Source organism: Notolabrus celidotus, chromosome 1 (assembly GCF_009762535.1).
Source record: "Notolabrus celidotus isolate fNotCel1 chromosome 1, fNotCel1.pri, whole genome shotgun sequence".
Taxonomy (NCBI): Eukaryota; Metazoa; Chordata; class Actinopteri; order Labriformes; family Labridae; genus Notolabrus; species Notolabrus celidotus.
In genome coordinates this window covers 32,703,569-32,775,657 of record NC_048272.1, presented here as the reverse complement: position 1 = coordinate 32,775,657, position 72,089 = coordinate 32,703,569, and the positions used below count along the sequence as shown (strand labels likewise).

Here is a 72,089-nt window from a genome sequence, read left to right as displayed (position 1 = left end):
AGAATTAAAATGTTGCAAAATTCTTACATTAAGAAATGTAATACTCAAACTCGAGAACATATCATGTATGAGAACATTTTGATCTAATGTATTCGACTGGAACATGTTGGAACAGACTGAATCATCCAGGAGTTCATCAATCAGAAGATTTTACTGCTCCAGGTGCATATCATACCTAAAACACACACATGCATGCACACTCACACACACACACACACACACACACACACACACACACACACACACACACACACACACACACACACACACACACACAACCTGTTTAAAGGAATCACTCTGGGAAAATGAAGAAGCCGTTTGTCCTCCTGTAGTGATCATGTGAAAGCACTCTGACATGAACCTGCTGGAACAAGAATCCTGCAGGTGACATACCACGTGTTTGTGTCTCTTGAGCTCATCCTGTATTTTTATCTTAACACAGAAATAACAAATTGTTACACTTTCATTCAGTAGACACTTTTATTCAAAACATCTGAGAGCAGGTCAAACACAAGCAGAGAGGGCACGACATTAGCAAGTGCCACCCAACGCTTCAAGTCCATCCTGACACAGGTGCTGACATGCATTGCTCGAGGTGATGCACAGGGTGTTAGCAGCAGTTAAGCCACAGTAATGCATGATAAGTATGATCCTCCATTTGTCCAGTTTTTACCATGAAAACATCTGTCAATACAAGTTCTTTGACGCACAACAACCACTCTATTCTTCTTTGTCTTCCGACAAATGCATTTTGTGTTGCCTCTCACTAAATACTCAAACTTGTAAATTACTAGTTTGTCCCTTCTGTGCTGCTGTAGAAACATGGCGGTGCAAGATGGCGGCCTCCGTGTAAGGAGACCTGCTGCTAAGGTAGATATAAAAGACTCATTTTAAGTTAACAAAAACAAAATGATCTTTATATTCAGGTGATTATGAACAAATTGTAACATACTTATAAATGCTACACTGCATCTTTATAGGACATGAAATTAATGATTCAACATGGTCCACCACTTTAGATCATATTTCAGTGCTAATGTTGACGTGTCGCCTCTGTGTGGGAAACTCAGGTGCAGCATCCTCTCCTGTAACCTCTTTACCTGCTGGGTGTCTGCCCACCTTTGTGAAGGTACAGAACAAAAGAGACGGAGGCTGTTTTCAAAGCCGCCTACTGTACTAGCAGTGTACTGATTTGGCCAAAATTCAGTATGTAGAATGCCAAAACTACCCGGATGTTGTGCAGGAGACCAGTCTCTCTCGCGTACTGTTTCCATAGACTGTAATCTTAATATCTTCTGAACCGTCACGTCAGAAAAAATCCCCCCCCCCCCCCCCCCCGTACAGTGTGTGCCATTAGAGAGATTAGCTTTGTAGGGCCAAGCCGTTTTTTGAACCAGGCTGTAAACATGTTTATTAATGCTGCAAAGATTGTCTTTTTCCCATTCATATCTATGTGGTTTCCGGTGTTTCTGCAGCCGGCCTCAAGCGGATTTTCGATGTATTGCAGTTTATATCACTTCCGCATTGGCTTCATCATTTGAGACCGGAGTTTGCTGCTTGACTGTTTCCCATGATGAACAGTGCTAACGTTCCACTTCTTCTTTCCCTGTTTAGGGCCATTTGACAGTTTTTAGGTACATTAGTGCCACCTACTGTGTTGGAGCTGTACCAGACATTTTAATGGTCTGTTACATTTACAGTGAAGTAATGCAAAAATGGTGGGGAATCTTGTCACTTCCAGTAATTACAGAGGTGACACAAATCTCGCAGGTAACTGCTCATGTCTGTTAAAAGGATTAAATTCCATATAAACCACTTCTTAACTTTTAAACCATAAGTGGATGCTAAAGAAGCTTCCAGATTCCAGCAACGCCTGACCCAGAAAACTGCAAAACAGATCCAACAGAGTACGTACTGCATACTGCATTCATAAGTAATATGTAGCAGGTGGTTTCGAAAACAGCCTTAATGTGGTCCAACAAGAGGAGTTGAAGACAGACAGCGCCCTCTGCTGTTTAAAAAGGGTATCATTGCATTCATCCTCTGAACAATTTTTAACTTCTATGATGTGTCCTGGTTTTATCAGTCTCATGAGGTACTGTTACATCATGCAAGAAGTGATTTAATGGGATCATTTGCAGCTTATTGAAGGTGTTGGGTTACGATTATTTGACCTTTGAGGATGGCTTTGTGTCCCTCTAAATTTTCAAATTTACAATCCATTTCCCAGATTATGATTTATGAAGCATATGTTGAAATCTGTGGATATTTCTGCACTGGTATAGGCATTAGACCAGTTTCTCAAGCACTTGAATTCTCTCAGGCTGCGAGGTCCAAATGTAAGCAACAATCGGATGCATGAAGCCATCTGCTAAAGGACGTTATAAAACATCATGTGACCACGTCTGTAGTGCATGGGTTTCTTTGACGTGACAGTTGTCGGGCTTACAGTGTTTGCTCAGTGTAATAACTGGTTTGATATGCTAATCGTGTCCACACGGCTGGGACAGTCTTCAGCACACAGTGTTTCAGAAAGCAGCTCATGACTCAGACAGTCAAGACATCATGAATTTTTCCACACAGCCTCTTCAGGTTTGCTGCTGAGCTTTCTTCCCCTTTGCTTTTTATTTAGTTAACAGCTTCACAGAGAGTTTATTCTCTCCTTCAGTTTGCGTTGTTTGGTTTTAATGCACTTTATAAATGTTATCCACTGCTGCACGGGCATCATAACTTCCAGAGTTCAAAGTTTAGCAGCACAAACTTCATGAGTCTGTGATCAAGGTTTGAGTCAGCTATGACTCTCCCCCTCCGCTACTCCTGTGTTCAGTTCTGTTTTCCATGTCCATGTTTTATGAGTGTGTTCTGCGTCTCTGTTTTCTTGCTTTCTCACCCTTATACACATCACAGGTATGGAAACACAGTGTTCCTCTGAGGGGGGTACACCAGAGCAGAACAGAGTGTGTCTTTGAGCAGAGAGGTAGAAGTGAGGGTGTGGATGGGCATGTAATCTGAATGTCCTGCTGCAGACTAAAGCTTAGAACAACAATCCATGTTTGCTCTTTTCAGCCATGCTTGTGAGCGGGTTTAGGGATTCAAATGTTGGTCAGCTGAATCCAGAACAAAACACAGGACAGATTGTGATGAGAGGAGGTTAAAGAGGTCAGGATGTCAGTTGTTGTATTCGGATAAGTGTGGTATCCTCTGACTTCTCTAGCATCTCACCAAGTGTCAACGCCAATACCATTGAACAAATAAGGTGTAGTTGCTTGAGTGTCCACATGAGGCTTCATTAACAGCCTGATACAAACAACACAGAGTCGTTGGCTCATTTCTTTATTCATGAAATCTATAGGGGAGTACTCACAGTTACATTATGATAAGCCTTGAAGGCATGGGGTGTGTTTGCTTTGACTCTCTGACAGACATCAACACAACCAAATAAATCACTCAACTTTATCTTTTGGCTCTGTTTGTGTTCCCTCTGGGGTTTTTCATTAAAACATGTAATAAATAATGAGTCTTTGTGTGGTTTTTGGCACTAACTTGGTGTTTGGGGTCAAGCTTTTAAGGGTGAAAATCCTGTATTATTATATAGATATTGTAGCACAAAGTAGCAGGTATACTGCACCCACCATACCTGGCGTGTAGTGTTTATTACACATTTGTGGAATAGGAGTCAAGTTGTTATTGGCTTTCCCCCCTGAATGATCTTGGTAAATGGTCACTAAAGGGCAGATTATTTTAAAATAGGTGGTACATCAGTTGCGCGCCTCTCTCAATGCAGATTTGGGCGAGCAAGCGGTGAATACTCTTCATTACACAGGGTTTCCTACCGTCATAAATCTAATTTAAACATATATAATCAGCCAAAGAGTCACTTACTGCTCCAGAAAAGCAACACAGTGTTGGCTAGAAGCTGTACTCAAGGCCTGGTGTGCTGATGGGTGACGTCCTAATGGCTAGGTCCATTATCTATATGATCTTTTTTTCTAAAGCTTTAAAAACTAATAGATTTTGTTTGTTTTTTTCTGATTTTAAATGTATTAGTTTTTACAAACACTCAAGTAAAGACACAAATAATGACAGTACGACAAGAAAGAAAACACAAAACAAAATGAAACCAAATAAAAAATAATTATTATGTAGAAAAATAAAATAAAGGGGGAAAATAAGTTCAAATGATGCGGCACAAACAGATACAAATATGAAGTTGACAGATTAGTTACAGCAAGAAACAGTGTGAACACAATAACTAGTCTAACAAGGAAAACATATCATGCACATACCTACAGTATACACATATTCATATTCATGCACACATAAGCCAGGTACATGTACATATATTGAAGGGGGGAAAGTATGTACATATACATATACATATATATGTGTGTGTGTGTGTGTGTGTGTGTGTGTGTGTGTGTGTGTGTGTGTGTGTGTGTGTGTGTGTGTGTGTGTTTAATGCCAATTAGCCTCAACTGTTTGTATTTTGAAAATTGTATTTGACCTGTATTTGAGAGGCACAGCTGTTCAGCTGTGCCTCTCATAATGGAAATCTCTCTAGCTGTTGGTTAGGAGGCTCAAAGCCTGCCTCTTTACCTCACACTAGCTTGACAAAAGTTAGATTGAGTTCATTATTTCCAATATGGCTCCCGCCGATGATCTGCTTCAAAACAGCGAATCAGGAACAGATGGGTGATGTCACATTAATTATACAGTCTATGTCAATTACACACAATTACAGTTTTTTGAGCGCATTTTCACAGTTGATATTGGGACTGTCATGACAAAAGACGAAAGTTTTCCATTGGTGAAAAACATCCCATCATTTTGAAGAACTGTACAAAATATGTAGAGATGGTGGAGTGTTGGGTGTCTGATCATAGTTTTCATGTAAGAGTTGGAAAAAGAGCTTTAATCCTGCGTTCTTTCTATCAATCAATCAATCATTCACTCCTTATTTCTATAGCACTAGTTATCTGTAGACTCTTTACAAAAAGAGCTGGTCTAGACCGTACTCTCATTATATTATTAACAAAGACCCAACATCAAAACAGGATAAGACCGTTCCAGTTTCAAGCTCCCTACTTGGAGGTTTGATGGTCAACCTACTCATGGTTGAAGCTCACGCCCCGGGTGCAGACGCTGAGAATGCTCTGTGGTTAATGTTGAATCTCTTTTTCACGTCTGTGTGAGGATCACTTGTTTCTGGTTTAAAGCATGCTGACTGAAACAATGAGGACTGACCTTTTTTGCTGTGACAGTCTCTTGACTCAGTCTCTTGAGCTGCACTGAACGATTTATTCAAAACTCTTAACTACAGCTGGGAGTACTAATGACGGAACAAAAGATCTTTTGTAAGTTTTATTTTAATTTCAACCTTTTCTTTTGTCAGAGAGAACAAATTGTCTTTTGGCTTCACTGGAGTCTCACACTCTGTGGTATGAGCTGTAACCTTTAGCTGCTAACCAGAGCCACTTCATCAATGCCGTTCTGTCAGAGTGTTGGAGCTGTGGGTGGAGAGTGACTGTGAAAGTCTGTCTGTGCTGAGGCAGAAAACATTCAGTAAACAAGTTTCAGAGGACTCTACTCTGAACAGTTAGTTCATAGACCACGTACAGTCTAATTTCTAGCATGCTTACACATGTGAGGTATTTAGGAACATATGAGGATTCCCTTCTTGTCGACAGTTAGGAGAGGAGACTGATACTACCTCATGTCTGTACAGCTTGTCTGAAGCTGAACCCTAAGGATCAGAAACAGGAGGAACCAGCTTCACTTGCTTGGTGGTCCCCTCTCAGTAAGCTAACGTATTAACATTTTAAACCCAATTTTTTAAATCTCTCTGAAGGTGGAGTATAAAAGCAACCATTTGAGATTCCACATGGAGGTGTGAAGTGCCAGACTGACACTTTGCAGGTTGCTGTGACCTTCTGTCGTCCCTGCAGGATTCCTGGCCACTCCACGGCACGAGAAGACTCAAGACAAGAGTCAGTCAGTTTGAGGTGCTGGTACTGTGTTACCTTTATCAGACTTGCTGCTACCCGTTTCCAGCCCCTCTGCTAACAATCCATATCTATTATGATTGATCAACATCTGTCAGGGGGAATCTGCAAAAATCATCAAATCCAACAAATAATTTTATTAATGGAAAACTATTAACAAAACTTTTGTCTTTTTGTTTTACTTTTTTATTTTGTGTTCAACTCAAATCAGTTGGCAAATATTAGCATGCTGAATATGCTAATAAAAACAGTATATATAGCAAACATTATACCTGCTACACACTGGTGTACTCAGCGGGCCAAAAGACCTTCACCGAAAGAATACGGATGATGTGCCCTCTTGGATTCCACTATAGTAAATTAAACATTACAATTTGCCTTCTCCAGCACTCTGTCAGTGGAAAATGCATGAAAAGTGCCCTCTTAATTCCCCTCCAATGTATAAAACATAAAAAAAAAGTGCCCTCTGTATGCCACACAAATGTACCAAATGTAAATTAAAAAAAAAAACCTTCGGATGCCCATTTATAAAATAATCAATAATATAGAAATAAATCAATAGTTTTGTTTTCCTTTTTCACAATTCAATTTTCACCACAATTTGTCCCAAAAATACTCTTCACAATGTAGGAAATTAAGTGTTAAACGCTCAGATGTTCTGGAAGAGGACCCCCACTCCCCTTTCTTGTTACCTCTGCCTCAAAACATTTAAATGAACCCTAAGCTGTGAGTACCAGGGGTTTGAAAGAAGGCGCCCTCTTTTGTGGTTTTCGCCCCTGCCCCTCAAACAGTCTGCATATGCCAAGGCCGCTACACATCATCTTTGTAATTGTGAATGTTTCAGCAAGCTAACATTTTTATTCTACAGTGACCGACTAATAGAGTAACATATGGAGGAGACATTAAAGTACCAGCCCAGATAAATCTCTTTGTGTGCCAGAAAGCAAAGTCTCCTCAGTATTTTAAAGCCCTTCTGCCAGTTTCAAGTGTTCACATCAACACAACCCTGTGCTAAGAGCTCTGACATCAGCTAATGGTTCTACTACCTACACCACTAACAGAAGACCATAGCTAATGGAAGCTACTCTTAGCAGCAGTTGCTTAAGCAGCATTACCTTTTCACCAGAAACCATTTCTCAGGTAGTTGAATGAGTTTTTATAGGTTTATGAAGGTGTGATTTGCACAGTAGTCAGTGGAGCAGAGCCTTCGGGGGCACTGTTGTGGCATCTATTATTATGTGGTCTAATAAAAATTATATTCAGTGCCTCATCTATGCCCCTCTCCAATAAAACAAATCAGCTGCACTGTATGTCTCTGTAAACCTGCCTCTGTTATAATGACTAGATCTGCTGCTTTAGGGCCTGTGTCCATTGAAGCCTTTTTTTGCACCAGCAGCGCCCACAACCTAAATTTTAGAGTGCTTCTGCTTCCCTTAGTGGTGACTCTTGAGTCTGTTTTAAAAGAAAAACATAAAAGTTGATAGAAAGCATGTTGTAGCATTAGCTGCAGCACAAGAACTGGAAATAATACCCTCAAAAAAACATGAGTAGTGGCTTCCTCTTCTGTATGCTGTCGTGTTTTACAAAGATGACATCAGAAGTCCCGCCCCTTCTTGTTTTGAACGGTTGGTGACGGTTGGGAGTGACATCAATAAGTGTGGTGGTTGAACTCTTCAGCTGAGAGCTCTGAGAGTGCAGCAACAAACATTCAAAAACAGTATCAATGGATACAGCTCTGGCTATTTCACATGAAGTCTTTTTGTTTATGTGTTTTGGCTTCCTATTACTTTTGCATTTGCAGCTTCTTTGCTCATTTCTTTAGCTTTATTTGTTTGACTTTTGCCTGTGTTTTTGAATTTGCATTGCTTCAGAATTTGCAGTCTCATAAAATGTGTCCTATTTGGCTAGCTGTGGTGTTTTGCCATTGCCTGCCACTAGTCAGTGTTAAAGCTAACTTGTCTTGCAACATCCATGAACAATACAGTGACATGCACAAAGAAACAATGCAGCTGAACCTGCAGCATTGGCCTGATTTGTAACTGCAAAGATAGCTTGATCCTGTTCTGGAGTAACACGTGGAGCTTAGTGACACTGAGGCTGTTACTTGCTGTTTCAGAAGTGTGATTGTGTTTGTCCCTCCCTCCCTTCTGCACACTGCTTTGTGATTACTGTCAGCTAAATTTTTCCTCATTTCACTTCCTGAAGAAATACAAATCAAGTAGAGTTTGTTACAGTCTACTGGAAGCACCTAATGTTCCAAAACTCATGTCGGACCTGAGTAGATCCGGACTTTCCTTTGAGACTCTGGACCAGAGGGCTGGATTATTTAAGATGATGAGGATGAAGAATCCAGCTCTGTTCTCAAATTTTAACTCAACTTTAACTTAAAATCATGCCTTAATTCTTGGTATTTAGAAATGAATCTGTAAAAGCCGGCTGCAGTTTTTCAGTCGGTTTGCCACATTTAAACTTTAAGAAAATCTAAATGTGGACCTCAGTCTTGACTCTTCCATTTTGTTCCTAATATTGTGGGATGATTCTGCATATTTTAACTAAATTATCTTCATTCTTAATTCATTCTCACAATTTTGACTTTATTCTCCACATTTCTGTTTATGCCTGCAACTTAAACCTCACTCTCAAAATGCAAACTATGATTTAAAAAAATGTCCTCCTCTGATTTATGTTTAAATTCTTAACATGTATCAGAAAGTTTTGACAGAAACTCAACCCAAATGCAAAGTTGAAACAAATCTTCATCTTCAGTGTTCTGTCTCTGCTGCCTCGTGAAGAGCTGCTTTTATTAAGCCTATTGTTGATTGAGTTGATCCTTCTCTTTTGTGACTGTTTTTTTCTGGGCTATTTTTGTCCTCCATCACTTCACACCTTTAAATATTCCTCATTGACTGCTTTATATACACGATGTGTATAATCCTCAAATCACAGGCTGTGTATATTCCTGCTCCATTCACAGTCCACAAGTGTTTCCTGTCTCATGCCGACAAAGAGCCCAGATCAGTTCTTTGATGAAATGCAGCCTTTCACGGCGCAGACGGCTCTCATGTTCACACCGAGTCTGTCCTCGTCTTCATTATGTAACTGAGACTTTATTGACTTCATGGTGACGTCTTTGTGTTTGTGTTTGTGTAAAGGTGTGCACATATCTACATACCTCCACTTTAACAACAACAACAACGCACATGTTTATAAAATGCTCGCTTCTTTTCAGGGACACGGACACAATGTGGCCATTCAGCAGCAGAATAGAGTTTCACTGAGAAGAGACTGAACAGGAGGCAGACACAGGTTGAGAAGAGAGGCTTTGTGTGTGTGTGTGTGTGTGTGTGTGTGTGTGTGTGTGTGTGTGTGTGTGTGTGTGTGTGTGTGTGTGTGTGTGTGTGTGTGTGTGGCTCTGAGAGGGGGCTCAGTAGCAGCAGGTTTAACCTGATCTGTCAGGTATCAGAGGAAGATGCTCTCCTGTCAGTATGTCACACAAAGACACATTTGCATTGCTGCACCTTCAGAATCTCTCTTCACAAATCCTCTTTAACCATTTATAATCCACTTATCTTTATGTTTTCAGCTGTTTCTTAAAACTAAGAAAATGGCGTGGTTGGGTTGACCCCGTCTGCAGCGGTTGATAGCCTTGCTTCTGTTCTGGTTCTCCGCCCAGTTTCCTACAAAAGGGGCCAAGCTGACAGGATCCCCTGTAGCTATCACAATTACTACTGACAATTAGCTCAAACAACCACAAGTTCAAGAAAGCAAAAAAAATGTAAATCCCATTGAGATGTTTTTTTCCTTTTTCTTAAAGAATATAGAGGCATGGAATAAGGAGAGAATGGTTGAGGAGATTTGTTGTTTGTTTTGTTTTGCATTACTTTTTGTATTTAGAAATAAATCTGTGAAACATGGCTGTGATTCAGAGCATTTTTACTCAGTTTTACAGATTAACTTCAAAATGTGGACCTCATTCTTGACTCTTCAACTTTGTTCCTGATATTGTAAGTTTGTTATGCGCACATTCACTTAATTCTACTCATTTTTAATTGTATCATTAGAATTGAGACTTTATTCTCCACCTTTCTGCTTTTTCCTGCAACTTAAACTTCACACTCAAAAAACTTAAAACTCTTCCTTTAAAGGGTTTGCCTTCTATTTTAAAGCGGCACATGGATGTTGTCTACTTGTATGTTTGTCTAGCTTTGTGTCGTGTTTGCACCAAGACTTTTACAAAAATAATAATCATAATAATAATAATGCATTTTATTTATAGGCGCCTTTCTTGGCACTCAAGGTCACCTTACAACATTAAAAACAAACAGAGTTTAAATAGCAAACAGTAAATAAAACACAATTTAAAAGGTTTTAAGTGAATGGACAGAGGAGTTGTGGTCAGATGGAATAAGCCAGTTTAAACAGATGAGTTTTGAGTTTGGATTTAAAATGTGGGAGTGAGTCAGTGTTGCGGAGGTCAGGTGGGAGAGAGTTCCAGAGCTGGGGAGCAGAGCGGCTGAAGGCTCTGCTCCCCATGGTAACAAGGCGAGCAGGGGGGACAGTGAGGTGGATGGAGGAGGATCTGAGGGTGCGGACGGGTGTGGCAGTATGGAGGAGGTCAGAGAGATATGGAGGGGCGAGGTTGTGTATGGATTTGAAGGTGAGGAGAAGTATTTTGTAGTTGATCCGGTGTGTGATGGGGAACCAGTGGAGCTGTTGCAGGATGGGTGTGATGTGGTGGAAGGAGGCGGTGCGTGTGATGATACGGGCGGCTGAGTTTTGAACCAGTTGAAGTTTATGGAGGGTTTTGTGAGGGAGACCAAACAGAAGGGAGTTGCAATAGTCCAAACGGGAGGTGACAAGGCTGTGAACAAGAATGGCAGTGGAGTGGGGAGTGAGTGAAGGACGGAGACGGTTAATATTGCGGAGGTGGAAGTAGGCGGACCGGGTGACGTGGTTGATATGGGAGGTGAAGGACAGGGTGCTGTCGAGGATGACACTCAGACTCTTAACCTGAGGGGAGGGGAAGAGGGGCGAGTTGTCGATGGGAATAGAGAAATTATGGAGTTTGTTTAATGTAGATTTTGTGCCAATTAGAAGAAGTTCAGTTTTATTGCTGTTTAATTTGAGGAAGTTTGAGGTGAACCAAGATTTTATTTCAAGGAGACAATCAGTGAGGGAAGAAGGTGGAAGTGAGGAGTCAGGTTTAGTGGAGAGGTAGAGCTGGGTGTCATCCGCGTAGCAGTGGAAGTGAATATGATGTTTACGGAAGATGTGACCAAGGGGGAGGAGGTAGATGATGAACAACAGGGGCCCCAGGACAGAGCCCTGGGGCACACCTGTGGTGACGGGGACTGGATGGGAGGTGAATGATTTAAGTTGAATGAACTGAGTGCGGCCTGAAAGGTATGAATGAAACCAGTTGAGGGGTGTATTAGTGATGCCTATGGAGGAGAGTCGGTTCAGCAGAATGGTGTGTGAAATAGTGTCGAAGGCCGCACTCAGATCAAGCAGAAGGAGAATGGATAGTGAACCGGAGTCAGCAGCAAGGAGGAGGTCATAGGTGATTTTGATAAGTGCTGTTTCAGTGCTATAAAGGGGACGGAAACCAGACTGGAATTGTTCATATAAATTATTGCATAGTAGATGGGTATGGAGTTGAGCGGCAACTGATTTTTGAAGAATTTTGGAGATGAATGGAAGATTTTAAATGGGACGGAAATTATTGAGGTCGGTGGGATCTGAACCAGGTTTCTTGAGTATTGGAGTTACAGTGGCTGTTTTGAGGGAAGAAGGAACAATTCCAGAGGTAAGGGAGGAGTGAATAATGTCAGAGATGAGAGGGGACAGAGAGGGGAGGATGGTCTTTACGAGGACAGTAGGAAGTGGGTCCAATTTGCAGGTTGAGGATTTGGATTGTTGAATGAGTTTGGATATTTCATTGACTGAGGGTAGGGTAAATGCTGAGAGTGAAAGGGTAGGGGCAGAGGGAACTGGGTCAGGTGGATATGGAACAGAGGGGGGTAAGAGCTGTTGGTGGATAAGTTCGATTTTTGATGAGAAGAATGATATCATAGCGTTACAGAAATCAGTGGAGTACAGGTGAGGAGGAAGTGAGTCCGGTGGCTTTGTGATATTTGTAAGAAGGGAGAAGAGGGCCTTGGAGTTTCCTTCATTAGTACTGATCAGACCAGAGTAGTAAATGGATTTGGCTTTGGAAATGCAGTCTTTGTAGTGGAGAATATGATTTGAATATGTGTCCTTGTGTACAGTGAGACCAGTTTTCTTGTAGAGTCTTTCCAGTTGGCGTCCTTTTGTTTTAAGCTGTCTGAGAGTGGGTGAGAACCAAGGAGCAGTGTGACTAAATGAGACAGATCTGGTTTCGAGTGGAGCAAGATTATTGAGAAGGTTATGGAGGGAGTTGTTGTAGTGGGAGAGCAATTCATCAGGGGTAGAGAGGCTGTCAACACTGAAAAATGAAGTTCTTACGGATAAAAAACCGTCCTTGAGGACTGATGATTGAATGAGTTATTTACTGGTAAGTAACTGTTAAGAAATGTTGGAAAAACCAACATAAAGTATTAAAACAAACAAATAATACCATATGCTGTTAGAAAACTTGTGTGACTCACTTTAAAATTTTGATTAGTTTTAGCGTTCCCACCGATCCCACTGATTGTTTTAGTCACTAACACAGACCCTCAGCTTGGTCCAATCCATTTTTATCCCTTTCTATTTTTTGTTAGGATTTTGTTTGAGCTTGTAGTACCTATCTAATTCATAGAATAGTGGATAAAGTCGAAAACTGGTATGAGAGAGTGTTGCAAGGGGCCAAGGGTTGGAATTGAACCCACTGAGCAGCACTGGCCCTCTCCATTTTCTGCCACAAGCTTCAATATTTTCTCTGCATGATTCAAACGTACGGTATAACTTCTTCCTATCCGCAACTTCTCCCCCTCTCTCTCTCTTACACACACACACACACACACACACGAGCCACACACACACACACGAGCTTGGGATTTTAACGTCTGAGTCTGGTTTGCCTGCAACAGCTTGCACAGTGCAAGCAAAGAAAATGTGCTGATGCAGCAGCTTCTGAGCTGAGTTTAACACAAACTGACACGACCATGCACCGAAAGAAGAACTTTAAACTGAGCAGAGCAGATCAGGAGCATTATAACATCCATGAACTTAAAAAAAAAAAAAAATAACAGAAGTTATTAGAGCTCAATAAACTCTCCATGAAATGTATGATTTAAGTATTTGATGCATGTTTCAATGAGCCTGGAAACAAAGATTTACAGTCTCAAAGAACAGTGTATGTGAGTGTTATGTAACTTGATATTTGGAGCATAAATGTAATGTGCTCAGATTGTTCTGATTCTTAGTGATGTAATGCCGGTAAAAGAAGACCTTTGTACCAGCAGCACAGGGATCTTGTGGTTTAATAGTCTAGCACTGAGGTGACAGCTGGCATCTGAAGTATTTGATTGACAGCCAGAAGTGGGTGTTGCTCTTCTCCTACCAATGCCCGGTTTCCTTCACTAGGAGGGCTTGGAGTTGGGACATAGTTTGAGATCATGGGCTTGGTTTGAAGCACGCAATACTTCAAGTTAATAACTGGTTGGTGCATGCCCTAAGTTTGGAATAAAGCAGCTTTCAGGAACTTCATGCTGGCCTTACATCAGACAGCTTTTTGAGGGATTTCACTGTTGTAGAAGAATTGCCTATGTTTGATTAAAATCAGGGTTTAGCTGAGGTTGAGGCGAGCGCCCGTCATTCAGATCACTTCGGGTGCTTTGACACCTGTGTTCCGATTCAGATGATAAAATTATGACAAAATAATTTATTGCTGCATTTCTCCCTTGGGTTGTTTTGTGTTCACACTGCAATATTAAAAAGCGAGCCAAAGCACACACCATCAAAGCAGAGTGGTCCTTACATCATCACATCATAATCTCCTTTTCTCACTGCACAGGTAAAAAAACACATCAAGTACTGGTTGCACTTTGCATTGTGGGAAGCCGACTCTAAGACGCCAACTAACGTGAGATGGTTTGGCTTCAAACTAAATCAGTCAAGGGTCGACTTAGAGCAGTGAGGAGGTCAATGCCACATTGAAATTTGTGAAGACAAACATATTTGTGAAATGTTGGACACCACTCACAAAAGGTTACAAACATGTGGATCAGCACATGAATGAGAGGAACTGTCACCGCTCTGCTGAGCAGTGTCCTGAGAAGGCCAAGAAACTCTGACGGCAGGATGCAAAGGTTCAGGGCTGGTTTGTTAAAATTGGAGGTTCCAGTGATGAGAAGGAAAACCAGTGGATGTTGTTGAGTCCTGTCATGTTGCTACACCTCACACCAGCTCTCCTGCTGATGTAGAATTAAGTGAAGACAGTGAGTAATGTTAGCCTGTCGCTATTTTCATGCTAACTACCTAATCCACTACAGGAGTGATGAGTCAGGCAGCTATTTGTTCAAGTTTCTCACTCAAACGTCCTGCTCCAGGGTTTGATTGAAAGCAGCAGAGAGCACCTCTTCAAGCAGATTGTTTAGTTTTGCATCAGAGTATGAATGCTGCATTCAAACGACCCGGAGGAAAACGACTCGTGATTCAGGACAACCTCTCCAAATGATCCAGGTGTGAAAGCACCCTGGCATCAAGGAGATGGATACCATTTATCCAGTTGAGTATTATTGCAAGTCTTTAGTATTGCTCTCACAAAGTGAAGCCAAAATATTTGGAGCTCCCCCTACTGACAAGCTGCAGTATAGGCCATAAAGCCTCCTCCATGTGAACAGATGGGACAAGGTGTCAAACTATGAAATCAAAACACAGGTCAAATCAGCATTTCTCAAACATGGTGTCTGTTATAGTTATTTCTTATCACGCTCATTTATGTCTAAGTGTTCATTGGTCTGAGGGAAGTGCAGCTTCGATAGTGTCTGCTTCAAATCAACTCAAGAATCTGTTATGCTGAAGGTTGAGTCAACCTAAAGGATCTTTGATGTTAAAGGTGTGTTTTCTGTAACAGTAGGGTAGGGACATCAATGTCACGACACAGACTCTGGCTTCAGATGGCATCACCAGCTCACGGTATTTTGGCTTCACCTTTGCTCGACAGGAGGACCTGGAGATATCGTCTGTCTTTGTGCACAGTCAGCAGTATGACTACTTTTCACAGCTGGTATGAATGCCACAAGGAGGCCTGTTCTATGAAGCGAGTTCAGCATACAACAGGTACCTTTTGATTCTGATGCTTCGCTAACCCTGACAGAGGAGATAGAGTTAATGTGAGCAGACTTACGTGAATTAGTTTGAAACATTTGACCAAACATGAACAGTCTGATGTCAGCAGATCGTCATATTTTACAAATTCAAAGCAAACTGTAATATTAGAGAAATATGAAGAAGTTAAAGATCAAGACTGTAATCAACACAAACTCTCCTTCAGTCCCTTAATCTGATTTGTTGTTGTGAATTATTCTTTTGACGTGCATGTCAGTTTTAGACATGATATTTCAGCTGCAGCCAACAGAGCACCATATAACTAATAAAAATGAATATAAAACATGATTCAAAGAGAGAAGCTATGTCTAATAAGCACAATGACTTCAAAGCTCCAGTGTTAGCCTATTTTAAAGAGCAATCAATAACTTTCTTCAATTGTTCATACGTAAATCATAAAACTAGGCAAAGTGTCCTGTCGGTCTCTCTCCCTCCCCCCTCTCTCTTGATCAGGTCACAGAGATCCACCATCGAGATAATTGATTTATCAGAGGGCGGAGCCATATGTAACCATGATGATCTATCTCGGTGAGGAGTGAACCACCTTTAAAGTAAATTTAAAGTTAACCCTGAAGTCACCTTGATAAACAAAATCCTGCTTAATATGCAGCCCCAAGTAGAGAGCGATAGAGGACTCTACCTGGTGTGAGCTTTTCTTTTCTTCTTTAAGTTAATAAAAGTCTTTGCATAGTTTTCCAGACTGTGTTAGTTAAACCTTCAAACACCCAGTGCAAACATGTTTTCTGATCTGTTATTGAGCCGGTTTGACAGCTGCTTTAACAACAAAGAAGAAACATTGAAATCTGATAAAGGTGAAGTGGCTTTTGTCATCCATACATCATCGGTCTTCAACTGACAGCTCTGCCTCTTTCATAATGCTGCTGTGTTTTTAAGCATCATCCGAATGTCAAAGGCTGGAATGAGCTCTCTGTACAACTGGAAACCCTTCAGTCCGTGCCAGCCTCGATGCTTTAGAGAACAATGCAGCGATTCTGCTTCACTGCCCAACTGTTGAGTAATCAAGTTACTCAAACATTCACTCTGACTCTTATTAAGAGCTGCGACAAGCTGCTCCTGAGTTTAATTTAAGTGCTGACATTAATTCACCAATTACACTCACTATAATCAGATTAACAATTTTAGATTACACTCACTTATCAGACACAAAGTCAGTCTGCTGATTAGATGATTATTTTCAAGTTGAACACGCTGAAGAATCGTTGACTGAGAAGTCGTTGTGCGTTGTTGTATCACCTTTGGTCTTTATGACAGTTGAGTAACTTTAATATCGGTGGAGACGTTCAGTTTGATCTTGATCCAAATCAAGGAGCCTTTTAAAAAGTCAAAGAGGATTTCTGGAGTATGTAAATCATCTTTATCTCTAAAGCAGCCGGTGACCTCAAGCAGTGGCTAAATATCCTTGAGCTAAAATATCCTTGTTGCACTCATAAATACTCTCACTGCTCAGAGAACTTCTCTCTCCTCTGAATGTGTTTGGCTGCCCATGTGCTGTTTTGTACTTTTAGACCCTGGTTTGGGATATTATTGGCCCTCTGTTTCTAATCAGGGTAAAACGTAACTGTTACAGTAACACAATGTTTTCTTTTAGACAACAGTGTTCTTCTATTTTTATGGTAACAGCTTGTGTTTGTGTTTCTCCTGTTAAAACAAAGAGAGATTAATGAAGGGTTTCTCAGTATGGTGTGGAGCAGCTTGACCTTAAACATGTCTGAGCTTTGGGATGAACTGGAACAAAGACTGCCACGCTGACATTTACCACCACTCCATGCAGTGACTGGCCACATGTTTGCATGCCCAAAGATACATCCATTCATTTACTTATCCAGATTAGGGTCACAGAGGCAGCAGTCTAAGAAAGTCAACCCAGACATTCCTCTCTCCAGCAACATTTTCCAGCTCCTCCGGATTCCCAGATCATTTGGGATAAATATTCCCTCCAGGGTGCTCTGGGTCCACTCTGAGGCCTCCTCCTATGCAGACACGCCACGAACACCTCTAAAGGGAGGCATCCTTATCAAACGCCCAAGCTACCTCAACTGACACCTTTCGATTCAAATGAGCAACGGCTCTGCTTTACTCCCTCCTGATGTCCGAGCTGCTAACCCTATCTCTAACCCGGGACTTCTACCAGACCCATGTCCGGTCGGTCTCTGATCCACTGTGGTCCAGCTCCATGCTCTCTCGTCTATCAACACCCACCGGTTGCATTTTCAGCACGGAGCAGGACCGCCGGACAGGTGGAGTCAAGTGACCGAGGTTTTCCCGTGGTAATTACTGAATTAAAAAATATTCAACTCCTCTCCTCATCCATGTTGACTTTATCGTCCTCTGAAAACCTCTGACCTGTTGCACCAGGCCTGGCTTCGCTCATTATGAGATGTTTCAATTTTGTTTTGGTGCCTGACTTGCTGTCCCACACGATCTGCTCTGTTGAGAGTGATGCCTCGTGCTCCAGCATCCGACAAAAGTAGAAGTCTTGCGTATCTGATCCGAAGGGCTCAGACCTGCTGGATCAGAGACACAGCTGGAATGCAAAGGAACGGATCCAGTGGAAGTTAACACATTGAGTACTGTAGAATAGAAACCTATCAGATCCAGTGATGGACTGGACACAGATCCGGTGGAATTTGGCTGTAAAGCTGAGCCCAAACAACCTTCAGAGGAAACTAATGTCAGCCGCTTGTACTTGTAACCTTATTCTCACTAATGACAGTCCTGTTCAACACGAATCCGTCCGTCAATCTCAAGATCCATTTTACTCTCAACCATGAACAAGACACTTGAACTCCTTCACATGGGGCAAAGACTTACTACCCCAACCAGAGATGCTAACACACCTTTGCCAGTTCCATCCTGACTCGTGTGGTACAATCATTGAATTGTTGGCACCAAATAACAATATTTTGTTTTAGGAAATAGATTTCACTTCTTACATGACTCACCTCATCACAACTTCAAAACTCCTTGTAAAGGTGCCATGCACTTTGATCCTGCACAAATGAGTTCCAGAGTTTATAGTCTGTATTATAATAAGCACAGATACTGTTGTTTGTGCACCAGCTAGGAATTTGTTTACACATTTTGATTTATTTATGGGTACAAGATGTTATTTAGATCACATTCAATCAGGAGAGACACATTTACGAAGTAAAGCTAATATCTATTTTACAAAGACTGAGTGATACTGAATTATTGTCAGTCTCTTTGGTGCTTGAACTCTTCAGGGAGATGGTGTGATAGAAGGGGTCTGCCTTGATCTGCAGCAAAAACTACCCCCCCCTCCTGTGGAGTTCAGACACTGATGGTGAAGGTCTTGCTGATGAAGATATCTGAGGTTGAAGACATGAGGGAGCTGATCAAACTGCAAAGACTAAGCGATGATCGGGAGATGTAGTCTTGATGAAGTCGTCCGGGGTTGATGGACTGAGATTTTTGAAGAGGTAATTTACGGCTGATGAAGCTGCAAAACTGGGTGGTGATGAGGTGGAGGGTCGCACATGTCAAGTGAATGAATGAGCTGAAGGAAGAGAGAGCCATATTGAAAATGGGCAGCAGCAAAATGAGAGGGTAACTATGAAGGTGTGTAGTAATTGGATTGGATAGATATGACCAGTTGATGAGAACAGCTAATGACCACAGGAAGTGAATTGAACACTGACTCTTCTGACTGAACTAAAGCTAGAGCTTCTTTTGGTTTAATCTTACATGCATGTTAGGCACAGAGGGAGCAAGCAAAGCAGACCAGCATGTCTCACTGAGGCATGAAGTGCTGGCACCTGCCTTGAGTATCGGTGGGTAGTTTTTTTGCCAAAGGAAGTGCTACTTCATTCAAATATATGATAGTTCACTGTGCCTGTACGGTATGTTAGTGAAACTGTTGGATCAAACTGCACCTTGTGACAAAAAGAACTCAACTATGAACTCCTGCTTCATGCTAACGCAGACGGTTCAACTCTTTGTGGCACAATGTGTCATCATTATAAATGTAATACTCATAACAGCTGCAGTTACATAAGCACGCAGAGAGGCGCTAGATAAGCTTCACTTCTGGATTTGAAGTTTAAAACCAGTCCCTCCACTTCTTGTACTGATGCTGCTTTCATATTTGCCTCCAGCAAACCCCCCCCCCCCCCCCCTCTCTCTCTCTCTCTCTCTCTCTCACTTCCATCTTTAAGTGTTCGTCACCTGCACCGTGGTATTTTGGTCTTTCTCTGCCTCAGGAGTTTTTCTGTTTCTCACTCTATGCTCTCTGAAACTCTCATTTTTGCATTTTACCCATCTTGGCGGTTGAATACAGAGTGCTGTCTGCAGCCGTGGAAAGTTAATGAGTACACTAATTCACTTACTATTCTGCAGCTTTGATGCACTTGCCTCAACATGTGCATATGTCCAACTTGAAATTACTTTAAGCAAGATTCCCCCCACACAGAGTAGTAAAGGTAGAATTTTTTTGAGCTATTTCTATCTAAAAACTAAAGTTACAAGTCCCTCTGCAAATTCATTGTTATATATTAAAAATCAGTAAGACTTAGAGTTGAGAGAGAGCTTGTTATCTAACTTATAAACCTTCTCTGATATAAGACTTTCTTAAGTATCAGCCATCGGAGGTCAGAGCAGAATTCTGACGTAGGTACAAATACCGGTATCTAGCTCTGATAGTTTACACCTATGTTTGATCTGAACACAATGATCCCTGACTACCTGCTGATGTGGAGAGACAGATCTGATCACATTCTTATCAGGACACTTTTATCTGTTGCAGTAAAAGTTTTTATAACCTCTCATTATCTACTGTCAGTGTAACTGTCATTATTTTTCCACTGCTCAGCTCACCTTTGATTGTAGTGTATACGCTGAAGACTTCATCTTATCTGATACATACTTCTATTGATACCTGATAAGGAATTGTTTCTTTGCTTTAACCTTTAAACTCTTTATATTTCATATATTTATTAACCATGTGATAGACTGGTGATCTGTTCAGGGTGTGGCTCTTGAATTTTCTTTGAGATTTAAAAAGTTTTATCCTGTCTTTACGTCTCTTTACACTCAGTGTTATTACACATTGTGATCACCATTTTATTTACATTTGATAAGGATTGCAAACAAACATTATCAAGTAACTCAAATCGGTCAGTAGCAATACATGCAGCTGTACCAGTATGACGAATGACTCACAAAAACCGAAACGTGCTCATTATGAGTACTATGACAAAGAAAACACAATATAAACCTGCAAAAAATACTCTGTTCTTTACCCCTAACCTTGGCCTTTCATAAAATTTATTTGACCTTTATTCAACCAGGAAAGAAACTCATTGAGTGAAAAATCTCTTTTTCAAAAGCGTCCATGCCAAGATAGGTAGCAGCATTGTAGACAGCGCGGCCACACATACAAACACAACACGAGACATCTTGAGGACAACCAGAAACACCTCGTTACAGAATAAAACAACAAAATGAGTCTTCAAAATAAACTAACATTGTAAGTTCATCAGGCCGAGCATCTGCAGCTCAGTGTGTCTGCCTCTAGCTCGGCCAGCATCACCCTAAAAACACCCAGAGAGACAAGTCCACCCAGCTTCAACTTTTTCTGCAATTCATTCCGAGCAGAGGGAGCTGCAAACTCAAAAGCCTTTTTACCCATCTCCATTCTGACCTTTGGCACAGATAGTAAGAAAAGGTCTTGGGATTGAAGAGTGTAAGTCCCTGTGTTCTTCTACTGGATGAAGGTGAGAAGCTGTGAAGGAAGAAGCTTTAAAATGGACTTATAAATAAGGGTACGCCATTGGACCAACCAACATGTTCATAAAGCAAGCAATGATGCGTGAGTGCCTTAAAGTTAGTGATGAACCTCAGTGCTCCGTGATAGACAGAGTCCAGATTATGTATACTCTTTCTCTTTCTCTGGATACAAACAAAACAAGATATTTCTTAACAATGCGTTTTACAGTTAGTTGGGGAAATAAATAAATAAATAAATAAATACCTAATGCAGGCATACTTAGGTTGATTTAAAACTGAACCAACATTATAAGACATGTTGAACTTATTTGATTACCACTGTTATCTTTTAGAGGCATGTCCTACAAAAATCACACACAATATTTCAACATTTTCGGAAAACAATGAAAACAAGAATATGGATTTACATGTTTCTAAAAAGTTTGCTCTTATTATATAAATTATGTGGGGGTTTTTTCTAGGACGTACATATAAATGATAACATTGGCAATCAAATAATTCCAACATGTCTTCTTTTTAACAAATAATGATACAATAAGATAAAAAATCACATTCTGGATCTGTTTCAATCACAGCCTGGCATGTCTGATTCATCCTCTCAGAGAGTTCAAACTATCTCTTATTGATCTCATCCACTGATAAAAAACAAGGAGTGTGTGATAGCTGCCGAAAAACTGCTAACACCTTTTCAGAGGCAGATGAGCACAGCAGTCATCAATCAACAGCATGGACTCTGGAGAGAAGTTGATCTTCTTTAATATCCTTTTTATCCTCATATCGTACATAGCAAAAGTTGTTACAGATCAGGTTTTACCAGAATAATGGGTCATAATGTCATGTAATACTTTATCAGTCTCAGGAGACATCTTCTAGAGTTAGGTCAGTAATATTAAATCAGAACTGCACCATGTGGTCACCAGCTGCACCGATCACTCTGTATTCACTGCACCTTGAACACAGATGGCCTCACCGTGCAGCCAAATGTCTGCTGCCTCTTTTATTTCTTGATCTTTCACCTAGCTTTTTTAACTGTTTTAAGTGCTTTATATGTGATTTTATTTCCTCAGTGTTCTGTAATTATTTATTTAAATATTTATTTTTTTGTTACACTGCTTTGGCACAGCATTTTGTCTTTTTATGCAGATAAATCAGCAAATAAAAAATGGATATAATCTTTAATCTTGAAAGTGTTTTTTTAATGACGGAGTTTTAATGTAGTAGGTTCAGTAAACATCCATGTAGGTAATTGTCTTGGTGCTTTGACTGAAGGAGAGGATCTGTTTACTTCTTCTGCTTCTGTCACTCTCCACACTGCTCACCGTCATGACTCATTGGTTTGAACCTAACAGTGCAACATGCCTTAAAGTGGTTTCCATTATCACTCTGACTCAAACAAGTTGACTTCCTTACCGCACTCTGACAGATGACTCACAAACACCACAAACATGTGACCGAGAATCTGTAATTGTCACACCTGTCAACAGGAAGTCATGCCTTATTAGGAGAGCTACCTGTATATTCTGTTTTCAAAACAGAAACTAATCAGTCAGACATTTTGTAATGCGCTTACAACACTAAGGGCTTTACATGAAGAGGAAATAGAGGAAGATTAGCACCCCTGGTCATGCTTACTAATATTCCTGGAATAATAAAATAATACAACACTATAAAAATCCATTTACAACAGACATATAAATAAGTCAATAAATAAATAAATGTATAAAAAAATAATAATAAAAATGAACTCATAGCCAGATTAAAAAGTACAACTGATTTATTTGGGGGGTTTTCTGTATAAGTGACTGGATTAGGTTGAATAAATACACAATGGATTGCTCTGTTTATTTGATGTTTGAGTTTAATAGAAATACAGTCTGAAGGTAACATGCAAACACAAAAATCTGACTACAGACACTTAAAACTAAGACACAAATATTCTGTATGATTACATGAACAGCAAAGATGTTTAAAACTTGGACCACACAGCTTCCTTGCTAATCACCCAGCTGTGTTAAAACCTTTACCTTATAACAAAGGTTATCAATTCTGAATAGCAAAGTTGACGATTGGGACAATGTGATCGCACACGTGACACGTCACATCGGATCAGTCCGCAGAAAAGAGGTATGGCACATTTGGTATCCTGACTATAACTTCATTGTTTCCTGTTGACAATGTGGCAAAATGTTACTTTCCAAAAGCATCCATATAAACAACAATGACAGTGAGTTTCATAATTACTCTCTATTTATTTGGTGAGTACGAAACTGTAGATTGTTGGTGAACCGTTCATCAGTCAGCAGCAGAGGTAAGAAGATGAGTAGTGGGAAAACTGGAGAAATCAACCAGGGATGTTAAAGCAGACATAGAGCTGAGTGAAGAGACGTTGAACAAATTGAAGAAAACAGACACGAAGCATCCACAAACCACAACACGTGTTAGGTTTGGCAGGGTTACAGGATTGGGCCAGTGAGGAGGAAATGCCAGCAGGCTTTAAAAGTTACAGTAGATGACCTTATACAGGTGCTGCTGTTATTTTCTGCATCTGTTAAGAATGCTAACAGAGATGTTAGAGCTAGACTTTAACAGGAATTAAAATGTTATATTTAGAGTGACTTCTAACGGTAAAGCATTAAGGGTGATATTTGGACCTTAACGTGAATGAAAACATTTTAAGTTTAAATTGACTACAAGAATACTGTCGCCATGAAACGCTACCAATGGTCAAAACTGAGGGACAGTGTTATTAAGCTCTATAACTGAAACATTTCTTAGTCGATAAAATCATCCTGAGAACAATACTTACTGCTAGTTTGTTTATTTATTTATTTTTGTAAGCTGGGTTATTAGCAGGATACTGTGTAGTTGGCCAGTTGTTGATGTTCTTGTCTCGTCCTACCAGGACTCTTCTTGCATAACCACCGGCTGATTAGACATTATCCCTTATGTATGTACGACCATTCAAAATTGATTTACTTGTACATACAGTAAGTCAATCAAAAAAGTATCATCAAATAAATGTTACGTGTTGAGATGGTAAAATAGTCCGTCAAACCGGTTCTTCTACTTTCTGAAATATTTTCTTGACGTCTTAAACAAAAAGTGGCTTTTCATCCTGCTCACTAAAGATCACCTGTCAATCAAAGACTGCTTGCCAATAAATGTGAAGTGTCTTCTTTTTTTAGCACTGAAAGATGAGCAATTACTTTATTCTTACTTATATAAACCAGCTGCTTCAGTTTTGGAACATGATGTAATGATCTTGTATGACCTTTGGTTGAACTTTATTTGCATTAGCGCTTTGACTGCAGTTTACTTACTTTGTGTTAGATTGACACCAACGACTCAGAGCATTCATGGAAACTGTTTCTCCTGAACACACACCTTTTGTCCATTTAACCTCATTTCATGGCGCTGAAGCTGTGGCCTACATTAGCAGCATGAGGGCTGAATGCAAACATAAGGTAAGTCTGCAGCTTAATAGCATTTCCTTCTCATACTGCAGATAATGCTTAAGCACAGGTTAACCTGCTGGTCCAGTGTGGCTGCTTTTTTTTCCATCCCACCTCATGACCATGACAGACTATGACAACGAAATCCATTCTACTGTAAGTGTAAGCCTTCAGTCCACACAAAGCAGCCTGCTGTACTTATTCAAACACAGAAGTGATGATGTCAAACAGGAGCTCATGCATGGCAGAGGTGTTTGGTCTGAGCACCTGCACCTCACCCTGCTGGGTAAATATGAAGTCACGCGCTTACATGGAGTGCTCGCGGATGTTTACCACCAGTTAAGGACTTTAATAGCCCTCCTCTCACACAGGACCTGTTCCTCTCTTCTGTCTTATCTTCTCCAATAATGTCGTGACTGTTTGACCCCATCACTCCCCATTAACCCAGAAAACTATTGAGGTCAGCCATATCAGAAACAACCTCCATCCATCTATTAATTTTGTCAGATGGCTCGGGGGAGCGGAGGCAGAGATGATGAATCCTTATTCTGTCTCCTTCAAATGCTGTGTGGCAGAGGAACTAGATATTAAAGCACATTGTTCTTGTAAAGGCTTTCCTCAGAGTAGCTCTAACTTTCTGTGAACACCTTGATTACAATTACAGGTCAACTGAACCGTCTCCAAGAACATCCATAATTATTGCTTTTACCAGTGATGAATGAAGTACCTGAAAGCCATCCCTGAGTAAAGGTGCAGACATCACAGCTGAAAATGAATATAGTAGAACCGAAAGTCAACTTTTTGTATTCTTCCTCATATAAAAGTCTCAAATGATCTGATATTTACTGGACTTAAAAGCCTTTGCACACTGAACAATGGATCATTCTCATGTTTTAAAAGAAACCCAATCTCATGTTGTGTCGATCATGTATGGACAAACTTTCGTCCGTCGTTATTTTTTCTGCACAGGTTCAATTTTCTGCATTTTTCACATCCAATCAAACTTTTAGAGGGTGGTGTGAGTGGTGTCTGCCTGAGAAAATATGGACAAACATTGACCATGATCTTGTCTGAATGCCAACTTTTTCTATGGCACGTTTTAAGGTTAATTGTGTTTGCTAGTTCATATGTGTCCCAACCTCAAACTGATAGCCGCTGGTTGGGATCAAATACATCTAGGAGATTAGCAGTCTTCTTTTTGATATGTCATTCCAGTATCACTAGAAGAGTATCTATATGGACCAATGATATCCTGAAACATACCTGGAAGTGGTGGTAATAATTCCACAGCTACTTCATCAGCAGGTGAAACTATCCTTGCTCTCGTCTTGTGTTTAGGAGTGGATGGACTCCGTGTTTTCTTTTTCTCTATTCAACAAGTTGGAGAACCACAAAATCATCCTCCAGCTTGAAGACTAACTTTAGAGTCGTACAGCAAATTTTCATTATGATCTGAAAAATTATAGTTTGCACAGTTTCTGTGGGTTTATAATAATTTTTTTTGTGTTACAGTTCTGAAAAATGCTTCCAAGAGACATACTCAGTGTGCAAATGTAATAAGTATCTAAAGTACATTTATTTTTTTATATAAATAACATTCATGTTGCATTGATTCTTGTGGAATTCCCTTCAATAGGGTTCTTGTCTGAGATGAAGACTGCATTACCCATGAGCACCATCACTCATTGCGATAAAAATGTGTCTCATTTGTTGTTGGAGTAAATTAATGAACACAGATCTTCTTTTAAATCCTACCTTTCTTTGTTCAAACACTTTTAACAGGATGCAGAGTGATGAGGTCTTGTCTACGTCAGATTATGAACTGTAACGTAAAATCGACTTAACTTTGTAAACTCTGATTTATTAACGTTAGCTAGCTTACAAAAGGTGAGCAGATGTACTGGTTTAACATTACCCGTCACAGCCCCGGGTCATGATGTGAGCTCCAGTGTCCCAATAAATGTCTGAACAACGAAATATGCACACAGTTTAACACTTTAGTCTTCACAGAGCAGTGAGGCATTCACACACAGACATAAACATTAAATCCTGTTCAAAGACATTTAGCTCTTTTAGCTAGAAAAGCTCTGGTTGTGGAGAAAATGCAAGTCTGTTTGATAATCCTGCTCCAGTATCAGACATTAGGACAAAAAATTATGTCAGAAGAGGATTATCTAAAGAAGAAAAACTCCTTCTGCTCGATAACTTACTTCTCACTGATAAACTTTACCAGCAGAGCTCTAAACAGAGACACTTCAGGGTGAGTAAAGAATATTGACTTGGCTTTTTTTTTTAGCTGGAAATCAGACTTGAAGACAGACAATCAAATTCAGTTTAAAGAAATAAACTATGTTGTTGCTGATAATCTCATTTTACTCTGAAGGTCATGAAAAGGTATGTGTAAAGGAGTCAGACTTTATCAGCATCAGATAAAAACTTCTCGCAGTGCTTTGAATTAAATACTTAAGTACTGTAACAAACAAAGTAGAGTTACTTTTTTAACTTCGACCACTGGCTTCTCGTTATGGGATGGCACGTATGTCATGTATGTAGTCAACAGTGAGTGCCAAGTCATAAAACCATGCGCTACACTGATGCTTGATCTAACCAGTCTGTTGGTAAAATCAATAAGTCAACAGGTGGACATTTTCCCCTGACGTCAGTTTTGTGTTGCCTGCAGTTGGTGTTAAAGAGATTCAGTACACACAGAGAGGCCTGTTGTTTGAAAGAAGCTGTCCAAACAGCCCCTATCACCTTTTGTTGTTTTGACAGTGATGGTTTCTAACCGTGACCTGCTCTTGACATCAGTGACTCTGATGATTATAAGACCGTACCATGTGTTGGGTTTCTGTTTGTCTACTGTCAGATGATTTTCAAAGATATTTAAGTCCTAGACTCAGCAAGGTTTTCTAACTAACAGCTGCTGTATCATGTGGCTTTTCTTCCCTCCTGTGATGACACTTTACCTCTGTTATCAATATTGATATAGAGTTGATCATTTCGGTTTTTAAAAAATAGTTTGCTATAGTAAGATATTCATCCTCGACACATCCTGCTGTTTTCACTGTGCTTCAGGAGCAGTCCACACCTGTTGGTTGGAATCCGTTGGCGACATTTGTTCGATATCTCTTCCTCTGCTCTGACCTCCCCGGTGCTCTTGTAATGGTTTATTGTGCAATGAGCTCACAGGGGAATTAAACCATCCAGCAGCCAAACTAGGATGTGGAACAAAAGCTCTGAAAGGCTTTGATGTTCTGAGGCTCAAATACACCATTCACCTCTCTGTGTTTGATCGACCGTAACAGGAAATGTGAAAATTCTTCCCATGTATTTAAGAAAATGTAAATTTAAAATGTTAAAATCTAGGTAGAATATGTTCCTCATGTCTGGGAGATAATAGTCAAACGATGAGTCTCCCAGTATTTTTAAAGGAACAGTAAGCTCACAGGGGAGTTTCAGTCTAAAAAGTGATGTTATTTAGAAAAAAAACAGCTTTAACACACTTTTTAAGACTTTAATCTCCGTCAGTTTCTGATAATTACTAGATCCCAACATGGCAGACGAAGCTGCGTGACTGTTTGTTTCCGTTTAGGCTTTATTCCAGCGATAAGAGGCCTAAATATAAACTGGCTAAAGTCAAAATGTAGCTACCGCTCTGCCCCGACTCCTGACCCTCTTTATTATTGTGATATTTGGTCTTTATAAAGAACGAGGCTGAGAGGAAACGTCTAGAACCAGAGTGAGCTTTCAGGTGTGTTAGGACTGTAGCCGACTTGTAACATGCTACCATAGAAACGCAGAGTCCCTGGGGAGAAGAGGGGGGTTGTTTCCACACAACAGAGCCATGAGGGCAGAGAGAGCAAGAGAGAGATTCAAAGATGTGAACATGTCCCTCTGAGTGAGGAGGTGTGTGTCCACTTTAAATAATGCAAACATGAAAGTAAGTGGACGATTAAAAGTGAAGGTGAATTACTTTGTCTGACTCTTCTTCTCTTGTTTTGTGATCTTTTGTAGTACGAGTACTCCGATCTGGCTAATGAAGCCTGTGTTTAGCAGAGGGAATGGAAACAGGAGGCTGTTTGTATGTCAGAGCTCACACAGAGGGTTTATACCAGGGATGGATCCTCAGTGAAGTTAACTACTAAACATGAGTCAGCAGAGAGAGGTAATGTGATCACTTTACTACTCGAATGGAGATGACATCCTGCCTGCACTGAGACAGAGAAAGGAAGTCCACCAGATCTGCCTTCAAAATAAAAGAACAGCAAGTAGAGCAGTAAACACGAATGAATAATAGACCATTGACTGATTATTATGGGATTGTTTTATTTGTAATTTCAGACAGCCTTTCATTATAATAAAGAGGACTGTGATATAGTAGACCATTGTTAAAGGAGAATTAAGGCATGACCTGAATCATCCGTACCAGGCAGGGTTGGAAAGAGTATTACCATGTTTACTCAAATAAAAGTACAGTTAATATGATGACATTTTACTTAAGTTGAAGTAAAACTATCAGTCTGTGTCTATTAGTCTTCTACTCAAGTAACAGTAAAAAAGTATGTCATTTAAAAAGTATTTGAAGTGCAGAGTTCTTAAAGTACCACCTCCAAATTATGTAAAAGCATATATTCCTAAACTTATGAATATGTGAAGAGATTTTGTGGACACAACACCTATCCAGGTTGACATTATTGAACATTTTTGTTGCACATTTATTTTTTATCAGAGTGGCACCTTGTAGACGATTATCATGCTTCATGTCTCAGCCTGCTGAGCAATGAGGCGACTGTAAAACATCCAGTGGCTTGTTCTGATTAAATCAGGTTGTGGCTGGCTGTCAAGGTTCCTCGCTGTGGTTGGAAAGAGGTGTCAGTTTCGGAAAAGCAATGCTTCGCTGATAAGTTATCGACCTTGGGGGCATGAACCTGAGAGGATATTTTCAGCTTTACTGGAGTATTCCTCAGTGTGATTTCAGCTCAAACATGCACTCTTAATAAATTAAGCCAATGAAGAAGTGCTTAAAACTGCAGTTCCTGGAGTGTCCACTTGAGGCAACCACTTCTAAATTTAACCCTTTGACTTACAGGGACTTTTTCAACATACAGGGACTTTCTCAGCAAACCCCCTGCTGGTACCATTTCCTGTCCGCTCCATGTTACTGTTTCTCTTGGCGCCTATAATACATTAGCCAAGGGTTGTTTGTCTTTTCCCAGAGAGTAATGTAAAATTAACACATTGAAAGTGTAAGTCTCTACAGTGATGGACAAACGAGGAAATGCTAACTAAAAACTAACAATTAATAAATGTATGTGAAATGTAATGTTGTAAAAATCAGCATTATCCTCTGGTGTCTTTTCTAAACTGACCGTAACACTACTAATTCACTGATACTGTCTGCACAATGCAACAACAAGGGAATACAGGGAGCACCAGAACTTATTGTTTCCACATGAAGCACTGATCATGATGTACGTTGTGTGTCCTATAAAGGGTTTTGCTGCTTTGACTCTGCTTCCTGCTGTGATGAGATGTACGAAGGAAAAACTACAAGCTTTTTGACTGTAAAGAGATAAGCTGAATGTGCAAAAAAATACACTGTTAACAATCAGATATGCTCAATAAATAAATAAATAAAAGATGGAAAATAAATTTCAGAGAGGCTAGCATACACTGAATTTAATATTTTTTTCAACAACATTTCTCTTTAAAACTAGGAGTTCCCGAACCTTTCCAGCTAATGAACTTAAAATAACAGGGCTGTTAACACTAAATAACACTAAATATCATGATTTTATAATAATTTGAAGAACACAAAAAAAAGAATACAAGTCATCTTCATGTTTCAGCTGCTGGAGTGATAGGACTATTAAATAAACAAACACACAGGTGAGTCTCTGTGTCTGAGATTCATACTTAAAATCTAAGATACAGTACTTCTATTAACAGGTCTGCAGAGAGTTCCACATGTTGCTGTGTTTCATGGTTCTGTGAATTAACCTGTTGCTACTGATACTCTGTTAATCAAAGAAAAATGGAAAACTGATTAAACATTTTTTTATTTGCATTGTTTTATTTAAAATGTAACTACTGTTTTCGTATTTTTTTTTACAATAATTAATAAAATATGCTATTCTAAATAACTAAAATGTCCTTTTTTTGTATAAGGCATCCTGCGTGTTGGAAAATTACATCAAATTAAGAGTCAATAATTAATAAATTAAAGCGTCAATAGAAAGCTCCTCGGCTACTTCTGATCAAGGAGCCCAACAGGTGTGCGCTATAATTCTCTTTGTAAGATTTAATTCTGAAATTTTGAACCAGACGTCGAGTCTGTTGTGATTAAGTTGGCTTGACAACGGAGAGACAAAGAAGGGTAGGAGGAAGGAGGGGGGAGGAAGAGGAAGGTAAGAGGGGCGGGGCCTATCCACGTCGGAGACCAATGACAGCACAGGTGGCAACAGGTGAGCGCCTCACACGTACGCTCACACACACACAAGCACACACACACAAACACACACAAGCACACACACACTGGTGTAGGAGGAAGAGGTGGCTGCGAAGCTGAAGGGCTCCTGGGACTCAGATCCTGTATGACATGACAGGGAATTAGAGAAGCGAGGACCATTACACACCGCCTCAGAGGAAAATACTCCGGATCACTTCAGATGGATTATAATCTGAACGACGGACAGACGAGGAAGAATATCTCTCTAACAAGGACTTTTTGTAGTGTTTGAGAGCCTCAGTGGTGAGTTAGTGAGACTTTGGAGCCTTTGAATATTTCTTTTGGTGTGAGGAGATATCAGAGCAGACAGCTTCACTGTGTGTGTTTTCGCGGAGCTGAAGGGAGATTATTGATCTGCTGGGACTCTTATCTTCAGTGTGTTGTGTTGTGCTCCTCTAATGTGTTTGTAATAATGTTTATACGTGGAGAAGGAAAGGAATAGTTTGCACAATCAGAATATTTAGTTTCTTTCTCGGTCTTTTGTCTCCCTAGTTTTGTAAACCGGGGATTGGACACATTAATCCGGGGGGACTGCTGACCACACACTCACCATGATCAGCTCGGAGGGCCTGAGGCCGGCCACGTCCGGCAGAAAGCCCCTGGGCAAGCTCGCCACCCGGCTGGAGGAGGTGAAGAACCCGTGGCGGCAGGGCTCCACGCTGGAGCTGAGTCACAACGAGGCGGCCCGCCTCGCAACGGACGCGCTGCTGGAGCACGGGGAGAAGGAGTACCGCAAAGTGCTGGCCGAGGAGCGGGAGCTCAACTTTCTATCCCCGCTGGAGATCCGGTACATCACCAAGAATGCAGCCAAAGCGTTCGGACCTGAGAGCAACGGAGTCGGTCCCAACGATCCGGACTTTGGGGACGGGGACGCCGTTTCCGAGCTCACCTCCGGGACATACTTCCCCATGATGTCCGACGAGGAGCCGCCGATGCTGGAGCTCGGCTGGCCGGATTCCCCGACCAGATATGGACCGTCAGAGACGCAGATCTATTTCCAGAGGGACAAGTCCCATAACGTTAAAGACCTGATCAGGTCCCTGATCAACAAAGCCAAAAAGGTAAGAGAGCTCAAACAGGTTCATTATGTGGGTCTTTGTATTTTAATGAACACTTAAAATGAAGTTTTTCACTTTTAAAGCAGGTTTACATTGTTTATAATCAGACACATCAACCCAAGGAGCATTTTCCACATCTTCTTCTTTATAACCCATTTTTGTTGTGCAACATTGATGTGTGTTATGAAGATTATGACCCATGGACACTAATTGATCATTCATTAAATTGTGGTCAAGTGAATATTATTGTATGTAGTTGTTACAATCGAGACTTCAGGAGTCATCAGCCTCAGGTATAATGGTGCAATAGTTTCATTCAAATATGTCAGACCAGTTTGATGATGCTTCATACAAACACACACACTGCTCTTTTGTTCAACCATGTATGATTCTGAAACTTTTTCCAGTGACTGGAGTTTTTTTTTTACTGCAGCCTGAGCTGTGTTCTCAGAAAAACACTGGAAAAAGTGTTTTTAGTCTAAATGCATCGACTTCAGTAATACCTCTGTCACTATTCATCGTCACAATGTCACTGCTGAGCAGAAATAATAGACTGAAGACCATCCTCTGTGTAAAAACAACATCCTCTTAGTTTGTCTGAGTTATGTTGTTTTTAGTGTAATTGTGCAGGGTGATTCATGTGCAGTTTGTTCTGTGTTGTAGGGAGAGAAGTTCTCCGTGTTCACCTCAAATATTAGTTTAAAACATCAACATGAACGTAGGAGATATTTTTAGTCATTCGCCTGCGGCCAGTCGTGGTCCAGTATTCAAAGTAGGGAGTGGGACATTAACACCTCCAGTGCACAAACACTCAAATCATCACTTAAACATTCGTCATTCATGCAGCACCTTGAAGCGTAAATGTTTCACAGAAAATCAACAGTCTGATATGTACAGTTCAAATAAGAAATACAGTGCACACAAGCAGCAAAAATGATTCAGAGATGGGATGAAAGAAAATTAAAGATTTAACAAGATCATAACAAGATAATGATGAAGGAGAGACAATAAGAATGACTTCAAAATACTCAGTCAGAGGTTTAGAGGGGAAGACATCTTCTGAGCAACCGTTAAACCTTTGAAATAATAATGTTTCATATATGATCCATAAGACATTATTAATCAGGCTGAGAAGTTTTGATGTGTCTTTAAGGCGGAAAGTAAAATAATTTATTTGAATAAAAACTTTGTAGAAGTGATATGTAACCAAGACAAGCCAGGCCGTGGGTCTGCAAGCTGACCTGCAAAGAGAGTAGACAGACTCATACCTGGTTCACACAGCCATCCTCACATCTCTAACTCCAACATGACAACACAAGCTTATCTTGGCAAAAAATGAACTTAGTTTAAGGTCATTGGGAAACTATTTGTGCTGCTCACTCAGGTCCACTTTGTTTGTGCCCCATTTCCAGAACCATGTCAGAGCACCAACAGCAGATACAGTATTTACTCAGCACACACAGCAGAGCACACAGCTGAACGTGAGCACATGTTCACTGAAGGCATGAAAAAGGCCAACTGATTGAACACACATCCAAAAGTTATGTTTTTTTTACAACATGGGCCTTATTACTTTAATATTTATTGATATAAAAGATGAATATGTACTAAAAGTTTTGCAGTTACTCCATTAACAAAATGAGCTTTAAAGGCCTCTATATTCCTGAATAAGGTGCCTGTTCAGTGAACTTCCACCTTTAGTGCTTCTGCACACAACACAAAAATCATCATCGTCTAAAACTCTAAAGCCACACAAGAACACAAGACCATCAGCCCTGTGTCCTGTGACGAGATAGTGACTGTTTTTGTCAATGGAGTCTGGTATATCTGAAGAGAGGGATTTCATGGATGGAGGCATCTTCCCCTTTTAAAAGAAGGTCTATCTATGAAGCAGTCTGTTCCGTAACGTTGTCAGACACTTAGAAAAACATCCTGAGCCTTCCAGCAGCACAAAAACTTTAAGTGGACGTGTTTTTGGTAGGGAGCATTCGCCTGCACCAACTACACTGCAGTCATTACAGACTGTTTGTGGCTGCAGGCTGAAACCATTAACTGAATGGAGCAATTAAAAAACGTGTGCTCATTAGTCATCTGTGCAATGCATGTTAAAACAGAACCCAGGTTCAAATGTGTCCGGGGGGGATTATAAAAAACCTGCAGCCTGGAATGAGCAAAAACATCATCATCAGTGTGTTCAGGAAAACAACATGACAACAACATGTCTCACTCTCAGCTGGGTGTTTTCTGTTTTCCATCCTCCCTACCTGAGCACGTTAATTTCTTCCCCCAGTGCTTTCCGCTTGGTTTGCTTACAAACAAATGCAGCAGGCCTGAGTCCGCCCGCCGTCCCGCCCGCTGTCATGTCAGATCAGCTCTTATCTTGTCTGAGCACAGAGGCTGACAGCATGTTGCCTGCTCTGTTACTTATTGACTTAACTCAGCTCACTGATCGGAAAGAGTTTGACCCCTAATCACTGAGTTTATGGTTCCAGTCATGACCACAGACAGATAATAACACAGAGGGCCTACAGTACGAACACTGACATGTCGAAGGACTCTCAGCTCTCATTTAAGACACTCAAACTTGAAGAGACACCACCACACTCCTTCATTCTTCATTTTGTCCACTGTTGTTTTGCACGTCTTTGTTGCTTTTTATTTTAGTTGTTTGTGATTCTGAGAAGTCATTTCACAACATACTGCATTGTCTACAGACTGTCACATACTTGTTTTTCTTGACTTTGTGGTAAGTATTGACACAGAGCTTGTGTGTGAGTAGTCTTCCTGTTTATTTCTACTTGTTTACCACATATTAGTGGTCATTTTGTGCTTCTTTGTTGTTGTTTTTTCTTTATGTATTTATCTCACAGCCTCCTTTTCATCACAGCCTCTATCTTGAAACTGCTGTACTTCTCTTTGCAGACATATGGTGGTTGTTCCGCATGTTTGTGGTTGTTTTATGTCGTATGTCTCTACTCTTTCCAGTCATTTTGCATCTTATTGTTATATGCAGCTTTTATCATTTGATTTATGGTCCCCGACTGAATGTTGAAGATCAAAACCAAAACAGATGTTTAGTTTTTAATCCAAGGATGGCAACCACCACTGACAGAAGAAAGAAGTATTGACAAGTAATCAGCTCTGTCATCGACAAAGTATTAATAAATGTATGAATGTGACTTTTAAAATTTGAGTGATGGCAAACTGTCTCATGACCACATCACAGCTAATAGGAGCTGCTTTTATTGGCAGACAGTCGAGCACACGTTAGATGAGTCACTCTCCACAGACACTTCCTTGTTCTCAACGTGTAAATAGACTTGTTATATATGCACGACGGCCGAGTCGGCTGCTAATAGAATAAAACAGTGAGAGAATTCAAACCTGTTCAGTCCCTGCATAAAATACTCTCTAAATAAAAAGTGCACTCGATCGTAGAGTCAGGTTTCCCTCTGCATGATGGTAACGTAGACCACTTTCTCAGATGTTTGTGCAGTCAGCAGGTTGACGCTCTGATTAAAGCTCTACAGTCCATTGATACAGATCATCAAAAGTTGTGAGCAGAGCTGCACATTTGTTCATTTCACTGTGCATGAGCTCACTGGATACCATTCAGTTTCAGAACAATAACTTAGTGTTTTAAAATGAAGTTGAAATTTCAGAACAGTGAATGAGCTTTCATGCAACTACTGAGCTGCAGCCATAAGTGATGTCATGAACCTGTTTTATTGTTTTTTACATTCATTAAAAAAAACGTTGAGCAGAGTTTGCTTCAGGGGTTTTAAGTTTGTAGGCATGTCTCTATGTGTGCCTGTGGGCAGGAACATGTCAGTACATGAGTGTGTTTGCTCAGAGCGAGGAGTGAAGTCTTAGTGCATGTGTGTGAATATTGACGTTACATAGCATGTTCCATACAGAGGACACTTTGTTATTTTTCATTTTAAGTTTAACATTTATTGTAAAATTATAAAAAATTTAAGTTTATGTCAAAAAACTGTAAGTGACAAAGCAGACTGAAGAAAAACAATACATTAATAAGCTTTTAATGAAGCACTTATTAAACAACTTTTTTAAAGCAGACCTCTCATACTCTTTTTCACCTTTCATTATGTCAGTGTGAGAGAGGAGCTTTGCATGATTTGAAGCCCAGAAAACAAACCCCCTCTTTTCAGCCTCTGCATGAAATGCTTCATTTTGGCCGCTTTCCACAGATATAATGTTAAACACAGCTTGTTGGTGTTAGTTTTCTCTCAGCTTTGTTGTCATGGAACGACCCGAATGTTCTGGCTTTACAGAAAACATCTGAATAATAGTGGTACTTAAGCCTGTGGTTCTGGTTTTGATAGATGGAGCAGTCCTGGACAGGTTTCAGTAAAAATTGAGCTGTAACTGGCTTTTTGTTTACAAAGGAGTCATCAGTGAAGTGGCTACGCTGTGGCTGTCACAACCAAAAGAACATTTATGATAAACTTTCTGAGACATACTGAATTAACAATGTGCAGAGTGGACGAAAAAGCTCAGCAGCAAAATAGACATCCCAGTTTCTGGGTGTCCTTGTCATAATAGGACAGCAGAGCCTCAAGTCAGGTTCACAAAGATCCCAAAACAAGCTATTCAGAGACACTGGAAATCAAGTACCGAGACCACGCAAACATCTGTGCATCTCATGTTTTGAAACTTTGCCAAGGTTTAGTATGGAAATTAAATATTGTAATGTTTTATGTGTGTATTAAAATACGGTGCAGCGTAAAAAGTTTCCTTGAAGTGCTTTCCCTAACACAGCAATGAAAGAAAGAAATCATAAGGTACAAATTACGGAAAAATATGAGGTGGGAAAGAGCTACTCGAATGTCATTCATTTGAAAAATGATATTCTTTAAAAAACGGTTTAAAAAACTGTGTTGTTCGATGGTATTATAAGATTAAACTACTTAAGGAAGATCGTTCCACAATCGAAACAGCTTTATCTTGATCCAAAACTAAGGAACCAATGAAACTGTATGACAGCTGACAAGAGCAGACAGACTCCCCTTCATGTGCCCCTGCTGGTTTTTGGTGACATTTGTTAGGGAAGTTGTACTTTAAAGTAAGATATCATGCACCAACACTTAAGTTTATTTCTGAGATCCTTATTCTAAAGAAACTATCAGTTAAAACTCAGCTCACATGCTGCATTGATCCAGTTATGTGCTTTTAATATCAACAAAAAAAACCATAAATACAGAAAGTATTTCAGTTTAAGAAGTCTGAAGTCAATAAAATAATCCTGATTCATCCCTCCTCTTGAAATCAAGGGAGGAAAAGAAACCAGATCTTCGTCCCTGGTCAGCCCCCCTCTTTGGTCGGGATTATCTGCTAATGTGAGGAGTACCCAGATAAAGTGTTAAACCTCTTGAACTGTTTGCACACTGATGAATGAGTCAGAGTGGGACAGAAGGGACAGACCAGCTGACCTTGTTGCTTAGCAGCCCTAAACATTCAAGCCTCTGATACTCAAGTTAACTTACAACTGTTGAAGGCTTTTCTGTCACTGCAAAGCATCACTGCTGGTGAAAGTTGTAGCTCTACTCAAGTCCGCATTTACATGTTTCAGTAAAAATGCAAACGTGCAGATTTAGTCTACACTACATGTCACATTCAGCCTTTCACTCAGGTCACACACTGTGGGTGGACCCCGGTTTATAAAGTCCATCAGTCTGAATCTGATCTCATTCATGACATCAATGCACTGATGGTGACGTCTTTAGGTGCCAGTCTATGAATTAGAAGATGACCCGTTCTTCCACTGAGCCACAGCTGTCACAGAAGTCAGTGCTCCGACCAGCGTAGGTGTATGGTGCTCAGGAGGTGGAGGCGGTCGTGTGATCACTTGTGTGTCAGTAGTTCGATCCCTGGCTTCTCCACTCTGAGAGCACTTATGCAAGATACTGCACCCAGATATTGCTTCCTAAGGCAGGTCAAGGGGTTCTTTATAAGAATGGTTCTGATATCATAGAAAATCTCCTGCAGTTAGTGATGCAGTTATTATGAAGTCTTGACCTGTGTCTTGATGTTCTCTTTATGTGCCTGATGCAACCTTATTTAAACTTCCTGTGTCCTTAAAGTCCTGTCGTCTAAGTCATGCCCAACACTTTTATTGAGACAATAATTGCAGATCTGTGTTTCAGTTTCTGAGAAGTGCTCGCAACTCTTGCAGTGTCTCTATCATGAAGAGGCCCGAACTCATGAAATCTTCATTAAACACCACGTGCTAACGTCCCCTGTGTCCCCCTCCTCCTGCAGGTGATAGCGGTGGTGATGGACGTGTTTACAGACGTGGACCTGCTGTGTGATCTGATGGAGGCAGCCAACAAGCGCAGAGTGCCAGTCTACATCCTGCTCGACGGGAAGAACCTGGACTACTTCACAGACATGTGCTTAGCTCTGGACATTCAGAACTCACACCTGAGTGTAAGTACTGATCACACATATCATCGTAAAAGGCAGAGAAGTAAAACATCAACAGAGGCACAGAGCCCACACTGACTGACTTCAGACCAAATCGATTTTGAGCAAGCAGTGGCAGGAAAAATGTCAAGAGAGTGACAGAGAGGGAGACGATTTCATCTGTTGAGTCGATCACTCTTGTCCAGACTGAACAATCTTTACAACTTGTTGTTGTTTTGCGGTAAATTCTGGCTCAAATTCATCCTCATAACTGCCGTTGTCCCTAAACTTTTACTGTAGCGCTAACAGGAGGGAGCATTTTTGTTTGTCAAATCCTTAAGTGGATGACTGCCCCCGCACAGCTCTGATGTTAACAGGCTAAAACTGAAAATTGTAGTGGAGAAAATTAAAAACTTTAACCTAATAAACATGAATCTATCAAGCAATCTTTATTTAGCACCAAATCCAAACAAATGTTAGCTGAAGACTCTTTACAAACAGAGCAGGTTTAGACCGTACTCTATGTTCCATTATTAACAAAGACCCAACATCAAGACAGGATAAGATCCAGTCCCATCTTACAGACAGGACTCAGTCTGATCTCATCTTAATCCACCATGAGCAGAGCACTTTGCAGCATTTAGCAAGTTACAGTGTTAAGGACAAACTTCCTTATATAGGCAGAAACCTCAAGCAGCACCAGACTTATGTTAGACACACATCTGCTGAGAACGAGCTGGAGAGAGGGATAGAGGGAGATGAAAAGAGAGAGAGATGATAGTGGTGAGAAGGATGGTTGTAGTTGTAGCAGCTGGAGTCTGGCGCGTTCACAGCAGCAGGCCGTCCACGGTAGCGACTTGAAACATGAGCAGGTTAGCATTTTCAGTGTTAGCATGTCAGTGAAGCAGACTTGTCGTAAAGAGCTGTTAGCATGGAATAGTTTGCATGAAGTTATCCATTGCCCTATGGTATCACAATAAAACGCAGCAGTTAAACTCCACTCATTCTCCCTCATTAAATGCAACCAGGAATAATCTCAAACGTTCGAGTGTGACTGTGGTCTACCACAAAGTTTGTGTCTGCTTGTTTACTAGTTAAACTCGTGCTCATCCCGTGTCACCAACTTGGAAATTACTCTGCTATCAGCACCCTTGATAGCCTTGTCTTCTGCAGAGACAGAACTTAAAGTGTCACACAGTTTACCTTCAACTTTTCAGTGCATGATCCGGATGCTTTTAGTGCATTCATTTTTATATAACAGTCAGTGTAAACACACTTGTGCTCTTAATTTAAGAGTCTAAAACACAGCAAACTGAGATGCAGGGTTAGTGCTGATGTTAAACCGTGTTTCCTCATTTCAGATAGTTTTAACTGAAAACGTGTGAAGCATAAAAGAATTGTGCAACCTCAGCAGTATATCTGTGTCCACACTCGGCTCCTAGAAGTCACACTGGAGTGTTAGAGAGGAGGAATTTGGAGATTGCAGCTTGTGGCTGATGGCTGCTCAAATTTTACATTTAATGTGTGAGTGAGAGGAAGAAGAGCTCTTAGATTTGAGATGTTGGAGAGTCCTTGAACTCACCAGACATGTGTGTTTAATAAAAACGAGTACTCTTACAGCTTTACATAAAATAGTAGTGCACCTCCTGCAAAGCTTCCAGTGAAGAAATCTAGCTGGTAAAGATAGCAGCGTGGCAGGATCTTCAGATCAGAGCAGAGCTGATCAAAGCGCTCCGCCTCCTCCTCCTGTGAAAGCAGGGGTCATTTTTTATCAATGAAAGTCATTGAAAGTCAAGTCTCTGGAGTTTGATGTCAGCAAGTAACAGCATGACAGGGATTTGCATCTCTGTTATAACGTCTCTACCTGCTTAAAGGTGTGTTTCAACTGATGACTAGTTGAAAAAACTGATGACTCACTTGTCTAAAGTCCTGGATGAAAATATTTTCACTACCAAAGTGGAAAAGTTTGGGAACTAGTGGACTAATGTAACGCAGGGTGTAGCCTCTGTACCTCCTGGATAAATGTGTTCCTTATCCGCGCCTGCATGTGTGTGTGTTTCTGCTTTTTTAACGAGATGTGTTTTTGTGTGTTTTTGTGCAGAACATTCGTATTCGCAGCGTGAATGGAGACACGTACTGCACCAAGAGTGGCAAGAAATTCACCGGTCAGGTCCTGGAGAAGTTCATGATCATCGACTGTGAAGAGGTCATCGCCGGGTCCTACAGGTTAATAACACACAAACACACACACTGACTCCTCTCTCTTTCCTTCCTCTCTCAAACCATAAAATGAACGTAACGGATATTGAGGGATTCATTTCAAAAGATAGAAACTTTTGTATGCACATGTCTATTAAGAACTTTAACAAAACCCAAAACCCAGAGCAAGAACCTCAGAACATTACTTGGTGATTTTTAGACAGTGGTCTCATTTGCAGCTACAGCTTCATGTGATGACTATCAGCCCAGGAATGTGCAGATTCAATAGAATGGATATATTTCACACTTACTTTAGAAGAATGAATGTTATAGAGTATCTAAGCACAGTGTCAGCTTCTCTCAGTACACCTATGCCATTGATTGTGCACGTTTTGAGAAGATGACAGGAGTAGCTGAGGCTGAGAGGGACTGGAAAATTACAAGAAACTATGCAATATATTTCAATTTCACTCCCACACTCAATGCATCCTGGCTGATGCTAATACTGGTCATCAATAAGCATCTGTTGCCTCAGATTTTGTTGAGCTTCCCACTCTGTTGGCTCAAGTCTGCCCTAGTGTTGAGTTTTTGGAGAAGTGAATGGGTTGAATCAGTGGTGGAGCTGATCAGTGAGAGAAATGACTCTGCAGAGACGAATGAGAACAAAAGGAGTTGGAGAAAGCATGCAGGGCTTGTCTTTTGTGCTTCAACAAACAGAACGCTATTTACCAGACGCATTCTCAATAGAGGAACACTGCAGGGCGAGAGTGCTGTGTCAACGGGCAGCAAATGTTCGTCATCATAAGTACAGTTCTGTGTGTCAGCAGTTTGAAGTCACTTGGTTTCCTTTTTGAATTGAATACAGACAAGCGCCCCTGTCTGTTGCTCAAAGCCACTTCCTCTCCTGTTGAATGTTTGTGCTGGTTGGTGATTGGCTGTAGTCTCCATGAGGGCAACTTCTTGGCCCAGACACGGGCAACAGGAGGTGACACAGCAGTAGGTCTTGGTTGCAGCTAGCTCTTTGATGCCTACATGTCTCAGGGGCATTAGCCATGACACCTTGCAAGCAGGGTGAAAGAGTGTACAGGGCAACAGGCTGCAGTGTCTGACAGTGTTTATAACAATCACAGTCATGAAATATCTGTCAACTTCCCTGGAGGCTGAGGCACTCTGAATGATTTATAGTCATTACAGTTGTATTATTTCCTCTGTGGATGTGGACGGGTTTATTGACTTTTTGACGATGAATCTTTGCACTTCAAACTACAAACTTCCCACATTTCAAACTGTAAGTTTTAAGACAAAACCACAAACCTGCCTGGGGAAGTCTTTTGAAGTATTCCATGTGGGTGAATGCTGGATAATGTAGGACCCAACGTTTTTGGAGTTTAACTCATAAAAGAGAAACTTTAGGAATAGACTCATAATAACTGGTCTCCTCTGCACCAGTTTTGACCTTTGTATTATCTTTGATTGTGTAGTGACAGTCCAACAACTTTGTGAGAATCAAACAACAAAGAGGTAAAGTAAAAGACTCATAGTGGATGGGTGATATATTTTTTCAAAAGTATCACAGTTTGAAGATCTGTAGCTGTAATAAGATGTGTAGATACCATAGACTGTATAAAATATGGACGTAGTATCCGTGACGTCACCCATCTGTTTCTGTAGCGCTGTTTTGAGGCCAATCGTCGGCGGCAGCCATATTGCTGCTGTCGCCGTCGATTGTGATGTAAAGGGGCGGGCTTTAAGCCTCCTAGCCAACAGCTACAGTGTTCCCGCCTGTCAATCAAGTCAGCTGTGCCTCTCATTGGAAGACTCGTAATCTTAATATCTTCAAAATTGCCCCTTTAGATAAAAATAACCCCCCCCCTACAGTGGGTGCCAATCGAGAAATGAGCTATCCAGACTACACGTCTTTTGTACCAGACTGCAAATATGTTTATTTCTGCTATAAAGATCAGCTTTTTTGAATTGGTGTGTGTGTAGTTTCTGGTACTTCTGGAGCCAGCCTCAAGCAGATCCTTGATGAACTGCAGTTTTTCGCACTTCCGCATTGGACTCATATTTTTTGACCGGAGCTTGCCTCTTGGTAGATACATTCTTTCTTTGTGATTCAGCACTAGTGAGACAGAACTAGACGTTCAGGCTGCTGAAGTTAACGCACAGTTTGCAGCCTCACAGCAGCATCATCTGACATTTACTTTGCATCTTTCCTGACAAGCCGGATTTAGAGGAGGAAGCCAGCCAAGCTCAGGTCATATTCAGTTTGCAAATGTGCGGATAAGCCGTAGAACAATGATGGTGTTGTGTAGCGCAGTGAGTTCACTGCTACTGAGAGCAAGGAGATGTTTGTGGTATTTGAAACTGTTTGAGAATACCTGACTAATACCTGGAATTACAGCACTCAGTGAGTAGAAGAGACTGACAGGCTCTGCACAGACACGTTCAGTGTGTGCAGATTTCATAATACAGTATAAGAACATTTAGTGTGCAAACACTCATTCCATTGTGATGGAAGTTTTTCCTCCTCTGCCTGTCCTGAACCTTTTGTGTTTTTAGTTCCTCTGACTCCTCACGATGTGTCAGTTTTCAGTGCTGACAACAGAAGTGTGATCCCGTCTATCACTCAGACTAATTATGGTTTTCATTAACAAGTACTTGCTTTCACAAGTATCACTTTCTCTGCAAAATCTTTGAAAATGGACCAGAATTTAAAAAAGCAAACAAAGATTCGGGATACTTTCATAAATGTCAAACAAATAATGAAGCGCCCTTTTCATACTCACTTTCATATGCAAGTTTATAGAAGATTTCAAAACGGCTTGCCCCCAAATATCCCAAAGTTGTTAATTGAGGCAGGAGAAAGGAAGCCGCTGTGGTGACTATGTAATACTTACAGGACATCCAAGATGGCAGGCGAGCTGAATTTGATGCAACAAGGCCATCTTTTTTTTTGTAAGTAGACCGATTCACAGGAGCATACTGGGGAGCAGAGAAGCAGTTGTTTGTGTTTTTAACTTTCACTATGATAATGTTTTGGTGTTTTCTTACTGCAAAGTGAGATATGAGTTGACGTAGTGCAAAACACAAACAATGTGCTGAGGACCGGTTTTGAATCAGTCACGATCATATGGTTGCGAATCAGCAGCGCTCGTGCATGTGAGTGGGGGCATCGCTTTGGAGGTGCTCCAAGGGGAGGGGTCAGAGGGAGTCCTGGGGAATGCTACATTCAAATTCATGCTAATTTTCCGTGACTACCAACCCTAGCTTTAATGAATGAGCCACAATTATTTTATTTGTGTCTTTTGATTTGCTTTCACAAGTTAAAGCTCCTCATTGAGAATCAAAGCATTTGGAAATCTCCAACTAATTACATTACAACTAGTGAAAACTGCAGAGGAGACGCTCCACTGAAGAGTCTAAAGGGTTAACCGTTAGTCTGTCAATCCTCAGCTCAGACTGAACTCCATTTTGTTCTGCTGTTTGCTCTTTATTCCTACAGAGAGAGTGTGTGCATTTACTCTTGTTGTGTGAGCGTGTCAGTGTACGTGTGTGTGAGTGTCAGTGTGGGTGCAATGTACCAGTGAAGCTGCCAGACAAACAGTGCTGTGGGTTTTTAACAACTTAGTGTCACAAGCAAGGAGAGCTGGAGTCTCTCTTTCACTTCATGCTGTCATTAGAATATCAGTCTCAGACAGCAAACCAAAGGCCCCCGTCATTTATGAGACAGTTCTTTTAGCTTCATGAGAGAGCTGCACAGAACACATTTGCTGTATTCTCCTTTATGCATGAACTCCTGAGGATCATCTATTCGTGGCCTTACCCTTGAGATCTGCATCATATGGAAAAAAATTGATAGTCTGACAGTTTTTCTATATACAATATATTTTGTGATATTAATAAAAGACAGGAAATTATACCAGATGAGATTCAAATCAGGTCTCCCTCCTACTTTTACCACTCTAAGTCTAACCCTCTGACAGCAGCTCTGACATGGCCCCATCTAAAAAACAGACAAACTTCAGATGGAGCAAATAACCAACATAAAGACAAATAGGCAAGGAAACAGAGAAACATAGTAAAGTGAAAGGTGTGTCACAAACTGCACATCTTAATCCGCTCGTCTATCGATGTGACACTTCTCTTTGTATCTATTACGTAACTCTCTCCTCATCACTCGGAAGTCTCCAATTTGAGTCGACAGCTTCAGTGAAGTGATTTTAGGTGAATGTACAGGGCGAGGCGGGCAGGCCGGGCTGACAGCCTTCACTGATGACTGAGGAATGAAGGGCGAGGCACGGAGAAGTACCAAGCTCCTCTAACAAATTCAGTGTTGTCTAATCGTCTCAGCACACCTCTCCCTCCATCCTACACTATCTGCAAACAAACATCAGTCAATATAAAAACCTGTTAGAGATGCTGCTGTACGCGGTGATACCTGGGAGTGCCTGTCTTTTTAAGTTTCAACAGCAGAGTAGGCCTGCATTACCAGAGGCTGGTACTGATTTGCAGATAGTTCATGAATAGTGTCAAGATTTTAACTGTAAACGGGGCTCTCCATGCACGGACAACTTATATAGTCCGGAGTCAGCCGGTTGCAGGAACGTAAATATGGAAAATGACAAAAGGACCGCAGCACACTGAGATGACTCTACTCAGGCATTTGGCAAATCTGAGGAAGCGTTGTTATTAATGCACAACCTTTATGGTGACAGCAAAACCAAACACTGTTTTCCGTTGCATTTTATCACCACTCAATTACATGTGTATCATGCATGTAGACAAATAGATGCCACATTGGTGCCTTTGTGCTCACATGAGCAAATGTGGATCAAAAGACAGAGATGCTTTATTTCTGTTCAGAGTAAAAACATGTCCCATCAAACACACCTGCTTTCAAATAAATGATAGTATTTTTTTAATCATTCAAGTATTTATAAATCCCAAATTCATATGAATTTGCTCCCTGCTGTTTTATCATAACATGTTTTTAGTTTTTGCTGAATGGATCAACAATCCACAGTGTTGTTTATTAGGTGAGTTGCCTTCAGTCAAGTTCGGAGTCATGCAACAGGTACCAGCACATGGCCTCTGATGATTTCATACATGAAGCACATGTTATTCTAATGCTGTGTGGTAAGGTTTCAAACAGTTCTGTGGAAAAATCTGACTCTGAGATAAAGTTTTATAAGACAGCTTGTAAAGTGAAGATAGAACTGAGAATAAAAAAATCACCTTCTTGCCAGCTGGGTGTCATCAGGACAGAAACAAACAGTTTGATTTACATTGGAGGAGGCTTGCTCTGATCTGGTCCTCCTCAGGACATACCGGGGATTTCACTGGAGCTGAAATGTGTCAAACATATCTGAGCACTGAGTGATTTATCATGAAGGAAAGCTGTCCTGCAGGTTCCTCTCAGTTTTATTAGACTGCTGTAAAACCTGCTCACTGTTTCAGCATGCAGCTCAGCACGCCTTAAATGGCTTCAGATGATTAAGGTTCAGAAAACACCGCACACTTTTTAATGACCTCATTTGTTTTCACGCAGCAGGTGGTATCGTCCCTGCAGAGCTATTAACAGATTATTTCATAAACATGGAGGATTATAATAATGTTCTTTATAATGTGTGCAAATGAAAGCAGGTGATAAAACTGAGGGCTTTAAAGCTCCAAACACCTGCTGAGGGGAGACGCTTTTTTGAAACATACTGCTGCAAATGCTGCAAACTCATCCCAAAATACATGTCTGCAATGTCTGATTCTATTAAAGGGACAGTTTGGCTTGTTTGAAGTGTTGCATGAGGTATCAATTGCTGAAGATGAGGTCAAGCTAGCTCATTTTAACAAACTTCAACCAAAAACATTAACTTCAGTGGTTTGCATCTGTACATTTTCTACAGTCATATATCATATTGAACAACTTCTGTAGTCCAGGCTCTCACACCAGCGCTTACTTTCTTCCTAAAAGCTCCTAACATGCATTTGACTTGCAGAGTACACATTTAATATATATATATAATCATAGGAAGATAGAGCCCTGTATTAAAAGCTTTATATGTACATTTAAAGAGTCGGTTTAGTTTAACTAGTTAATGCATTCTGATCTAATCTGGCCGCTCTGTAAAGGCAATGTGCAAAATTAATTTCCCATGATGACTTTGACTCTATCATTCAAGTGATATGGCGTGGCTCCACCTGCCTCAACAACAACCTTCACTGACCCAAACTGATCGCCAAACACTTTGTCTGTGTCCTCTGATCAGGCATCATTTTCTCCTGGGCATTGATATTCCCAATGTCTGCTGCTGGCTGATAATCTGGTGACTCACTGCAGTGATTCATTTTTGTCCAGGAAGTATTAGAGGCTGATCTGCAGTTTTATCAGCTGGAGGTGTGGGGAGATCATTTACACACAGACAGCCATGTGTGTGTGCCATGTGTGTGTGTTTCATAAATTTACTACGCAATCCTCCCAATCAGAAGAGTGAGAAGATTTGTCAGCTGTGACCACCTGCACACTTTAGAGGAGATGCTTCCCACATAGTAAAGATTATTCCTCCCTGTTTACAGAGTGTTCAGAGTGGAGAGTTACAGAGCACTCAGTGAACCTGATCAACACTTTAACACTCAGTGTAAACATTTTAACATAATGATCACATCACTCTTTGTTCTCTGGAGCCTCTCTGACTTCATATTATTTATGTTTGTGTAATTACGGATACTATCATCATTATTAAAATGAATGAATGCATGCTCCATTATATCACTCTTTGTAATTCACTCTGGGGTGTCAAACTGCAAGTTCAATAGTTGGTAATATATGTGTAGAGGTGTAATGTACACTTAAAATGTAACATCTTCATATGTTATATGTGATATCATGGCAACATTACATAGAAACAGTCTGTTATTTCCCAACAGCACACTGTTGCTATGAAGAGCTGGAAATGCAGCTCTAATCACTGACTCTAGGTGGGTCCTGAATCGTAAACTTATCCTCTACTCTGTTAGTTTGATATCGTAGACTTTGTAGTAAGCTTGGACACTACTGGCCATCTCGCAGAATGCTTGATTTATGACATTGTTGCTGTCACACATTTTAAACATGCAGCTCAACACCAGCAGGAGATAAGTAATCAATAACAATGGGGGTTTCTATATTGGTTTTTAAGTGGACTTTAGACTGACTTTAGGTTCCTGTTTGTCATAATCAACAGGAAATATCTGAAGACTCTTTTCAAACAGAACAGGGGTCTCATTTATAAAGGTTGCTTACGCACAAAACGGGGCCCTGATATTGGCGTACGCCAGTTTTCACGCTAAGTTTGTGATTTATAAAAAACAAACTTGACGTGAAAATGTGACTACCGGTAAGCAAACTCTGACCCAGGCGTACGTACATTTTAGAGGCAGGGGGAAATTGGCGACGCAGTTGGTGAGAGGGGGAACTGAAGTCAGATTATATTTTGATGCCTTTTACACATTTCATTCATTGAATGACAACATTAACAAACCCGCATCACCATCATCACTAAAATCTACATATTCTATTTGTCTGTGTCTGTGGTGAGTCGTTTCCAATAAGCTGTCATTAAAAGATAAAAGCTTGTCTTAAAGTTCATCAAATATTTAATCAGCTTTGTCTCACCGTCACATTTCTCCAGTTTCTCCAAGGGTAGAGGAAACACACGGGCCGTATCCTAACGTTTTCGTCGGGAGGTAGAACCAAAGTAACATCAGAAGACGTAAATAAGCTGCCGAGCAAAGTGGCAGTCATGTTTCAATGTTTCTAACGCTGTGCAGAGTCATTGAGTGTAGTTATACTTTAAATAAAGACCGCTGTACGACGCACTCGGAATACAGAGACACAGTGACGTCTGCCTCATACACTGATCACATCTTCCTCTCCTGCATGTGTTTACTGTGTTAATGAGAAAAGTTTGGAGTAAAGCCATGACCGGTTCTCACAGTTATTATCTTACATATCATTATAATCAGTCAGAGCGCAGGCCAAGCTGCCCGTGATGAAACCAACGCATTAAAACTTATATCCATGGATCAAACTTCTGTCAGATAATATCAGAGAGGAGATCTCTGAAGGACGTGAGCTCTCTGTAATGTGAAATAAAAGTGTGTGTCCTGTAAACATGAAACACTGCAGTGAGACCGTGCGGAATGATGAATGATGGATGCTCTGGCACTGCTGACGGATACGCGCTGCAGCGACGTGGAGTCACTCGACATTTTTATTTTTATTTGTATTTCTTTTGTGTCCCTCCTGCTGTAAGAAACAAACAATGCGTGCTCTCTGACCTCCGCTTCATTCACGAGGATCACGGTTTGTGTGTCAGAGACATTATTCTCTCCGTCTTCCTCTCTGTTGTTGCTGTGACTCACCGTGAGAACCTTTGATCTTCCTGCTCATTTGTCTGCATCTTCATTCATAACGTGCTTTGCATTGACCGTATATGGTTGAATGTGGGCGTGAAAAGGGCGGAATACGAGGCTTGAACTACGTGGGCATATCTCCAGGTGGTTTGTGATTTCTAAACGGAACATTGCGTAAAGTTTGCGTGCAAACAGTTTTATAAATCAGAATTCTTTTTGTGGCACGCCATTTCCGGGTTTTCGGAGTATGTACTCTTTTAGTAGGGATTCTACACACTCTTTTATAAATGAGACCCCTGGTCTAGACCGTACTCTATGTTCTACTATTAACAAAGACCCAACATCAAGACCGGATCAGATCCAGTCCCATCTTACAGACAGGACTCAGGACATGGATCTCATCTTAATCCACCAAGAGCAGAGCACTTTGCAGCATATAGCAAGTTACAGTGGCAAGGACAAACAGGCAGAAACCTCAAGCAGGATCAGACTCATGTTAGACACACATCTGCTGAGACCGTTTTGGAGAGAGGGATAGAGGGAGATGATTTCCCTGTTTTCCCTTTACACTGCAATGCATGATGGGATATTTTGCAGCTATTTTCCTGAAGTGTCGAATCCCTGATAAAGTGAGTAGTGGGCGGATTCAGGATGAGACAAACTGAGTTGTTCTTTAGTAAATGATCTGTGTTTGTGCTGATTTCTTTAACTGACTGTTAGAAGGTCCGTGATAGGTTGGTGACCTGTCCAGGGTGTATCCTGCCTTCCGCCCAAAGTCAGCTGGGAAAGGCTCCAGTGGTCAAGATAATGGATGGACTGTTAGAAGTTGTGCTTCATCAAAGGAGGCTTTGAGTAGCAGAATTGATTTGTCATGTTTGGTAGAGACAGCATGTTATTCTGTTTGAGACTGAGCTTGAAATAATCCATACATTTGTACTTTTGGTTGTCTCTGCTGCTGTCTGATGATCTGATGAGTCACTGCAGGGAGGCATCTTTCTCCAGAGAGGTGTTGAGGCTGAGCTGCAGTTTATCAGCTGGAGTTGGAGGGACATCATTCTCTCAAACATACTGATGACATGAGTGAGGAGTTTGTCCAGTGTGGTCTTGTATGCACTTAAAAAAAGTTGCTACACGTATGAACCATTCTTTATGTTAAGTACACAGAGGATACAAAATTCAGAGCTGTGCACTGTCCTCATCCTGTTTCATATTCAGTGTTCCTGATTAACACGTGCGTGGAGGCGGTGTGAGGCTTTCACAACATAATAATCAGATTAGCTTTTATTCTCAATGCTCAGGGTTTGAATAATACTCACTTCTTTTGATTTTCTTCATTAGAAGTAGTTTCAAAAGTTCAGCTTAAAGTCACAGTGAGGAGTTCTTACCTGGTTGTGAAACAGACTTAAATGAGGTGGTGGTGCTCTTAAATGAACTAAAAGCAAACAGGATTTTCAGAAACACAACTGAAAATGTTATGTTGTAAATTATAATGGCTGAAACTGCTCCAGGGGGGGGGGGGGGGGGGGGGGGGGGGGGGGGGGGGTAGGTGTCAGACCAAATGATTGACAGCACACTGAAGAGAACAGTTTTTTTACTCTTTCAAAAGCAAATATTCACAAGACAGTCTAGCTGCAGACCTCCCCAGTCAGGCCCCTACCTCTGCAGACCTCCCCAGTGAAGCTAACATTCACATTCTACTATTTTAAACAAAAAAAAATACATCCTACTGGGGTCACATCAAGTTGTTTGATCAAAGTATAAAATAATTGAAACTGTGAGAACTGAAAAAATTTAAGTTTGGAACATAAAGACTTATTTTTCGTGTTTTGGATACTTAAGAATAGCCACCTACCCTTGTCTCCAGCCGTAATCACTACAACAAATTATACCACTACCAGACCTGACTGCGGAGGTGCATCTCTGAGGAGGTCTGCATAGGTAGGGTCCTGGCTGTGAAGGTCTGCACTTGGACGCCTCTCAATATTCACACTGAGTGATGCATTTCAACATGGAAAAAAAGCAGGATGAGATTTCATCAAAAATAGTAATTTGGCATGTACAGGAAAAAATCAGACTAGACATAAGAGGTTTCATTTTGTCCACAGGGGTCGCCAAAATCAACCAAAACCAGAAGTTCCTCACAGGAGCTTTAATACTTAATTCTATTTAACTTTATTGCTCATATGTACTAAAATCTAAGGCCAGTTACAGCTAAAGGAGGACGTTTTCAGTGAAATGACCTGGATTTATGCAGCTGTCCTCTTGCCTTATAATAATAAAAGCCTCATATTGTGTTTTATTTGGGGAACATTTTTGCAGATGGTTAGGAGACATTCAATGAAATGTTTGGCTAACTTCAGGGTTCCCACGCGTCCTGGAAAACCTGGAAAACCTGGAAAACAGTTGACCAGTTTTCCAGTACTGGAAAACACCTGGAAAATGGGAGAAAAAGTCAAATGTCCTGGAAAAGCACATATAGTCCTGGAAAATTATTCCAACATGGCTGCGTGCGACCTGACCCGATTAACAAAACACATCCCCATTCATTGAAAGTTGAGTGCATGCTGTGCTGGAAAAGACAGCGACATTGCGCAACTTTTTTCACATCTTTTCTCCTTCACTTCATAATCATGCATTCACAGAAAACGGGGGTATATTGTTTATGTTTTATGGTACATGAACCTTGTAGAGTGCTCTATTGATTCAAAGAGTCTTATATTTAAGTTAAAGTGTGACCAGTGGAGTCGGGCAGAGAGCTTGGGGGTCTGTGCCTCACAACTTTCTCTGCAGGCTGAGCTCAATTACCGTACTCTAGCTCAGTTGTTCTCAAAGTGGGGTCCTGGGACCCCTGGGGGTCCGTGAACCATAGCGTGGGGGTCCGTGAAATAATTTGAATACATTTCTAATAAATTATAAAATTGTGCTGTGTCATTACAAAACAGCATATACACCATTGTTATGATACCATTTGGTGGCTCGAAGGGATATGTGAGTCTTGCTACTGTTAATTTTCTGAAAGTGTTTAAGATCAATTACTTGAAAAGTATAAATGATGTCATGTTGAGTCCACATAATGAATTGACCCTCTGTTTTAAAGTATACAAGTGGTATCTACTTGATTCAAATTGAAGTGTTATCTGTTTATCACTATGGTACAGGTCTGAAGTATTTACATTGATACGTTTTACAATACAAATAGTTCCAAGGGCAACTAAGAGTGCAAATGGTAGTAAGCATGTGCTTTAGTGATGGGAACTTCGGCTCTTTTCAGAGAACCATCTCTTTTAACTCAGCTCCCAAAGAAGAGCCGGCTCTTTCCACTCCCGAACAGCTCTTAATTTAGGATCTTTTGTTGCCGTATATTTTACCTTAACTTTGAAAAAACTAATTGTTTGTGTTGAAAACCCTTTAACGTATTGTGTTTTTATGAGCAGCCTCATAATTGCCCAATTTTGTGCATTTCTGTTACAAAACCATTCTCACCCTGATCCTAGGGTTAGGGTTGTAATTAGGTTTAGGGTTAGGATTAGGGTTAGGGCTGTGATTATGATTAGGGTTAGGATTAGGGTTAGGGATAGGGTTAGGGTTGTGATTAGGGTTAGGGTTAGGATTAGGGTTAGGGTTGTGATTAGGGATAGGGTTGTGATTAGGGTTAGGGTTAGGGTTCAGATTAGGGTTAGGGTTAGGGTTCAGGTTAGGGTTAGGGTTCAGATTAGGGTTAGGGTTCAGATTAGGGTTAGGGTTAGGGTTCAGATTAGGGTTAGGGTTCAGATTAGGGTTAAGGTTAGGGTTCAGATTAGGGTTAGGGTTGTGATTAGGGTTAGGGTTCAGATTAGGGTTAAGGTTCAGATTAGGGTTAGGGTTAAGATTAGGGTTAGGGTTAGGGTTCAGATTAGGGTTAGGGTTAGGATTAGGGTTAGGGTTCAGATTAGGGTTAGGGTTAAGATTAGGGTTAGGGTTAAGATTAGGGTTAGGGTTAGGGTTCAGATTAGGGTTAGGATTAGGGTTAGGGTTCAGATTAGGGTTAAGGTTCAGATTAGGGTTAGGGTTAAGATTAGGGTTAGGGTTAGGGTTCAGATTAGGGTTAGGGTTAGGGTTAGGATTAGGGTTAGGGTTCAGATTAGGGTTAGGGTTAAGATTAGGGTTAGGGTTAAGATTAGGGTTAGGGTTAGGGTTCAGATTAGGGTTAGGGTTAGGATTAGGGTTAGGGTTAAGATTAGGGTTAGGGTTAAGATTAGGGTTAGGGATAGGGTTCAGATGAGGGTTAGGATTAGGGTTAGGATTAGGGTTAGGGTTCAGATTAGGGTTAGGGTTAAGATTAGGGTTAGGGTTAAGATTAGGGTTAGGGTTAGGGTTCAGATTAGGGTTAGGGTTAGGGTTAGGATTAGGGTTAGGGTTCAGATTAGGGTTAGGGTTAAGATTAGGGTTAGGGTTAAGATTAGGGTTAGGGTTAGGGTTAGGATTAGGGTTAGGGTTCGGATTAGGGTTAGGGTTGTGATTAGGGTTAAGGTTCAGATTAGGGTTAGGGTTAAGATTAGGGTTAGGGTTATGGTTCAGATTAGGGTTAGGGTTAGGATTAGGGTTAGGGTTCAGATTAGGGTTAGGGTTAAGATTAGGGTTAGGGTTAAGATTAGGGTTAGGGTTAGGGTTAGGATTAGGGTTAGGGTTCGGATTAGGGTTAGGGTTGTGATTAGGGTTAGGATTAGGGTTAGGGTTGTGATTATTATTAGGGATAGGGTTAGGGTTGTGATTAGGGTTAGGGTTAGGGTTGGGATTAGGGATAGGATTGGGGTTAGGGTTCAGATTAGGGTTAGGGTTAGGGTTCAGATTAGGGTTAGTGTTCAGATTAGGGTTAGGGTTCAGATTGGGGTTAGGGTTAAGATTAGGGTTAGGGTTAGGGTTCAGGTTAGGGTTAGGGTTAGGATTAGGGTTAGGGTTCAGATTAGGGTTAAGATTAGGGTTAGGGTTAAGATTAGGGTTAGGGTTAGGGTTCAGATTAGGGTTAGGATTAGGGTTAGGGTTAAGATTAGGGTTAGGGTTCAGATTAGGGTTAGGATTAGGGTTAGGATTAGGGTTAGGATTAGGGTTAGGGTTCGGACTAGGGTTGGGGTTGGGGTTAGGGTTAGGGTTAGGACTAGGGTTAGGGTTGAAATTAGGGTTAGGGTTAGGGTTCAGATTAGGGTTAGGGTTTCGGATTAGGGTTGGGGTTGGGGTTAGGATTAGGGTTAGGGTTCAGATTAGGGTTAGGGTTCAGATTAGGTTTAGGGTTAGGGTTAGGGTTAGGGTTCAGATTAGGGTTAGGGTTCAGATTAGGGTTCAGATTAGGGTTAGGGTTCAGATTAGGGTTAGGGTTAGGATTAGGGTTAGGGTTCGGGTTAGGGTTCGGATTAGGGTTAGGGTTAGAACCAGAACTAAACTTAAGTCAACAGAACCAGAACCAAACTCATGCAAACAGAACCAGAACCAAACTCAAGCAAACACAACCAGAACCGAACCAGACCCGAGCCAGAACGTACCAGAACTGAACCAGAACCGAAGCGAACAGAACCGTGCCAGAACCAAACCAGAACCGAACCAAACTCAGCCAGAACCAAACCAGAACGTTCCAGAACTAAACTAGAACCGAACCAGAACCGAACCGAACCAGAACTGTGCCAGAACCGCACAAGAATCGAACCAGAATCGAACCAGAACTGAACCAGAACTGAACCCGAACCAGAACCGAACCAAACCAGAACCGCCCCGAACCCAACCAGAACCGTGCCAAAACCGTAAAAGAACCGAACCAGAACCGAACCAGAACTAGAACCGAACTCAAGCAAACAGAACCAGAACCAAACTCAGGCAAACACAAGCAGAACCGAACCAGACCCGAGCCAGAACGTACCAGAACTGAACCAGAACCGAAGCAAACCGAACCAGAACCGTGCCAGAACCAAACCAGAACCGAACCAAACTCAGCCAGAACCAAACCAGAACGTTCCAGAACTAAACCAGAACCGAACCAGAACCGAACCGAACCGGAACTGTGCCAGAACCGTACAAGAACCGAACCAGAATCGAACCAGAACTGAACCAGAACTTAACCAGAACTGAACCCGAACCAGAACTGAACCGAACCAGAACCGCACCGAACCGAACCAGAACCATGCCAGAACCGAACCAGAACTGAACCAGAACCGAACCAGAACCGAACCAGAACCGAACCAAACAAGAACCGAACCGTGCCAGAACCAAACCAGAACCGAACCAAACTCAGCCAGAACCAAACCAGAACGTTCCAGAACTAAACCAGAACCGAACCAGAACCGAACCGAACCGGAACTGTGCCAGAACCGTACAAGAACCGAACCAGAATCGAACCAGAACTGAACCAGAACTTAACCAGAACTGAACCCGAACCAGAACCGAACCGAACCAGAACCGCACCGAACCGAACCAGAACCATGCCAGAACCGAACCAGAACTGAACCAGAACCGAACCAGAACCGAACCAGAACCGAACCAAACAAGAACCGAACCGAACCAGAATCAAACCAGAACTGAACCAGAACTTAACCAGAACTGAACCCGAACCGAACCAGAACCGCACCGAACCGAACCAGAACCATGCCAGAACCGAACCAGAACCGAACCAGAACCGAACCAGAACCGAACCAAACAAGAACCGAAACAAGAACCGAACCAGAACTGAATCAGAACCGAACCGGAACCAGAACCAGAACCAGAACCGAACTCAAGCAAACAGAACCAGAACCAAACTCAAGCAAACATTATTAATGTTCTCAGGTTGGCATTGAGAAAAATCCGATGCCTCAACTTGGATGGGCTGATCTTATTTCTCCGCTCAGTGAGTATTTGTCTTCAAGAAGACTCTCTGAAGGAAGAGATGAAGCCAGGATACACAGCCTCCCCTCCATCACCTGTATCCTATATCCTCACATACGATTGGCCGCATGGCTGCCAAGCTGACCAATCAACACAAAGTTCTGCTGTGAGCAGAGCTGAGGCTGAGCACTGTGAGAGCTAAGCAGCGACAGGAAAAAACTGTGAGCCGTCTCTCTCTCGATGCGAGCCGGGTCTTCTGATTCACTATAAAGCATCGACTCTCAGAGCCGCAGCTTTTGAACATGACACATCACTAATGTGCTTAATCTGTGTTACAATTATGAGGGGGTCCTTGGATAATGTTCTCACCTGTAAGGGGTCCCTGGCTCCAAAAAGTTTGAGAACCCCTGCTCTAGCTAGTAGGAGTGCAAACTCTCGATAGTGAAAACAAACGGAACAAAAAGAGCAACACAACTGCACAGAAACTCCTAGACTCCTAGACTACATGTCTTTCAATGTAGACTTCCATTGAGAGGAACATATTAGACTATTTAGGAACTAAATTAGGAACTAAATTTAGACTGTCATACCAGCTTGATCATCAATGAAAATGTCCTGGAAATGTCCTGGAAATGTCCTGGAAAATGATCTCTGGAAAAGAGTGGGAACCCTGTAACTTGCTTCTTGTACTTGTAAACCCATGAGGGACTGGTGCTTCACATGTTTTAATTTAAAAATTAAATAAAATGGAATTAGAAAAGGAAATGATTCTTCTTTCTTCCGATTTTATTTTGAAAAACAAAACCAGAGCATGACAATCATATAAAATAGACAAATTTCTGATCTACAGCAATATAAGGAGCAAAAGAAGCTCAGTCAGTCTCATTTCCCTGCCCTGCCGGCTGATCAGTACATGCAGATCTCACTGGTTGTTAGTATGACTCACTGGATTCACACTCCTCTTCCTCTCCCCCTCTGTCTCCTCTCTAGTTTTACCTGGCTGTCGTCTCAGGTGCACAGCAACATGGTGATGCATTTCTCAGGACGCATTGCCGACAGCTTTGACCGGGAGTTCCGCTGTCTGTACGCCGACTCTCAAATCATCGACTGCTTCTTCAACGCAGAGGAGGAGGGGATGCCTTATTACCCGTCATACCAAGCCATGATGGCCCCCGGTACAGGCATGGGGATGGGCCCCGTCATGGGGCTGGATTTACTCTCTGATAGGTACGGCCAGTTAAACATAATTTCACTCTTAGACATAGCTGCTTTGATTAACTTCTATATAAATGTTTATACAATCAGTCCAATAATAAGTACATAATTGGCTTATTGACTTATTTTCTTGAGTTGTTTGTTTCTTGGTGAAAAGGTGGTTCCCAGATACATGTTGAAGAATGAAAGGCTAACAACGATGATGATATCCAGAGTCATTTTTTGCTATAGTCCTAACAAGTGAGACTTTTTTAAAGGATAACATGTTTCACTAATGGTGTCTGGTATTTAGTGATTGAAGAGTCATGACAGTTCAACTATAAACCTGTATGTGGGGCACAGGCCTTAACAGCTAGGCCAATGGTGCCCCAAAATAAAACCTTTTTAAGAAATGTTGCAAAAAGCTATTTGTTAGTCAAATAAAACTAAAACATAGGAAGTCACACAGCTGAATTGAACACTGTAAAATACACTCCGAATATGGTCCAATAATAATCTTAAATACTCTGAATACATAGAAAACAGAATCCGTGTCTAAAGGTGGAAATGGCCATCTAGTTTTAGAAGTAGAAGAATAAGTACGTTTACACAGACTTAAGTACCCTGGTGATTAGCCTCATCCACCTTGAACCATCTCTCCATGTATTTCTGTCACATGTGAAGTTATTCTAACTGAGGAAATCTCCCCGTGTTTGTTTTGTTGTAAATCTTGTGTGGTAAAGATCACAGATTATCAACATTCAAAGTGTTATATAAATAATTAGACTTGGTCTTGAGTTTAAATGATGTCTTACTCTTACCTCTGTTGTCTCCCCTCCTCCAGCAGGCAGAGGGACAGAGGGTGCTCAGAAAACTCCAGCAGCCAATCGAGCAATAGCGTGTCGAGTGTAAAAGCTGCGCCCGGGATGGCATCGAACCCGGTTTACAAGGTCACCCAGAGTCACGACAAGAAGGAGCCTAACAACAACCCACACCTCAGCCCTGAGAGGAGAGGAGGGAGCGGAGACCGAGGAGGGCAGACCCCCACACCTCAGAGTCACATCAGCTCAGGATCACGAGGTTCTGCTAATGGAGTAACCAATCACAGCACTGCGTTGGATCGACCCCCGCCCCCCTACGGTCATCAAATGGGCCTGGAGTGGAACAAGCCCAACCCTTCAGATGTCATGCGCTCAAATATCGGTGGCACCTCCTCCAAGTTCCAGGCAATGGGCTTGTATGATCACAAACCTGGCATGTTCCACAACCCAGGGTATGTCCCTGGAGCCCCCACCTCAAACATGAACCCCAAACCCCAAACCCCCTCCCAGCTCAATGACAGTAAACTCAACCCCAAACAGAGGCCCCCCCCAAACCAGTTCCTCAACAAACTCTCAGACTTCTTCCTGCCCACCCCCAACAAAGACGCCCATAACTTCAGAAGGTCACCATCCCCTCACGGCACTACTTGGGCGGGCCCGGAGCTCTCTCAGGCAGAGCCGGAGAGCCAGCAGAGCCCCCCACCCCCACCCTCACCGGTCACATTAATGAACCGACAGGACCAGAAAAGAATGACACTGGGACACAGCAAGCTGGACCTGGTGAACCAATACAACAAGATGAAGACCAAGCAGGTGTACAGCCGCTTTGAGCTCAAGACCCCCAACTGAGCTTGAACCTTCCTCCCCCCATTGTGTCTTACGTTGTTAGAGTCAATGAAACGTCTCCATGGAAAGAGAGTTTGATAAAAAGGTCTGTTCTTCCTCTTCTTCTTGGGGGAAAATCAGGTGATTGCAGCCACGTTGGCTCAGAGGCTCCTTGAGAAGAGTGTCCTCTGTTACTCATGAAACTTTTCTACTTCATCATGTTGGAGGGTTTACACCTGCAGCAGGACTGTGACGCTTTGTGAAGTTTACATGAAACAACTGAACTTTCTTAAATTACTGAAACTGATCTTTGAGAATCACCCATTTTTGAACTCAACAAAAATGAAATAACATGGTTTGATCTCTGATTCTGAATCAGGTGAACCACACATAAAGGGCTAGATTATGCAGATTGTTTGTTGAACCATAGCTCTGTGTCCAAAAAAAGAAAAACAAATTTTTACTTTCCTGCAAAGTCTTGAGGAAGGGTCTAGGCTGCAAAATGAGCTTGTTTGATCTAGGTTTTCTGAAATTATAAACATTTTTCTACTGTGACTTTTGTGAACTTCCAACCTTAACATCAGACCATGGACTGTTTAAAACATGGACAAAGTCTCAGAGGCGTCACTCACTGGTTTCCGAAGAGCTCAAAGACGGCGCTCGCCATATTCCAAATGCAGAATCCTAATATCTTTCGTTGGAGGTGGAGTTTGGGACATAGCCTTGCCGCCTGGCAAACAGCTAGTCTGCCAAATCAGCCCCTAATTCTATCTGATAATTCATAACTGTTAGCCTCAATATAGTAAGAATGGCCCTCATACTGTTTTCAGGAATAAAGAAATAAGCTTGTGAGACCAAAACAGTTTTTTGTACCAAGCTGAAAACATGTTTAATTCTGCTGTGAAAATGGGCGTTTTCATGTGTGAGCTAACAAGCAGGTTATATTTGGCTTTTGGAGCCAGCCCATTGACTGTATATAAAATTGAAAACCTTAATTTCCACCCATTGTGCGGAGTGAAGCCAAAAGAGCCTCCACAGGTGCTGACATTTTGTGCTGGTGTAGCCAAGGCATGCACACAAGCTTCCTGGCTAGTGTAGCCATGGTACTGACTCCCTCGGATGGGTGCATGCCAAATCAGGATAGATTCCTGTGTTGATCTGAGGCAAACACTTAGGCTACAGAAAGTTAAGAGACTCCTGTGTTAGTGTTCATTATGCTTTCTCTCTCCGTTCTTCCTCTACCCCTCTAATCCGGTACAGAACGCTGCATTTATCGACAGAGCTGTCAATCAATCACCTGTATAAGATCAAATAACTAATTGAAACCAAACTTCTCAGAAGAACAAACACTTGATGATAAGATCTAACTATAATGCCTGAACCATGTTTGAGAAACATTTATTTGGCTTATATATCAATTTTATAGTTTGGCCCATGTTCCATCTGTTCGAATGGAGGTGGTAGGGTTATGACCTATACTACAGCCAGCCACCAGGGGGAGCACTGAGTCTTTTGGCTTCACAGTCATGGCGTCCATCTTTATATGCAGTCTCTGAGCCAGCCTCAAGTGGACACTGGAGGGACTGCACTTCTGTGTTGGCTCCGGTTTTTAACACCAAAGGCTTCAGCTTGAATTAAACGTGTATTTTTACAACTCTAAGCCAAAGTTCAAAAGACTCATAAAGTCAAGTCTACTGATGAGTACAAGCATAGATGTGGCTGTTAGTGGTTTAACAGTAGTCTTATGTGACCTTGTTTGGAAAGAGCTTGAATGAAACGTGTATAGACGAGCTGCACTCTAGTTTCAAAGGTTAGCTTGTGTAGTGACATACACTGATATTACACCTACATGATTATCAGAGGCAATGTTATGAGAAGGTAAAGGTCTTTTGTGATGCAGGAAGTCTTTTACAGCTTGTAAAGTAATCCATAACTTTAAACATGAATGCATCTTTGGTTATTACGACTGAGCGAGTAAAAAACTAAAGGTAAACCAAATCCAAAAGGTTGAATGAATTTTATTGAGACTTTATTCTAATCAGTTTGATTTCTGATTTTTACTTTGTTGTGTTAAAAATCTGTCACAGGGACTAAATGCAGCCCAGGACGTGAAGAAAATATTTGCACCTGTTTCTGTCTTTTCACTTTATCAGTTATTTTGTAACACTCCTGTATCATAGTGTATATAACATGTGCCTTGAACATCCTGCCTTAAGGTTTACATTCACATTTTAAACAAACATAATATCTCCAATGACATCAGGTGAGTGCTAACTAAGGTGCCTGTTTGAAACCTGCTGTAACTGCAGGGAACACAGCTCCGTCTAGATAACAGCTGAAACAGTGTGATGACTTCCTTGATGCTGAACTACACGCTAATGAAACAACACTTAAGAGCTTCAGGGTGTACACACACTTCAGATGTGTTCCTTTATTACATTAGAGGTTGTTCAATACAGAGGAGTGCTGCTTCCTCATATTGTAGATTTTTTAAATATGATGTCTTTTTTTGAATATGTACATTTGTACAGAACATTAAAACAAATTAGACACAGTTAAAACGGATTGTTTTACTTACCTGATATGATTTATGTTGAATACGTGCTTTTATGTGCTGCAGTTTTGAACAGCACCACAGGGCTCTCCAAACAAGACCAGGAAAACAGATCACAGAAGCAATAAGGATTGACATTGTGATCAGTTATTTGATAAATGTGTTTATCTGTGTTTTGTTGACTGCTCGTTTCTTGTTTGTACGTTTTTTTTTTGTTCTTGATGTTATTTTGTAAACAGCAATCAGCTGGACAATGTGCAGGTGTTGACTGATCATGCCTCACGTTTGTCTGCGTGGTGTACATTATTTTGTACATAAAACATGAACTGTCAGGAATTTGGGTTTTATTTTTTTTATTTTTACTGAGTTTTACTGGAGAATGTGAACTTTCTGTTAAAGTAGGTCCTGATTTGTAAAAAAGGATTTATTAAAAAAATGTAAAAGTTAAAAAGTGTGAACATGCTGTTGTTTGTCGTTGATCAGAAAATGAAAAATCTGAACACACAGGTCAGATTTTCAAGTTAATCCTGTAATATAATACCTGTACAGTTTGGAAATGTGTCACTTTTAACCGAGTGAACAGTTTAGCTTCACATTATTTTATAAAATATCTTATGTAGGAGAAACATCATGAGGGAAACGGGGACAAGCTTCTTAATTTCAATTCCGACAGCTTGTCATCTGCAGAAAGACAATGAGTGATGTTAGCATTCATATCACTTCCTAGAATTAATGTTCAATATTTTCTGGTTTAGTTTTTTCTCCATTTTATTTGCAAGAGTGTAAAGTCCATACAAGTGCTGGACATTAAACAAAACATGAAATAAAGTGGTGTTAGAGACCAGTAATCAATCGAAGTTATCAGGTATAATCTAGACAGGTGTTACACAAACAGATCAGATTGTAAGAGACAACACGTTATATATGAAAAGAAAGAATATTGAATTTAATTAAAATGTAGTAAATAAAAATTAAATAAAAAATAAAAATAAAAATAGAATTAATTAAAATGAAAAAATATACATATTGCAATTAAACAATTTAAAATGAAATAAAAAATAAATTATTATAATAAAGAAAGAAAAAAGTAACTATTAAAATAAATTTAAATGATAAGAAAAAAGTACTTTTTTTCAATATTTTAAGATACAGTAGGTAAACTGTACATTCATAGCTAACAGTAATGTGCTGTGCTCATGTGTCCAAGTACAACGTCACACAACAGGTTGCCCAGCTATACATTCTTTGAGGCTACATTATTTATGTGGCTGTTTTATGTTTTCAAGGCATGTACTTGGAGAAGGTTTAGTAAAAGTAAGTTATTTCAGGGTTTTATGTTAGCCTGAAAGATAAAACTCTAATATTTGTTGCTGCCAGCTCAACACCATGCAGAATTGACCATAGAATATTATAGTCTGTAGTATGAAGAATAGAAATCTGTTGGACAGTCATATGATAATTTACAGTAATAGGTCACAGACTTCTTTCTCTGTCAGCACTTAAAAACAAACATTTTTCAGCATCTCTCAGATAACAGGACTACTTTTCTCATGAATTATGAATGAGTAACAGGTCAGTGAAGCCAGGATGTTTGCTGGCTGTGTGTAGATCTGTGTGTCAGGCACTAACGCTCCACAGATCCCCTTTCCCTTCTGAGCTACTGTACAGTATGTCTTCCTGTGAGGAAGCCTGGGCCAGGGGCTGGGTCACGGCCAACGCAAGAACAATGTGACAAATGAAAACACACCAAGGACAGATAAAGGTGCCCCAGAAGTCCCCAAACTGTACAATGATGTCACAAAACGCCGGAAATCCATTATTGATGGCACTAATCCTGGAATAGAAAGTGTCTTTGTGCACAGAAACAAAGACAAACTGGTCAAAGTTGGTCATCACCAGTAACTGTATGTTTGTTTTTCCACTGTGCTTTGCATTTATAATGTCTGATAAATTTAAATCTAACATTTACTTAATCAGCACCATAATTATAAAACTATTAAATCAGCCTGATCTAAGGACAAAACTTCACAGTGTTTCTGCACAACATTACGACCTCCCTAAGAACACAGTCCTCCAAAACATTTTAACCCTAAACCAACACGCCACATGTGAGTACCTGGTTACTGGTTTGCTGGGCACACTTGACATGTAGACCTGGTTACAGGATGCCTTGTTATTTTTGTTGGGTAGTCGAGGTTACAGGTTTAAAGGTTGGCTCCTTGTTGTTTACAAGGTAGAAGCAGCCTAGTTTTATTTGTCTCTGCTGCATGTGCTGCATTCCAGCTCACATTCAGGAGTTTGTTTTGTTCGAAGCTGGGTGTGACGACCGGTTGATTTAACTAAGCTGAAGAACAGAACACTGACTTATTTTAGGAGTTGATTCTGGGAAAAACATATTCTGAGATCATTATTGCATGGTGGCATCAAGTAGCTTAATATATATTTCTATAATAGCAGTGTATCAAAGACGATATAAAAGCTGTGCACATTTGAGAGGTGTCTCTGGTTGTGTTGAACAGACATAATTGTCTGCCAGATCTGCAGCTTTACATGGATTATAACAAGTTTTGGCTCATTGTTTACTTGCCCAGCCCACAGTTATACTCTTTGGTTCACCTTAATAATGTTCTGGATGTAAGAGGGGATGTAGCGTCTTGTTTTATAAAGTGAAGCTAGTGTTGAAGGGCCTCAAACTTTAAAACCTGTCTTCCTTTCAACACCAGCAGGGGACAACTCTTTTAAATGACTGTACTTTACTTGACTTTGGTAAACATTTCTCCACAACTATGTTCTCTCTTTCGCTAGTTTTCAGTCTTCTTCAACACAGCCTGATATTCATTTCGTTAGTTGTGGCCCAGTTTACAGTTAAATACACAATGTATCAAGAATACCTTGTGGCAAGGAGGAGGTAGCGCTTCATTTTTACAAGAAAGTTAAGATAGCAAGCAACTCAAATAAAGTCACAATGTTAACCAAGCAAGTGCTAGCATTAGCTGATAACCTGTAGCTTGCACACCTCGTTCCTTTCTCCAGCTCTGCTTTTTGGTCTTAATACGGCCACTTCTGGTACCACAATTTCAATATGGTGAAGTCCTAAAAACCAAAACTGAGGCTTCAGAACATTAGAAACCAAACCAAAGATTTATTTCATTAACTCCTTACAGTCTTGTTTAGAGTCCATGGTTTAAAATAAGTAAATAAATCACCAGTACAATACCAGTTTGAGATATAAATTATAGAGCTGCTGAACATACCCTAATCAGGATTTAATGCTAAAGAGGAACATTTTAACATCAGGAGTTTGTTAAACCAACTTTTTTCTTCCTAAACAGGACAACAATTGTTTTTTTAAGTTTTGGATGAAAACACCATCCTTACATTCTTAAATGCCACAGAGTCAAGTTCCATTGAAAAAATGGGCCACACACTTCAACCACAAGCCACGCCATCCCTGAAACTGTAACACCGTACAGACATTATTGCAACAATCTGCATACAGTACGATGGAGTTCACTTTTTGATGCACTAATGGTAGAAGCAGATTACTCTTCATCTCAAAGGTAAGTGTTGTTATTTCCACACATTACAATGTCTTCATTCTTTAGCATGCATTTTTTTCTGTGCATTCCTAACCATGGTTAGGGTTATGATAAGGGTCAGTGTTTGGACTAGGGTTATGATAAGGGTTTGAATTTGAATTAGGATAAGGGTTTGGATTAGGGTTATGACTAGATTTAGTGTTATGATTATGGTGAGTGTTTGCATTACGGTGAGGGGTTAGTGTTTGGATTAGGGTTAGGGTTTGGATTAGGGTTAGGGTTATTATTTGGGTTTGGGGTAGGGTTTCAATTAGGGTTAGGGTTTGGATTAGGATTAAGGTTAGGGTTTGGATTAGGGTTAGTGGTATTGTTATGATTAGGGTTAGGGTTATGATTAGGGTATGAATGAGGGTTAGTGTTATGATTTGGTTTATGATTAGGGTTTGGATAAGGGCTAGGGTTTGGATTAGGTTTAGGATTAAGATTAGGGTTTGGGTTAGGGTTTGAATTCGGGTTAGTGTAAGGATTTGGATTTGGGTTAGGGTTAGGGTTTGGATTAAGATTAAAGAAGCGATTATCTTAACAGAGCAGATGACATACATTCAATCAGTGACTGATCATCTTCTTCATCAGTTACTTCTCATACTGTCAATCAATTTCTGTACATCATCAATTAGGTTAAGTACGCCTTAGTTTGAGGCTGTATTTGAAAATGCCACGTGGCCCTTTAACTGATGGACAGAGACAGTTATTGATACACTTGAGTTAACAGGGACACACAAAGCATTAAAAAGTCTTCTCTGTGTGTGTCTGCAGGTTCTGGTTTGTAGGGCAGATGAGGTAACACAAGCTGCCCTTCTCATGTTTCAGACTTGACCCCTCTAACTGTGACAGAGAGGAACTCCACAAAGTCAGAGTACACCTGAGGATTTTTTGGCATGTTCTCTTTGTGCTCGGAAGATTACTTATTGTAGGTCATCCATGGCTGATTATGACCAGTGGTAAGCTGTTTAACCTTGTGACGTGTCATGAGTGTAATTGTAAATATACTTTACATTGCACTATGCGTCTTACTGGAGGATACCTCTAGAGGGCCAAAGTCAGAGGCTGTTTTCGAAACAGCCTGCTACATACTACCTACTAATGTAGTAGTCAGTAGGTACTGCCTACTACATACTGCGTTTGAATTTAGTCTGTAGTATGACTGTTCTGTTCGATCTGTGTTGCAGCATGCTGGGCCAGACGTCACTGATTTTCCGGTTTTGGAATGTGGAAGTAAACAACGGCCAAGCTCACAGCAAAACTGCTTCTTTAGCATTCACTTATGATTTAAAAAGTTAAGAAGTGTTTATATGGAATTTAATAATTTTCACAGCACCTAAAAACCGAGTGCCCCCCGTCATATGGTAAAAATAGAAGAAACAGAACTTTAGTGCTGTGCATTGTGGGAGACAGTACGTGAGGGAGACTGGTCCGATGCATACTGTGAAATTTTACTGAATTAGTAGACATCCGGGTATACTGCTGATTTTGCTTTTGTTCACATACTACATACTGAATTTTGGCCAAATCTGTATGTACTGCTAGTATAGTAGGCGGTTTTGAAAACAGCCAGAGAGTTACTGTTATGTTACTTCTGGGTCTCAGAGTGAGAAATTCTTAAACCAGCTCAGTTGATTGATGAATAGTGGACAGAAACCCCATCGACACAGCCCCCGCTGAGTTTTTCTAGTGTTTTTCGACGTGCTCCAGCTTATTTCCATTTGGTTCTGCAGGTTTCCACATCGACTAATGAAACTGAACGTATCTGTCACCAATTATTTTTTCCAGCATAATTGTTGCTCTGCAGTGACTATGATGCATCATCCAGATGTGGATAACTGCAGACTTGGTCAATCAGCTTGTCTTTGAAATTTTCAGCCATTGTTGTCCCTCCTGCTGTGTTTACTGTCACATACAAGGTGCTGATTTATCATTCAGTGTTCCCACAACTTTTAAGACAGAGGGATTTATTGCATTGGAACAAGATTTAAACCTGAGTTACCTCACAGACTGAGTTGTTTGGGAGCTATGAACCTGATAAAGGTCACTACAGGCCATAAACCCAGTGTGGACACCTGCAGCATTTCCTTGGCTGTGTAACCTGACACACGTCTCTCTGTTGCTTCCTGTGTTCCTCAGTGCACCACCGGTCTACAGATGAGCAGCCTGTTAAGCAGGAGTTCAGTTTTAGCAGGTCAAGATTCTTTCACATGAGAAAGTTACAAACAAGGTGTTTGTGGAGTTTAAGCTGCTGTGAATGGGGGGATTAGACAGTTTGCATGTGCATTAAAACCTGACATTCTTCTTTAAATGATGCTAATTCAAATAGTTAAGAGCATACATTTTACAACGACAGACAGTATTCTATGAGTATTATTCCCTCAGACGTCTATGTTTAGGTGTTCAATAACAGAAGAATCAAATAGCCAAACCAGATAGTGTTTAGAGAGTGTAAGAATGTGACATATTTCTGTGCAGTCTTTAAATGCTCAAAAAATTATTTCCTGAAAATACACTGTTAAGAAAACTGTCCTATATTATCTCATGTAAACATTACACAGTGTCCTACTTGGATGCTGCAGCAGCATTTCCTGCAGCGACACAAAGAATCTCATTGTCCACCTTGATGTTATCTTCAGGATGCAGCGTTCTTCCTGTGGCTCAGAGCTATTTTCTGCTGAGTGTGCGCGTGTACAGTATCAGACCTTATCCTTGAGGATTGTTGCTTGTTCTTGGGAGTCGGTACATGCATGTGTAATGTCATGTGTGTGTCTATGTGTGACTGTATAAATGGACAGAACACCCAAGGGGAAGCCATCCTTCATAGAGCTCCCTCTGGTAGCTGGCTTCAGTATAGGTCTTAAAGCCCGCCTCCTCCATTGTAACAGATGGGACATGGGTAAAACTAGAAAATGTCATTATTGTCAATTCTTACATGCTGTTTAATGTTTAAGCATTCAGTCACGATACATGGTTAGTGATATGATACAAGTACAATATTGGTTCATTTAGAATGATACAATTTGATACGATGCAATGACTAGAAATTGATGAATTGACGTGAAATAAATACATGATTATCCTGAATAGGGCAGCTGGAGGTTACTAGCATTATTCAGTACTAGGGCACTGTCATTAATGTACCTACTGCAATAACTACTATCCATCTCGACACTATCATCTCTCTCTCTTCATCCCCCTCTATCCCTCTTTCCAACACAGTCTCAGCAGATGTCTGTCTAACATGAGTCTGGTTCTGCTCAATGTTTCTGCCTGTCAAAGGAAGTGTGTCCTTGCCACTTTAACTTGCTGCAAATGCTGCAAAGTGCTCTGCTCATGGTGGATTCTGCAGTTTGCAGAAGAAGCTCATGCAGCAGGGTCACACAGTTGTATTGCTGAAATCCACCAGCAGCTTGTAAGAAGATCTTCAGCCACTCCATCTTCACAGGGACCAAGAAAAGCACAATGTGGGACTCAGGAAGTGTGAAGGCTCATACTGTCTTTCGCTGTTCCACCTTCACTAGAGAAACAGACCTGCTAAATCAACAAAAAGGGAAAAAGAAAAGGCTCACTGCTCTCTCTCTGCTTCACCTGCAGGACCGAAGTAAAGCCTTTCATTAATTGTGGGACAATGTTGAAGACAACCTTGGTTGAAGTCCTTCCCCTCTTCCCTTTCCCCTCACATTTGTAATAATAACTCTTTATTTTGTTGACAATCTGTCTCAGGCCTCATTTTATCATCAGTTCTTCCATCCACAATGTGTGCATGCGTGCGTGAGTGTGTGTGTGTTTGTGTGTGTGTGTGTGTGTGTGTGTGTGTGTGTGTGTGTGTGTGTGTGTGTGTGTGTGTGTGTGTGTGTGTGTGTGTGTGTGTGTGTGTGTGTGTGTGTTTGTGTTTGTATCACAGGAAGCCTTGTGTATTGTCCTCTCAGCAGTCTGAGACAGGTTTAAACTTTCTAATCTGGATTAGGCTCCAGACGCTCTCAGTCTGTCTGCCAGCAGATTACAGTTTTCCTATTACAACAGACCCAAAACAAATAAGAGTTTTTACAGAAATCAAACAAACATTTTGAGAGGTGAGCTGTTACAGAACAATGAGTACAGGATTCAAAGTTGCTAATGCTGAGCAGCAGAGATTTCCAAAATGCACTCTGCAGATTGAAAGAACAGCACAGAGGTCCTTAACCGCATTATATAACACTTTTGTTCCAGCAAGTTTAGAAACAGGATTGTAACTTTTTTAAATCATGCAAAAATAACGAGAAATGCAGTGTTGTTCCTAAAACAAGCAGCTGAACAGTAAACCCCTAAGTGTGAAATACCTTTATACAAAAATGTATCTTCAGCACCTGAATTAAATCACTGCTGAATGTTTTCAGAGCATGTGTGAGACATGTGTGAAAAGCTATTGTGTAAGATTTCAAAACTTTAATGTCCTGAAAATGTCAGCATTCATCTGTGAAAGAGGCTGTAATTGTGACGTCACTTGATTCAGAATCTTTTCAAATTCTTGTATTTTAACATAGATGTGAAACAGTCTGTCAAAAGTTTTCTTTTCACCGTCCTCTTGTGTTTCAACATTCAATAAATGTCAGCCTCTCCTATCTTGACATTTTCTTTCAGTCCTTCAGTTTAATTTAACCTTTTCAGTCTCTTCTGGCCGGTGACATTTGAGCTAAAAGTGGAGAGGAGCAGGATGGAAAAATCAAAAGCAAAAAGTGAAAGGTGATAGTAAAAAACACAGAGAGTGAGAGTGAGAGAGAGAGAGAGAGAGAGAGAGAGAGAGAGAGAGAGAGAGAGAGAGAGAGAGAGAGAGAGAGAGAGAGAGAGAGATTTTTATTCTCTAATTATTTAACATTATTATTATCATCCTATTGTTTTGATTCTATGTTTAAATATTTGATTATATTAAATGTATCATTTCATCTTTAATAAGCTTCGATATTAACTGCTGTTTTAATGTCATTTATGTTTGCAAATGCTTTGGCCACATTGTCATTGAACATCCATACCAATAAAGCTCCATGATTTGAATTGAATTGAGAGAGAGAAAGAAAAGAGAAGTTGGACATTTCTGCATTTTAAATACTTTCTTTAACTGAAATATTCAAATCATTTCAGATACCAAATTTCAAATTGTTATGTGCTATAAACCAAAATCATCAAAATGGACAAGAAAAAAGACATTCAATATTTTGTTTCACGTGAAAAAATCAAAAGAACATCTGGAAGTTTACCCTTTTTTAATTATATTCAAAGAAAAATTACTTTTTCAAATATTTCAATGTATTGAAATGCACCTGTAAAAAAGCTCGGCGTCATATTTAGAGATGCACCAGGTGTGCTTGTTTGGCAGACTGTGGTCTATCTTTTGTTGCAGTGGAATGTGTTCCAAATTATTCAAAAGGATCAAAGCCAATCGGCGACTGTGAGAGGCTCACCAGGACGACAGGCCGTAAACAAACAACCAACCAGTTGTGAGAGGGAAGAAGACAGACAGACAGACAGACAGACAGACAGACAGACAGACAGACAGACAGACAGACAGACAGTTTGTACTTTAGATCAGAATATCTGAACACAAAGACGAATTATTCACTTGCTGTGTTTTTCTTCTATTTCGGTCCAAATGAAACACCATTAAAATAAATCATGGGTGGAAAAAGGTTCTAAAGTACTGGGTACTTACTTTTATTCTATTTGAACTTTTGTACACCACACTGCTGTTTAGGCTGAACATGCTGCATACAGACACATAGCTACCCTTCAGTGTTGTTACAGGTCAGCTCACAATGATACAAAGGTTCATGTGTGAATGACAGGATACAGGACTGATGAACACACAGCAGAATGAACTGCATGTAGTCTGCAAAGAGAAGCTGAAGGCTTGGTTGTTTCAGCCATCCTGAGTAAACAGCATCACAGTGCTGCCATCCTGTGGTTTAATTACGAACTCTGGTGACAGCGGCTGGATAGATCTTTATGTTATTATAAAGTCTCAGACATTAGCTGTGAGGAAATCCACAAATGAAACACAGTACCGCTGCCTTTAAGAAGATAGAAGTTTATGCACCATTTCAAAGGATCTTATTCCTTGACAGATACATGAATGAAGAGAGTGTTTAATACTGTTGTGTGATTTGCTTAACTTAAAGTACAAAGTTGGAAATTAAATAAGTGCAAATGTACTGTGGTCAGTGTGATGCAATTTGTGTTGCATTAGTACATTAGCACAGAACGATTCAAATCCTGTGTATAGAACATTTTGTTTCTGCAGTCATTCCTTCAGCTCCATCAAATTTAGCTCAAATAGCCGAGCATCACATTAACGCTTATCTGCAGATTTTCCCTCCACTGCATGGTAGAGTGTTGATTTCACCTCTGCCCCCTTGAAATAAATAACATCAATAAAGTTATTACTATTTTTCAATATCAATGTTAAATCACAAGTCTGTCATCCCTTACAGCAAAATATTGCTGCCTGTCACTCCTGCCTGCATGGACCACACCCACCAATCATATAAATCAGAATCAGAATCAGAAATACTTTATTTGTCCATTTTTTACAATAATAAGCTATGTAGAAAAAAATAAATGGTTGAAGTCCCAGGAGATCAGGAAGAGGGCACTCTGGTGGTCAAGTCTGGAGTCTGGCTATGGCAGCGTTGAGAACGTTGGATGCCATAGTCCTCCCTGTAGGCCTCAGTCTCCCTTTTTCCCTCCAAATTGCTTCAGGCAAACAAAGAAACCACCCATTAGATTCAAAATGGACTGCATAAACCTTTAGATCTGATGAAACATACCTGGAATGGATTGTATAATCAGTATTGATTAATTTTTTGTTTGGATATAGACTAGATACTTGACTAAACCTGAATTGTTTAAAGACTGAAACTGGATGGATGCATTAAGTTCAATCATTTTGGTCCCCTCGTGTTGGGATTTTCAAAGTTATCCTGAGGAGACCGTTGATAATCGAAAGAGTACAGTAGGTGGCGACATGCACCCTTAAAGTTGCTGTCTTCTACATCAGTAGAAGTAGTTGAGCAATAGTGAACTAACTAGCTGATGCATTTTAATGAATTAGTCACATTGCTTCTAATTTCGGTCATATTGAGCTTTGTGATAGATCCATATTGCAACAGAGAGAAGAAGCTCAGATTAAACCCACACTCAAACCCGCAGACAGT

At 40.7% G+C, this 72,089-nt stretch overlaps 1 protein-coding gene across 3 annotated transcripts; it reads left to right on the top strand.

Moving 5' to 3' along the window:
- The first annotated feature begins 30,934 nt into the window (after nucleotides 1-30,934).
- On the top strand, nucleotides 30,935-61,769 carry fam83c (family with sequence similarity 83 member C). Of its 3 annotated transcripts, none has more exons than XM_034692738.1 (6): nucleotides 30,935-30,978; nucleotides 31,515-32,083; nucleotides 38,363-38,530; nucleotides 40,608-40,732; nucleotides 56,915-57,151; nucleotides 57,963-61,769. In XM_034692738.1, exons 2-6 carry the CDS (start codon nucleotides 31,574-31,576, stop codon nucleotides 58,786-58,788), a joined length of 1,866 nt encoding a protein of 621 aa, XP_034548629.1. In that variant the 5' UTR covers nucleotides 30,935-30,978; nucleotides 31,515-31,573; the 3' UTR covers nucleotides 58,789-61,769. The 3 variants fall into 3 exon arrangements, with proteins under 3 accessions (XP_034548629.1, XP_034548711.1, XP_034548552.1); XM_034692820.1 differs by lacking the exon at nucleotides 30,935-30,978 and adding an exon at nucleotides 30,990-31,265 and having other exon boundaries at nucleotides 57,966-61,769; XM_034692661.1 differs by lacking the exon at nucleotides 30,935-30,978 and adding an exon at nucleotides 30,997-31,265.
- The last annotated feature ends 10,320 nt before the right edge of the window (nucleotides 61,770-72,089 follow it).

Excerpts from the sequence above, each read along its gene's own strand:
- fam83c (XM_034692738.1), top strand. The coding sequence starts at position 31,574 with ATGATCAGCTCGGAGGGCCTGAGGCCGGCCACGTCCGGCAGAAAGCCC. Across the intron at positions 38,531-40,607 it reads TTCAGAACTCACACCTGAGT|AACATTCGTATTCGCAGCGT; the intron begins GTAAGTACTGAT and ends GTTTTTGTGCAG. Across the intron at positions 40,733-56,914 it reads GTCATCGCCGGGTCCTACAG|TTTTACCTGGCTGTCGTCTC; the intron begins GTTAATAACACA and ends TCTCCTCTCTAG.